The sequence below is a fragment of the Misgurnus anguillicaudatus genome, chromosome 1 (genome assembly GCF_027580225.2).
Source record: "Misgurnus anguillicaudatus chromosome 1, ASM2758022v2, whole genome shotgun sequence".
Lineage (NCBI taxonomy): Eukaryota > Metazoa > Chordata > Actinopteri > Cypriniformes > Cobitidae > Misgurnus > Misgurnus anguillicaudatus.
In genome coordinates this window covers 30,892,289-30,954,979 of record NC_073337.2, presented here as the reverse complement: position 1 = coordinate 30,954,979, position 62,691 = coordinate 30,892,289, and the positions used below count along the sequence as shown (strand labels likewise).

The window sequence follows — 62,691 nt, the reverse complement described above, 5'->3', positions numbered from 1 at the left end:
ATTTTTATATTCCCATTGGTTTAATGTGTTGAAAGGTTAAAGTTTTAATAAAAAGTAACAATTTACAATACAAATTTTGTATCTTTTTCAATTTAATTAATTTCTGGAATCGGGCGGACTCGACTTGGACTCGGCCTTTAAGAACTCGGACTTAAGTCCAACTCGGACCCTTTTGGACTCGGACTTGGACTCGGACTTGATGTTTAAGGGCTTGGTCTTGACTCGTACTCGACAAAGGCGGACTGGGACCCAACTCTGATATGATTACCACCAGACCTGGTACCCATATATACATTAGCAGTGTTCATTTAAAGGTCACGTTCTTTCTGATCCCGTTTTTTAAACCCTAGTTAGTGTGTAATGTTGCTAAATAATACCTGTAAAATGGTAAAACTCAAAGTTCACTTCCAGGCGATATATTCTTTAACAGAATCCGCCTTTCAAAGCCTACAGCGAACGGCCGGTTTGGACTACAGTCTTCTACTTCCTGCTTTAATGACGTCACTAGAACTGTTTTTTACACATGAAACATCAACATGTTATATTGTGCACTGTAAACACAATCAAAGCTTCAAAAACATGGAAAGAACGAAACCTTTAACACTGATTATGTCTTAAAGGCATCTGCTAAATCACCAAATGATATTTATTCTGAAAGATAATTATTTATATAGTTTATTATACTACACTTTACTATATAATTGCAGTCAAACAGATTATTTGTTATGCTCCGGTTGCAATGAAAGGATCTTCATTTAAATATGAATGGAAATCAGTCTCTGTGTTATTGAACTAATTTTGCATTCACAGCGATGCATCAAAATTTGTGTATGTAAATAGACGTGTTTAACGAATGGAAAGAGCACAAAGTAAAATATTTGAGTAAACAGAGACACTGTACTCCAGGTATTCAGTCGTGTCTATTGATTCGGGTGGGATGTTTTCTTACTGTACTTATTAAGAAAACAACTTAAAGCATATAAAGATGGTTTCTTTAAATGTGTTTGCCATCATTTGTTTTATTTTAGTAATGCTGTTTTATTTCTTCAGTTTCAGTAGCATACTGTAAATCCATCAACAATGAAAAGGCTGATTCATTTGCTGATTTTCTCAGGTGAGTGTTTATGTTTACAAGGGTTTTATTGGGAAATGATGATGTCCAGAAATAGCTGTTGAATCATCTACAGAGACACACTAAACTCTTAAACTGATCGTGATATGTTGTGTTTATGGCCCCTATGCTTTTTTAAGTTTTTAAAAAGTTTATTGTCATTGGACGAAAGACCAAAACAGAGAGTTTTTTTAAAGAAAATGCATTGATGTGAACAAAGCTTTAGAAACTCTGTTGTAGAACAGTGATTACAAGATGTGTTTTTTTTTTCATTTATATATTTTTATTTAATTTATCTTGGCCCTAATATGTACCATTTTAAGAGTACCAATATACATTTACAATAGTCTTATCTTCTTTTCGTTACATCCATTATTATTCCTTCTATGACTTGTATGTTTTTGTGACGTCTTATTGTTTTACCTGTTTTCTTGTCCGTCTGGTGTCTTGTTTATTTGTTGTTTTTGGAGAAGCGGCCAGGTAAGCAGGTTGCACGATGTACATACACGTATGAGTAATATTTTTTTAGATACAGATAAGGTATGGAGCGTTTCCCACCCGCTGTATGTTATTGAGGTTTGGAGCAGATTAGATCACTGAAGCTGAAGAAATTTGTTTTCTTTTGTCTATAGATTAGTTTGGAGGGCTTTGGGGTTTTTTGACGTTGGCTGATTACCCCTTTCAGTTTCAGCAGCTAGAAGAGTTTTTTCCTCTAAAAGAACTTCACTGAGATTTTGCATCTTTTTAAAGACAACCAACATGTACATGAGTGTGTTCGGGTCTTTTGAAATATTGCTTTCCATCCATGTTTCTGGATGATGTAGACTTATGGAGTCTACAGATCACGAATGCTGCATGGGATGACATGCTTGGGGTTGGGACACGTTGATGTGTCATGTTCTGTGTCATCTAAAATCACTAAAAGTTTCACTCGATTATAATGTGCATTTAAAAAAGCAACACTCGTCAAACACAATCATTTAAAATATTCTTTATTATCATGAAAATACCTGAAACAATCTAAAGAACTGCGATATAAATATGCCTCTAGATATTTCCTGGAATAGTGTTAGTAATGCTACTTCTTCTGTGGCACAAATGGTGTTTCTAAGTGAGAGCGCCCCCTGGCTTTTGGATGTGGCTGCATTTCACCGTAATTCATTCATTGAGAAAATGCGCATTTGCCCGATTAATGGTCACAACCCTAGTGTCCGGCCACCGTTCTAAATGGCGGGATGGCATATATGTATGTATGTACTATATGTATGTTGCAGTGAGACTGACATGTTATGGTTCTGCTGTGATCTTTCAAGTATTTTTGCTGTTAAAACAACAAAAGCAGTCAATATTTTGTCTAAAATGTAAGTCCCTCAATATTAATTAGCCTACTTGTGATGAACTGTCATGAAATTGGTGTCACATTTTTAATCATGATTAATCGTGATGTTGCTTAACTATATCATGTTTTTAAAAACTCCACATTTTTACTGAAGTAGGTTAACTGAGTTTATCTCAGTTTGTTAATACACTGTTAACTCACTTTGTGTTTGCTGCACTCATTTGTTTAGTGTAATTACATTATGCACTTTCAGTCACCATTGAGACTAAAGGATCCAGAATCATTATCGTGTTTCGGTGTTTGTTATTGGCGTTTTAATCAGCGTTTTAATCAATACAGTGCAATGCACGACACAAGTGTCTTTTGCTAGTTTCAACCAGACGCATTTATTTTCACGTTTAGCACCACACTGTTTAAACAGCAAGTGGATTTGTGCCCATATTTGCACCCATGGTCATTCTCGTCTGAAAACAAGGAGTGTTGGCGCATTGTTGGCACGTTGCTATTTTGAGGCAAATATTGTTTTTGTTATTTAAAGAGCACGTTAGTAATATGCGCCTTTAAACGAGACGACAAAACACGTTTGCTTATCACACACATGGAGGTGCAGCAGCACACAAATGTTTTTAAATATGAGAAATTAAAAGATTTAAATGTGAAATATTATATGTACAAGAACATTGTCCCTAGGACATATTGTAAAGTTGTGTAGCTGTGTTTAACTTGTGTACCTGCTTGTATGGCCTCCTGTTCATTATTGTCTCCGCCCCCTTGTTTGCATTGATTCTCATGGTTCTCATGCTCTCGCCTTGTTTGTTTTTTAGTTACTGATTGTTTCTGCTCTGTCATTAGTTATTTTCATGCATATATACCTTGCCTGTTCATTCCTTGTTTGTCATTCGTTGTTTGATGTTGCGTGTTTCAAGTGTTCCCAGTGTATGTTTTGTTTTGTTTGCCTGCACATTTCTGAAATAAACTGCATTTGGATCCGCATCTCGCCTCATCGTGTTGCAAATCGTGACACAGATGATGAGACAATTCATTATGTAAGTCTTTGTTTCCTCAGGTGTCAATCACAGATTATTCAGAGGCTTCCACACAGCAAAAGTGTCTTGGAAACTTTTAAATCAATATATTGTTTTATGTGAATGAGTAGAGAGAATGATTTTCACATCATGAAAAAAAATTCTTGACAACTAGATCCTCATTTGTCTTTTGAAAACATGTTAAGTGTGAGTTTTGTGGACCACGCATAAACATTTTTCTCTGAAAAATACAAACATTTACATACATGTTGCTCAGATAATATTGTAGCTCAGTTTGTGCTGAACACAGTGTTATGAGACTTTTTAACAAGTTTTTAAACAACTGAAAAAAGCACAAATGGCAGTGCAGGTCAAAACTGCTAAAGGATGCAAAATCAGCCAAGACCCCAAAGGGTTAAGAATTAATACTTGTAAATATTGTGTATAGATTTTAATTATCTCAATTATCAATTTTCACAGCACTTATCTGTCATCTGTAAATAAAAAGCACCTTATATTGGATAACTTTTGTTGTGTCCTTGTCCTTTTTGTTACTGACGCTACTCCTTACTATAAAATATTAAACTACATCAAAGTAACTAGGAACCAACCGGAATCGGACTCTGTTATCGGGACATCTCTATTTCTGAGTTTCTTTTGCCATCAATAATTCATGTCACTGCAGCAGTAAACTAAATATATTGCACTGCTAAACAAATTTCTTCGGTGGGGTGTAAAAAAACACATTTACGGATAAACAAAAATCCTTTGTGGGCTTAATTAGATAAAGGAGTAATTGTGCACTTTCCTCTCAACAGGACTCTGTTTGTTCACTCAGAGCATCTCATGTCAGTATATTCTCATCCAGCAGCAGATGAGCTGGGACGAGGCACAATCTTACTGCAGACAGAATTATTTTGACTTGGCTACTGTTCAAAACAATGAAGACTGGACATTGCTACAAGAAACAGTTCAATCTGCAGCGGTCTCAGCAGCTTGGACTGGACTGTACAATGACATTTATAGCTGGCGGTGGTCTTATCAAGATGAAAATGTGACATTCAATTCCTGGTATACTCCAGAGCCAAACAATGTATTAGGAATGGAAGAATGTGGTAATACAGATTCAACAGGATGGAGTGATTGGCCATGCACGTCTAAACATCCCTTTCTATGCTTCAATGGTAAGAAACCAAAGCTTTTTTGGGGGGCCATTTTTGCCTTTATTAGATATACAGTAATAAAGGAGACGACAGGAAAGTATAGGGTGAACAGAGGGGTATGGGATTGGCAAAGGACCTCGAGCCGGGATTCGAACTCGGGTCGTCAGAGGTGCGTCTGCATCATGTGTCGGAGCACCGTCCACTACACCATCTGCTCCGACAAAAGCATTTTAATATTGTGGAAATATTCAAAAAAAAGTTAAGAGAAGTTCAATTACACACTTCACTCCAAAACTATGTTTCCATTGAAAAGATCAGCACAGATCACCCAGACTTCTCCACACAGTCCGCTAACCGTACTAAACCTTTGTGGTGACTTACAACTGATCACTTTTTAATCACCAAGAACCCCACAGTGCAATGAGAGATACGTGATCTGATGTGATTTAAATGCTTAAATATACAGATTATGGCAAGTATTTGCAATTTGGTTGTTAGTGTAACACAACAGATGAGAAAAATGAACATTTACATTTAGACGCTTTTATCTGAAGCAATTTACAGTGCATCAAGCTTATTTTATTAATAAATCTCTATGCGGTTCAAATCTGTGAGCTTGGGTAAGTCATGCAATGCTTTACCAACTGAGCCTCAGGATGAAATGATCCATAGACATAAAATAATAATAAATAAATATTTAATAATCAATTAATCAACAAAGAATAAATCTAGAAGCTGTAATTCGAATAACTTTCCTAATACAAGAAACCTAAACAAACAAATGGACCGAGGAAAGAGTCTGGTCTAGTCATTATGATTAATTGTAATGTTTGGGTTCATACTGCACTGAATAAACATGTACAACAACTAAATTATTTTATGACTATGTTCACTCAGTGATGGGGACTGAATATTTATACAGGTTGTGACTCTAAAACGATTCAGTTTATATGGCAGGAAGCTATAGTCAGTGTTATCTGTACAGATTTATGTGATATGTTTGTAATGTTGAAGTTTAAAGAGTAACTAAACCCTAAACCAATCTTTTTTAGTTAATGATCTGTAAGAATGATGCTTTATTAGTGCTGTTCATTGATTTAAGTACGTTTTTTGACATTTGGATATAAAGTGTTTCAATACTATAATATATGGTGTAAAAACGTCTGAGTGTTGCCCTCTTCAGGTTGAACGGTGGCTACTGCAGTTGAATTTTCCTATTGGATGTTGGGTCCAAAAAGTAACTCATGACGTAAGCAGGTTCAAGCTCACCACGCCCTTGTTACGATCTCACCGTACGAGCTTAGTTCGTCCCCTCTATCTCCGTTGGGATCTGCCCACTTTTCTTGCATTTTTCAAATATTGCCAGTGGGTGGACTTAGGCTCTGACCAGGGGTTTAGTTACACTTTAAGGAGGTGATGTTAAGTTCATGTTAGGAAAAAATTACAAATGATCTGTAAAGAAATAACTAGACTCTTTTATTTCTAAATAAAAGTCCAACATTTCTTATTACAGAGACGGCAACTGTATCAGACAGGTTTGTTTTAATCACTGATGAGATGACGTGGCCTGAAGCTCAGATCTACTGCAGACAGAATTACACAGACCTGGCCACCATTCAGAATCAAGCCGATAAAGACCTGCTGACAACAAAGATTGGGACAAATACTCTAGCATGGATTGGTCTCTTTAGGGACTCGTGGAAGTGGTCAGATGGATCAAAAGTCTCCTCCATTAGGTGGAAGTCTAGTACCCGTAACACAGATGGGAAGGATCAGAGACCTTGTGGCACGGCAGGTCCTGATGGTCTAATAGTTGATCAGTTCTGCTCAAATCCTCTTCCATTCATCTGCTTGAAGTGTAAGTTTTATGTGTGATTTCTAAATCTATTTTACAAACATTATTAATACATTTTTTAATTACAATACACTGCAAAAAAACTTAGTTTTTTTGTCTTGTTTTCGGACAAAAATATCTAAAAATTCTTAAATTAAGATGTTTTTTCTTGATGAGCAAAACGACCCAAGAAAATAAGTCTAGTTTTTAGACCAAAAAATTCAAATTTAAGTGATTTTGTGCATAAAACCAGCAAAAAAAGCTGCCAATGGGGTAAACAATGAAGTCTTGAAAAATTTTTCTTAAACGCTAAATTCAAGAAATTTTTGCTTACCCCATTCACAGATTTTTTTGCTTGTTTTATACACAAAATCACTTAAGCAACACTATGTAGTTTCGATGCAAAAATGACTTACAGCTCCCCAATGGGGTTGAAAAGCGCAACAGTGCCTGGTATAAGACATTCTTCTGCAGGCAGGGGGAGGGGAGGGGCTGTGTGCTCTACCCTCCACCACCACTTTCAGAGTGTGCTTGTAGCAGCTAGGAGGCTGCTCAGGTTGCAGCAACAGTACAATTTGTCCAGTTAAAAGTTGTTCTATCACTGAAATAATTTTAGAGACATTATTTAAAGGTAAAAAAACTACATAGTGTTGCTTTAAATTTAATATTTTGGTCTAAAAACTAGACTTATTTTCTTGGGTCGTTTTGCTCATAAAGAAAAAGCATCTTAATTTAAGAATTTTTAGATATTTTTACTGAAAACAAGACAAAAATACTACGATTTTATTTTCTTGAGAATATTTTTTTGCAGTGTACTTTCATATTACCTATAATTCTTAAACACTTAAACTTGATTTGTTTATAACTGTTTAACTTTCACAAATTTCAAGTATTCACAACATGGGATGAGATTTTATCAAACTTTAATTGCTCGTTTTATGAAAGCTGTAAGAAGAGACATAGCATAAACCTTTAGTGGATGTAGCTTAAAATCTGTAGGAGGAGTTACAGTCATCAGTTTTTAGTAGAAATACAATCAGCATAACAACATAATGATTTTATTTCTACTGAAAACTGGCTTTGGTCAACCCAACATAATAATTCACTTGGAAGCTGATGTTTTATTGTTAAGTTTTTTTGTGCATTGTGTCTATCCAATGTTTTGACAGATTCAAAAAAGCAGATTGTGAGAACGGAGATCAAATCTGGTCTGAATCTAAATGACCCTGCGGTGATGGAGAAGATCTTACAATTGGTAAAGTTTTCAACTATTTGTGTTGAACACTAAAACACACATTTCTCTGTGTTCACACAACATCAAAATAGATTTTCAATAAATACAATATTTTAAAATATAGTAGGTTTGGTGTCACATTGTTGTTGTTGTTTTATAAGCATTAAAGGGGTCATAGCATGAAAATCTGACTTTTTCCATCTTTAACCCTGCCAGCATTTTTTTGTGGTTTTCACAAAAGTTTTACAAAATGCCTACCAGAAAAGGTTCTTCTATAAACATACAAACAGACAGACAATATATCAACTGAAAGAACCATCTGCTTTCAAACAAATAAACAGGAATAACGTTTCATCTTATCTGCATTCATTTTCTTTTTATAACCTCTCAAATATGGGAAAGTTTCTTAAAAATACCAAATTTTAAGCAAAAATTACTTTTGTTAGATATCAGATTCAGAATGATGATCAAAACATGCTTTTATGTATTTAAATAGCTGATGCTTCAGTTTTTCAAAGTTTATAAGAGTGAGAGAGAGAGAGAGAGAGAGAGAGAGAGATTTTTATTTTTTAATATAACTTCTATAACTCAAAAAAAAACACAAACCATTTAAAGAAACATTTCTACATTTATTGTTTTTCATAAAAAATGCATAAAAAGTCAACACTAATTAATTGTCCTCATAAATAGTACATTGTGTAAACCTACATGTGTGTTTCATGTATTTTTTATCTCAAAATTGTACACTGTAAAAAAAACACTTTGCTGCCTTAATATTTTTTGTTAAATCAACTCAGATTTACAAGTCATGTCAACAGAGATGAGTTGTCACAACTTATAAAATATAATTGAGAAAAGTCAACTTAATTTTATAAGTTATAACAACTTATCTGTAGTTATAACAACTCATCTCTAGTTAAGATAAATAATAGTTAGTTGAAATGATTTGTAAATCTGAGTTGATTCAACAAAAAATTTAAGGCAGCAAAGTAATTTTTACAGTGTACATACCTGACATATGGCTACTGCTGCTAATTTACTTCTGAGTGTTTTTTTGCCGTTTGAAAAGCTCCAAATGTTTGTTGAATCTGTTAGCACAGTCGATCACAGAACTACTTTTCCCATTTTAGACGCGTTTTTCACGCTATTTTAATGCTGTCGCTCAGACTTTTTGCCACTCAGTGGGCGTATAAACTGCTACATGTTAAAACAATGCTCTGCCTTCACACATTCTCGGCTCTTTGTGATGCCTCTTTTTTTAGCAATAATTGCAGCAACTTCAAGCACAAAGTAATTTAAGTATTTAAATATTTGCGCAAATAAGCCTTTGGGCTTCACACCTGGTGGTTTGGTTTGATAATCTTTTATTCCACACTCGTCGTGAAATTCAGGTAGAAACATGATGGGCTATAAAGACACCACACAGAGGTTTAAACCATGCAAAAAATACATAAATCATATTCTTTCTCATCAATGTTATACAAATTAAATCTTAGTGTAGGCCTATGTCTAGTCTATATGCGTGTTGTATCTCACAGTAAGTTTGTTTCTGCAATATGAAAACGAGAACTGTGATTCCCATTATAAATACAGGCAATAACCAACTTGTGTTTGTTAGTTCAGTTTTTCATATAAGTCTGAATCATAATCTAATGATTCTCCTTTTCTTTTTTAGTTCTTTAGTATCAAACACTGAAGTTACAGTATTGTATTAATTGCATCGGGTTCTAATACAAACAATAAGGAATTTGCAAGAAAATGATATATCTGAGAGGGCTTGAAATTTTTTTCTGTACAAAATAGAAGGTAAAACCAAGACCTTTATTTTTTATAGAGGATGATTCTGTATCATTTTAAAAAGGAAAATGGGAACTATTTGTATTTTTTAAACCAACAATTTGGCTAAAGATACCAACCTTCAGCTCATACAGTAAAAGACCCTTCATAGAAAGCATTACACTGTGGAAAGACTGTCTAAAAAGGGATTTACATCAGAAATTGTCTCGCACTGCTCACAAAATTGTCATGTCACTGAATCCTTATCCTGCCTCCTGGGCTTCTGCATCCCATTAAGCCCCTTACTCTTTCTACTGGGTGATCTATGAAGTCACTTATACTACGGGTCTGTTGAATGCTTTCTTCTGATTGGCTGAGAAATGTTCTACAGGTGTTGAGTATTTTTCTGTACACTGCTGTAAAATAGGCACCGGAGCAATGCTTGTGGTATAAGAGATATAATTGACTTCGGTCATTTAAATTATTTGAAAATAATGCACACCCAAGGCCCGTCGTCAATTATTTCTTACTTATTTTACATCTTAAAAATGTTCATTATATGACCCCTTTAAAGCAAGACTGCTCAATTTTGTTCATTTTCTGTTAAATAAATTGACATATTAAACAATTCAATGCAAAAAAATGATAACACAACTTTAGTATTTAATTTGCTATTTATTAAAATATATTTTTTTAATAATTTCTGGCCCTGTTTTGTTGCATTTCAGTTTAAAATGTAACTATATTGTTTTTTAAAATTGACGTACAATTGTGTTTTTAGATCAAGCAGAAACTAAAGGATCATGGGATAGAAAAGGAAACAACATTGACCTGGAGACTGCAGCCAGATGGAAATGTTTTCTCACCAAAACATGATGAAGATATAAGAGCACCAGTCCAGTGTCACAGATCTTTCTACGAATGAATCAGTCATAGATATAGATAAAGATATTAGATATAGGTATAGATTTTTTACAATCTAAAAATCACAGGCATGTTATAACGTCTGTCTTCTCATCAATTATAATGAATGTTGCTCATATCAGTGATTCTCAAACTGGGGTGTGAGATGGAGCCAGGAGGTCTCCAGTTTTATTTAAATTTATCAGAAAATTCCCAAAACAACAGCACTATATTGTACATTTTTATTGTTGTTTATTCTACATACGAGATTGTTTTATGCTATGAATTGTCTTGGGTGGGGGGGCAAAGGGATGCACCCTACACAAGGGGTGAAAAGTTTGAGAATCACTGCTCTATACACACAACACATGTAGACAGTAAATGTGGTTTAATGATGTTTATAAAATGGTTAGTTCCAATCCTTGATTCTGATTGGTCAATAGGTGTGCTTTATTCGCAATAAAACACTGCTATGACCGCTTCACCCAACGGTTCTATTTAATATCACTGCGCCCTTAGCAACACCCTTAGCAACACATACACATATAATGAGACAAATCTGAAAACAGTTTGTTGTTTTTATTTGAATTTTTATGTTGTTTTTCGCAGTCAGGGACTATTTTTTCTAGCGGAAGGAATGCTTTTATTAATTTAACTTCATGAAAGTTGCACTAATATTTTTTTTACTTTAATATTGTGTGGTAACCGTTTTATAAAAGCAATAAGGTACTCGAGGCAAGTGCTGTATCGTGAATAAGTAACTCCGCAGGGGTTGCAGGCACTCCGCTTCGCGTCGTGCCTAACAACGCCCTTCAGCCGTTACTTATTCTCGATACAGCACAGCCTCTCGTACCTTATTGCTTACATAGTGCATTTAGTAACAGCAACAGCTGCTGAATTCATGCTTTTCATATTGGTGATAATTTAGACCTTATTATAAAATGTATTGATCTTAATTCACTGGTATATATATATATATATATATATATATATATATATATGCTTAATATTGAATTATTATTTTTATGCACTAGGCCTATTTGATTTAATGCATGTTTAACATATTTATAAAAGCTTCAGTGGTGTTTTAATTAGGGGTGTGACGAGACACTAAAGGGTGTGTTGCAGGGTTAATTTATCAAGAAATTTGTGCAATTTTCTTGTTGGTAATAAACTATTAATAAACTAGGAAAAACATTTTGGAAGTATTGCGATAAATGACTAAGAAAATATAATGATAAAATATAATGATAAATGATGGTAAGCACACAGTTGATGGTACCCATTAATTTCCATTATATTTTTTTATTCCTACTATAAAAGTCAATGGTCACTTACTGCTGTGTGTCCACCATCATTTATTAAAATATCTTCATTTGTGTTAATCAGAAAAAATAAATTCATCCAGGTTTAGAAGAACATGCGGACAAGTAAATGATGACAGGATTTTCGTTATAAAGTGAACTATCCCTTTAAAGCGAGTGATGGAAAATGTGTGTAAATTTACTTATTGTTTGCTGGATTTCCCACATTTATAATCTATGATGTGTGAAGAATTGTCCAAATGTGCAAACTCAAGAAAGGTTTCAAGTGTTATGTGTTGTTTTATATCTGTAATCACATTATTCATTGGCTTTAATAAATGGATGACACTTGAAATCCAGCCTGTGTGTGCGTAGATGTTTGCTAGTTATTAATTTGGGTTCATTTTTTGGAATTAAAAATGGAGCACAATTTACAAAATTACTTTTCTTTCCATGATTTTATTTTTTTAAAACTCTAATTTTTAAATGCATTTTGAAACCAGCTGAAATTTTTGCAAAATCAGACTGACAGAGTTGTGTGTGTTGTTATTTTTATTTTGTACACTATTGAGATGGGGAGATGTGTAAAGAAGAAATGCTGCACAGGTTTGGATAATGAGCACACAGTTTTGACCGTGAGATTGGCATCAAACATTGGAAAGCCATAAGATCTGTATCTGCATTTGTACTTTGTGAACTCCTTTAAATATTTAAACCATACGATTAAACGAAATATAAAACGTTAGCGTCAAGATATGGACATTATTATTGGTTACAAGAGTCAAACAGCATTTTCCCACAATCCCCGTGAGTGACTGATTAGCAGTCACCGCAACATAATTCAAAACTGAGCTTTTGGTGGATTACTTGAACGCTCTGTAAGGATTATTTGATTTTGAATATTCATTATGGATTATTTGCATGTTCCTGGTGGATCGGTGCGCGTTTCTGGGACGCTTTGCTGAACTTCAGTTTGTCATGAATTTGCTGCACGTTTTAAGGTAAAAATGCATCAAAGACCTGTACAACGCTGAAATCCTTATGGAGTGGAAATGAATACAGCAATAAGGTATGCATTGAAATTAAATCTTGATGTACGTTTAAATGCACAAATCTAAACATATTGGATGCCACATTTTAAAATCTGAATTAAACTGAATATGAAAGTGTAATATCGAAAACTCTTTCTGGAAAGTGTGGGTGGCTCTTAAAAGAGCCTTTGGGTTCAGATTGGGTACTTTCGGCTTTACTTGGAGCTCGTGTATTTGGTGACGGCCTTTGTTCCCTCAGACACGGCGTGTTTGGCGAGTTCACCGGGCAGCAGGAGACGCACCCCAGCAAACATTGGTCCGACCGCAACGTCGTGTCCCTGGCCAAAAATAGTCGCGGTATGACGGCACAAATCGGCGAAAATATGTAACACAGAACATTTCATAAAAATGCATTCAGATACATTTGTGCATGTCTGTAGTTCTATGGGGTTGCATGTGGGGTTGTTGCTTTGACTTTTGCTACGCGTGCTTCGGTGTTTGTGCCCTGTTGTGGATCGGTTGTGGGAGGACGTCACTAGGTGACGTCTTTTGCACGTGCATTTGTGGTCCATCGTGACCCTCTATAGAGAATCATGGACCTTCTATGAGTCATTGTGAAATATGCAAATGCTGTGCTTACACCTTGGTTAATACTGCAATAATTAATTTAAGTGCAAAAAGTAGGTTTTTAAGAGGTTGTGAATAGACGTCCACTGACGTCTTTTACACGTCTAGACTAGACTAGTAGGAAAAAAACAGGATAATCTTTATGAAATACACGATTTGTATACAAAGTAAATATATTAACTTTATCTTGTTTAAATAAATTATAATCACAAAGTGCCCAGTGTGATTGCAAAGCCACACTGCATTTTAGTCATTATTCCAACCTGTTTCATTATTGAATGTATGCATATAAATGTAAAACAGATACATATCCGGTCACCATTTAGGTCTGAGTTGGATGTAATTTCAAAAACTGCTATTAATTTAAGAAATATAGTGATAAATCTGGGGATATTACAAAATCCCGCGATAGGACAGATTATCTCGCGAGATAGTGGTGACGTCACGCGTTCTTCCGGAAGTTCACATTCAAACACGAGGAGCGATTACGAGGGAGTTTTGTCTATATATCATTCAAAATCTACTGTTGGGTAAGTACATTGTGTATTATTTGATTAACGTGCTTAAGTTTTACTTGTTTGACACGAAGGCTCCGAAATAAACGTTGCCAGAATTGTCCACACTAAGTACTATTGCAATAATTAGCTAGAAGGCTAAAAGCTAACGTACTTTGAACTTATACATGGTATAAAGTATGTTTAAGGATACAGTCAAAGTAACTTATTAATGTAGCCTCTTGAAAGTCTCTTTCAGAAAGTAAATTATCTGAAAAATAAAAGTTATTTGGCATTAATGGAATTACAATGATTTGATTGCCTAAACATTGCACATGCAAAATATTAAATACTGTTTTGCATTAAAAGTTTAGCAGAAGTGTTTGTTTGATTAACTTCCTTTGCTTTTGTTTTGTACAAAGGAAAAGCAGAACCTCATCCAAATAAAAATAAACAAGCTGTTAAAGGCACTGTGTCCTACACAGACCCTCCAAAATATAACCACCCAAAACCCAAGTCAGGTAAATGTCTCAGTTTGAAAATACATTAACAAATTGGAGTTGTTATTGTGGAGTTAATATCATTAATTACAATTTCGTTTTATTTACAGTTGAAGGTCAACACAAACCAAATAAAGATGTGCATTCTACAAACATTAAAAAAAGGTATGGAAAACTGTAGATATGAATTTTTGTAGATATGACTTAAACAGTCTACACATTTGTTAATGTTCTAATGTTTCATATGTCCTTGTTTGTGCTAAAGATCAAGTTTTGTGTCAAACACACTTAGATGAGGCGTGCCCGATCCCTGACTTTGTCTACCCTACATTAAGTTGTAAGTTTTTGACTGCTTTTGCTTAATACTACGAAAAAACATGATTCTTTCAAAAATGACTTTTATATATTTTGATATGAAACTCAAAAATGTATATAAATTGTTTTGGTGTATTTTGTTTACACAGGCACACTTCATGACAGTAAACATCGGTATCACAATGGTGTGATTGATCTATACCCTATACACTATGAGACGTACGTGCTACTGATGCTTTTTTTTGGTGCATTCCCACACTATACAAACACATTGCTTGGCTCCTAAGTGCATACACTTTTGCCTTTATAATGTCATTCTCATTTTTAGGTAAAAATGTATTCCATGAATCAGGGTTTTGCCTGAATGTCAACATAATATCCAAAAACTTTGATATAAAAAGTGATTTATTTTAATATTTTACACTACTATGTTTTTTTTGTAAAATACATTGTGCATGTGTATGTTTATTTTACTTAATGAAATTACATGCAAGGTGTCATGCAAGATTTTACATTAGTGACAACAAAGCTAAGAGTATAAACATATTTACATTTCTCTGAATCTGAGTTAATAGTTACAAATACAGAGCTTATAATATCTGTCATTGCTCAACCACAAAGACCTAAAAGTACAGCCAGCTGATTTCATAACTAATGCAGTATTACACTGTGAAGTGATTTACTGTTAATATTTTACACTACCATATAATTAACTCTATTTGTACAGGTGAGGTAACACAACGAAAAAATTACCGGATGGAGACTACCTGATTCTTCACCTATGGCCTCAGCTTCAAATGCAACATGTAAGAAATGCTATATGACTGTGTATTGTGCATTATGAATACATCAAATATGTTGATAACAAGGTGATCTGCGTAAGTTGTGACATAAAGAATATGTATATATATTTCCATCTATCTTTCTATAACATTATTTCAATTGTTTTCACATTTAGGTCCAGCAACTGTCTGAGTTGGTGGATATTATGTCAGAGACTGCGTGAACAACGTTATGAACAGGTATGTATTTCTCTTGATTTGTGTAATCCTGCATAATATTTAAGGAATATATATTGATTACCACCATAATTAACCCAGCTATTTATATTACTTCAATTCAGGATTTAATCCGTCACACATCACTTGTTGAGAAGTTTAAATGTTCGTAATGACTTAAACAGTCAGCCATACTGAAAACTAGAAATTAAAACATAATTTCAGTGTAAGCCATTACTTGTCACCCAAAGTTAGGGATGAGGATATAGTTCATAGAACTTGTTACATGGTAGATGAAACAAGTGAAGTTGTGAAGTGTTAACACATAGTGTATGTTTAAACATTGTATGCAATTGCTCATTACTGTTAATTGTGATTTATTGACCTTTTAGGTTATTTGTCTAAGGTGAAGTAATCTTACATTTCTTTCACAGAATGATGTCTAATTGTCTTATGGCCAAGTTCAATATGAGGGGTGGTGGACATCTGGAAAAGAAGGCTTTTAAAGGCACACCTTTGTATTATGTTATTCAAGGTAATTTGGGGAATGTTGATCTAAAAAAACTTGTTCTTGTATATTGATTCTAATTTTATTGTTATGCTTGATCTATTCAGGGGACATCACAGCTCACCTGTCTTTATCAGAAATATCCTGTTCATTTTTTGACACACCTAGTTAAGGGTCTTTCTCAAGGGCACCACAGTGGTTTTGTAGAGGGAGGGGACAAATGCTGTATCCCCCACAACTGATCTAACACTTATTTAAAGCAGAGCATATTTTGTACAATAATATATATATAATATTAATATATCATTTTAGCTGTAGACCATAAAGATTTTGAAAGTAAGTGCATGTCATTTACCCAAAATTTTAATTGTATTTATTTTAAAAAGAAACATATTCTTCTCTTCCTTCAGATGCTGTGAAGAGGTGGAGCCCAAATGCCACAGACTCGGAAATAGATGCAGCTATGGCAGACCACCTCAAGCACGCTCCAAGAAGAGCTGGGGGTGGTGGATACAAAAAAGCCAAACAGCTGTGACGTGTTAAAGAGAGAGTTCACCAAAAAAGGAAATTTGTTATAATTTTCTTATCCACATGTTTCAAACGTGTATATTTATATTTTCTGCTGAACACAAAGATTGAAGAATGTTTGTAACTTCACAACCAATTAACTGTCAATATTTTTTTTTACAATTGTAGTAATGGGTTGTGGGATCTGCTTAGTTAAAAACATTCTTTCACATATCTTTGTGTTCAGCAGAACATAGAAGGGTATACAGGTTTGAAACATGAGAGGGAATAAATTACTAAATATTAATTTTTGGGTGAACTATCCCTTTATAGAAAGTGTTTTGAAGTTGTTATTATAGTTAAATGGTTAAAAAAAATAAAAAGTGCTAAATCAGAACATGCTTCTTTTTTTGTTATGGCCACAAATAATGTATTCTTTAATGTGTTTGTGAAGTACACGTGGTTAAAACGGTTTATGGACGTTCAGGTCTGACTGGACCAATTTTGAACTGATTTTGAACCTTTGGGAATTTGTGTTAAACCTCAATACAATTGATTGCCTTTCACGATGTTACACAATGGGTGTATATTCATTTTATATGCATACATTTAAACTATGCAGCAACACATTTAAACATCCAGAAGACGGCACATTTAGACGTCCAGGGACGGGCAGAAAAGACGTGTAATTCACGGCCAAATGACGTCAAAGACGTCCGCTCAACTTTAATTTAGGGTATTTTTCAACCGCGATGCGGGACGTGACGAAGGGTCGTCTTTTCAACGGTCATAAAACGTCCACATGTTTGCTATATGAGGGCTTAAAACATATATTTAAACTATGCAGGAACACATTTAAACAACCAAAATACGGCGCATTTAGACGTCCAGGGACGTGCAGAAAAGACGTGTAATTCACGGCCAGATGACGTCAAAGACGTCGGCTCAACTTTCATTTTGGATATATTTTTCAACGCGGACGGGACGTGACGAACGGACGTCTTTTCAACGGTCATCACACGTCCAAATGTTTGTTGGGTTATTAAAAACAACAAAAAATATTACCCTAATTTCTGTTTCATATTTTTTATATAGTTACTTGACACTTATGAAAGTATTTGTCTAGTATGGGGGTCCACACTTGAAATGTGACCTCAGTAGTGAACGGACTGCACACACATCCCCGGACCAACTAATGTGCCTTGCTCAAGTCGACCATAGTTTTATTTTTACGTAACATTTAGTTGATATATTTTTATTAGCAAATCTTTAACATAGTCCTTTTCTGAAGTTGCATTGTGAAGCGATTTACTGAACGCTTTGAAGAAGGGCGGAGCCGCAAATTGTGAGGAAGATTAATTTCGTGACGAAATGGCGACCCCGCCCTCGTGTCTGTGGGTTTCTACAAGGTCCTGTAGGCAAAAGTAAAAGTCCTTCCCTGCTAGAGCGACCACATTCCTTGGACAACTCGTCAGTTCGTCATGTCTGGAAGAGGCAAAGGTGGTAAAGGACTCGGAAAAGGAGGCGCTAAGCGTCATCGTAAGGTTCTCCGTGATAACATTCAGGGTATCACCAAGCCCGCCATCCGTCGTCTCGCTCGCCGTGGTGGTGTCAAGCGTATCTCCGGTCTTATCTACGAGGAGACCCGCGGTGTGTTAAAGGTGTTTCTGGAGAATGTTATCCGTGACGCCGTCACCTACACCGAGCACGCCAAGAGAAAGACCGTCACCGCTATGGATGTCGTGTACGCGCTGAAGAGACAGGGACGCACACTGTACGGTTTCGGAGGTTAAACGATTAAAGGAAAAACAAAACCCAACGGCTCTTTTAAGAGCCACCCACATTATCATACAAAGAGCTCAATATTCTTAACATGATTAAGTAATGATGTTAAGGTTTAGAAAAAACTTGTCGACCATAAAATCCAAAAATTTAAGCATGATATCTTTCTGAGACTTTGATTTAAACATGGATAAATTATTTTCTAAGCATTGTGGTGTAAATACTAAATCTTTGCACTCTATTAAACTCTTTCGGTAAAAAACTGTAATTGATTATAATGTAAGTATAAGACATTTTGTGTAGAAAAGCATAAAAATAAACCCACAAAAAGAGCGGGAAATGAAACAAAGAACTGAATCGCGTGGGGGAGGGTCTGTTTCAAACGCGAGCCTGTGGTTGGACCTCTTTCATTGGCTCTCTTTCACCCTGGACAGACTCTGAGCTGACCAATAGAAACATTTTTGGGGTCGGGCCAACAAACACACCCAATCAGAGCACGAGTCTCGTTGAGCTCAAATTTACATAGAGCTGGGGATAAATAACCCTGCACGCGGTCACTTCATTACTCAGTTTCTTGTTCTGAGATTTGAAGCATCATCATCATGCCTGAACCAGCAAAGCCCGCGCCCAAGAAGGGCTCAAAGAAAGCCGTCACTAAGAGCGCCGCCAAGAGTGGAAAGAAGCGCAAGAGGTCCAGGAAGGAGAGCTACGCCATCTACGTGTACAAAGTCCTGAAGCAGGTTCATCCCGACACCGGCATTTCTTCAAAGGCGATGGGCATCATGAACTCTTTCGTCAACGACATCTTTGAGCGCATCGCCGGTGAGTCTTCTCGTCTCGCTCACTACAACAAGCGCTCCACCATCACCTCGAGAGAGATCCAGACCGCCGTGCGTCTCCTGCTGCCCGGTGAACTCGCCAAACACGCCGTGTCTGAGGGAACAAAGGCCGTCACTAAATACACGAGCTCCAAGTAAAGCCGAAAGTACCCGATCTGAACCCAAAGGCTCTTTTAAGAGCCACCCACACTTTTCAGAAAAGGGTCTCCTTTTTAACGATCTTTTTTAAACGTTTGGGTGAAGTCTGAACGACTGCAACATTTTAACATTTAGTTCAAATGTATTAAAATTATCTTCAAAAAGTCTGAATACCCAGTTTTTTATTAAGTCCTATTTAGTTTACGAACTCATCCTAGATGTACATTCTTTAAGGAATTTAGATATTCAAATCTCTTCTCACGCTTTTCACTAGCTCAAATTATTGTGTGCATATTAAAAACGACATTTTGGTGAAATAAGGAATTATTAGGCAGTTATGGCTAGGACCTATACTCTCAGAGGCGGTTTCCTGGACAGGGATTAGCATAATCCAGGACTAGGCCCAAGTTTAATTAGGAAATATAACTAGTTTTAACAAACATGTCTTACTAGAAACATTACTTGCGTGCATTTTGAGGTAAAACAAAGGGCACTGATGTATTTTAAGATATATAAGTGCAAGTTGTTTTCAGTTTGGAGAGCTCTTAAAAATGTTTTAGTCTAGGACTAGTCTAATCCCTGTCTGGGAAACCGCCCCTCAAAGTGGCGTTATAATCAAGGACTTTGCTGCTGCAGCAGGCGTAATATTACACACTTTCAGAAAATAGTCCCCTGCCATTGACATTAACAAAGGGGACTATTTTCAGGCAGTGTGTAATATCATTACACCTGCGGCAGCCATGTTACAGCAGCAAATGTATGGTTATGTACCTTGATAACAATAGCCTATATATCCATATACATAATCACACAATACATGATCAGACAAACCATATTTTTATGAAAAATCATTTTGCAATTCCATTTTGTTGTTTATGAAAACTCCTCTCTCCCCACATTCCAAAACATTATCATCTGACTATCATGCAGAAAACAGATATTTGAGCAAACAAAGCCCAGATAAGAAAACAGAACCACAGAAAGTTTATTTTATAAATATTTTATAAACAATAAGTACAGATAGTTTAAAATATTGCCACATACTTTCAAATTCTCACATAAATAATTTATTTCCTAAAAACGTATTTAATACTTTTAAAACTTCAATTAAAACTCAAAATAGACATTTAACATCAATATTATATTTTGTTGCTACAAAAAATGATTAACAAAGTACATTTTAACAGATTAGAAGGACAGTTAATTAATGTAATGTGCAAGGTGCACAGGTAAATTTTGCTACCCTTCAGACCCAACGTTGTAAAATTACAACATTGACATAACAACCTTAACATTTTATATAATCAAAACATTCAGCTGTATCTTAAAATCTGCATGATCTAGACACATAACTAATCACATAAAAAAATATATTTTAGGCATTTTACTTATGTGATTGTTGATTTATTTAGTCCAGTAAAAAGGGTTATGTTCTTCAAGAAAGATTTGCAGGTTTTGTAAGTTTACGGCAAGCAAAGCAAACCTATTTACAAAGTCTACCATACAAAATCATTGTAGGGTTAAACATTAGGACTTTTTAGTTGTGTAAATGTGGTTTTAAAGAGAAAAAAAAACATGTACATGTATACTTTATTAGATTTTAAACTGATGTTGTAATATTACAAACGAGGGTTTTACAGGGTTCATTTTCTGACAATCTTAGTACACAATGTAACTACAAAAGAGTCAAGCTTTAAATGGGAAAAATATTGAAACTTTTTGGTTATTTTTAGCGAGATGCTAATGGTCTAATCAGATTCAATGGATTGTGCTAAGCTATGCTAAAGGTGTTAGCGCCAGACCCGAGATCAGCTGAATGGATTCCAAAATGTTAAGAATCAAATGTTTAATTCTAGGGGAGCTGGAAAATTAGGATATTTAAAAAAAAGTCGAATGTCCCTTTAAATCTGTTAGTACAGTCTATAGACCCCTTCACGGTTCACGTCACAAGCTATTCCCACTGCGCATGTCGGGGTCAGAAAAGTCATTACAGCAGATTGAGTTGCGTATTATTCGGTATCGTCAAAAATGCCTACTTACGTCGTGGGCTGTGAAAATCGCACCAGGTCTTCCGTAAAGTTTTCGCGATTCATGCAGAATCTCAAAAAAACAAAACAACAACATCTGCGTCTGCAAGCAATTAACGTGCAGACTGGGACAATGCAAATATCAAAGAGGCTTGTGTTTGTAGTGCTCACTTCATTTGAGGTAAGTCATCGTTTTTGAGCCCTGTTAGATTAAATTATAAAGCCTAAATGGTATTAACAGTTCGACCCCGTGATGCGCGCGCACCCGATAGTCATTCAATGTTTACAAACCTTGAAGGGGTCTATTGCACAACACCTTTTCTCAATTAGACGCGTTTTCGCTGATTTCACACTGAACACCAATTTTGCTGAACATCTTTTAACCCTAACCGCATGTCTTTTGCCACTCAGTGGCCGTAACGGCAGTCACTTTCCCCGAATGTGACGTCACATGCATACCCTCTCTAAACTGAATATTACATTTACGATGATGGGCGCTGGCATGTTACGCAAAAACCTCCGTTTGGAGTCAGGGCATGGGAAGAAAGAATCATCCGTGGAGCCGGGGCAGGTGGAGCTGCGGTATTAAACTTCCGCCCAAAGTGCCTGCGCGCCCAATTCAACCACGCCCCTTAAACATATCTCATTTGACTGGCTTGCTAAAATAAGGTTAGTTAAATACAACCCATTTTGTCGTTGTGAAATAACACAGAAATTGAAAATGAATAGTTAGTTATAGCTTCAATTTTTCTTTGAAACTCTAACAGTCCACTTAGAGAAGCTGTCAATCTCAAATGTCAATCATGGTGACAAGCCACGTTTCTATAGCATCAAAGAAACTGATCACAAAAATTAACAATTGAACATATATCAGTGTGATATACCGTGCATCATGTTCCTAATAAGTGTTTGATCTCTCATAAACCAAAGGTTTGCTGTATTCAATGTTTATTAGTGATTCCAAAGTTTGTGGTTTACCATTAAATGTGATTTTACAGACTCTCGCAGCTCCAGGATGTCACCTCCTTCACATATGTTTCAAACCGTTTTTGTTGCCACGGTGTCAGGATTTCCTGTTGGTTCTCAACAATTTCTTGCAGCTTTTTCAAGACTTAGTTTGTGAAGCAGTATTGAACATTTATCCTTCAATATACATCAATTTAATATCAAAATCATGACTTACTCTTTATTGCAACTTCAGACAAACACTGGGGCTCTTATGAACGGAGCTGGGAGGCAAATGTTGCACAAAAACAAAGTGTAGTTGTAAAAGTTGTAAAAGATACACTAGTAAGAATGGCTGATAAATACAATAATATACTGTAATTTAATGACATTTGTAAAAAAATCTGAAAGTGGGTTGTCCGACATGGGTTTGATGCAGTGATTCCAATATTCAGACATTAAAATATACAGTTTACAGAAAGATCACTTGAAATTTCAGTCTCTGTTAGAATACAAAAATGTGAGAGATCATATGCCTAAGTCACAGAATTTTTTTATTACTTTTTGTCGATTATTTATTTAAAAACATATTTTTTATATTGTACAAACCCATGTCTACAGGATGGGCAATATTTTATCTGAAAATATACAATAAAACTCATTTTGATTGGTTAAAAGTTTTATGTTTTATTTCAATTTACATTTAGGGGGAACATCTTAAGTCAATATAGCATCATCTGACAATAAAAACGCATGTTAAAATAAAACCTAGAGTTCACAAATACAATTTATATTGATTATTGTGTTATTGCGTGTAAGTTAAGTCCTAGGAGGGGAAAAAACCCTTGGGAGATTACAAGATGAAATTATGTGAATGCTTTGTTAAAGAAAAAAAAGTCTTAAGTTTAGATTTAAAGTGATTGACTGTGTCTGATTCACGGACATCAGTTGGCAAATTATTCCAGAGCTTAGGGGCTAAGTAGGAAAAGGATTTATAGACACATTTGATATTCTAGGGGTAGTTAAGAGACCATAATTTTGCGACTGCATTGTACGTGATGGATTGTATTCTGATATTAATTCTTTAAGATACGAGGGTACTAGGCCATTTAAGGTGTTATAGGTGATTAATAGTATTTTAAATTGTATGTGGTATTTAACTGGTAGCCAGTGTAAAAATGCCAAAATTGGGCTTAGGCGGTCATACTTCTTAGAAAGAGTAAGCACTCTTGCAGCGGCGTTTTGAACTAGCTGAAGCCTGTTTACCTGATTTGCATGGCATCCCCTGAGTAACGAATTACAATAGTCTATTCTAGAGGTCTTTCGCTAGGATGAGAGGAGATGTAAAACTGGGTATCATCCGCATGTTTTCTGATAATGTCTCCTAGAGGTAACATATATAACTAGAACAGGATAGGACCTAAAACGGATCCCTGTGGTACGCCATATTTAATCGGGGAGTGATATGACTTTTCCTCATTTATATAAACAAAATGATAGGGATTGGTTAGATACAATCTAAACCAGGCTAACACCTGACCACTGATGCCAACATAATTTTCTAGTCTATTGAGTAAGATTGTGTGATCTATTGTGTCAAAGGCTGCACTAAGGTCTAATAATATAAGAATTGAGATTTCACTGCGATCGGATGTTAATAGGAGGTCATTTGTAACTCTAAGCAGTGCTGTCTCTGTGCTATGGTGGGGCCTGAATCCTGATTGGAACTTTTCATACATACTATTATTCACTAAAAATGTGCATAGCTGACTTGCAACTACCTTTTCTAATATTATAGAAAGAAAAGCGAGATTTGAGATTAGTTTAAAGTTGTTAAGATCTCCCTGGTCAAGTTTAAATAAAGCATTTATTCAAAGGTGCCATAAAATGTCACAACTTGCATTTTTTCCACAGAAACATGTCAGGATAAATGCATTTGGCTGAATGTAAACATATGTGTTTCAGAAAAATCTGCATATGGAATTAAATAAACCAGATAATGTGAATTTAATACTAGTAAATTTGAAAAATGTTTGTTTGCTGGTGTAAAATACAATGCTCATGTTGTTTTTTTTTTTTTCTTTACCGGTCATTATGAGAATTTGGTTTTTTTTACTCTTTACTCTGTGATTTTCAGTAAATTACCCACAGAAATGTCCACTCCCACCAGCGCTTTATTGAAATTGTGCTCTCATGCTAATTTGCCCTGTTAAGTAAATCTGGATCTAATTTTACACACAAAACAAAGAATTATTAAAGGGATAGTTCGGCCAAAAACGATATTAAACCCATGATTTACTCACCCACAAGCTGTCCGAGTTGCATATGTCCATCGTTTTTCAGACAAACACATTTTCGGATATTTTAGAAAATATTTTAGATTTTTCTGTTGATTAAATGTAATGCCACGGGGTCCAGCAATAGTCCACGACCCTCAAGTCCAAAAAAAGTGCATCCATCACCCACAAACCAAATCCAAACGGCTCCAGGACGACAAACAAAGGTCTTCTGTGGGTAATCCGTGCGGTGTTGTTGTAGAAATATCCATATTTAAAATGTTATTAATGTAATTTACTACCTTCCGGTAGCGCCGCCATCTTAGACTCAGGAGAGAGTATTAGCGTAGTGTACGCACTTTTCTTAGTGACGTATGACAAATTTGGAGGGCGGGGGCACAGAGCAGCAGCAGAGAAACCGCTGTATGCTGCGTAAGTGCTCATCCTGAATGCGGATGACTCCATGATGACGGCGCTACCGGAAGGAAGTTAGTTACATTAATAACATTTTAAATATGGATATTTCTACAACAACACCGCACGGATTACCCACAGAAGGCATTTGTTTATCATCCTGGAGCCGTTTGGATTTAATTTGTGAAGGATGGACGCACTTTTTTTGGACTTGAAGGTCGTGGATTATTGCTGGACCCCGTAACATTACATTTAATCAACAGAAAGATCTAAAATATTTTCTAAAATATCCGAAAATGTGTTTGTCTGAAAAACGATGGACATATGCAACTCGGACAGCTTGGGGGTGAGTAAATCGTTAAATATTGTTTTTGCCCGAACTATCCCTTTAAGTCTTTTAAAATCACATAAAACATTATATGTTAAAACCATAAAACTCTTGTTAAGCAAGATGAACATAATGCAAAACAGTCAACCTTTAGATGTTATACAGGTACGTATGTACAGTACACCATGTCACTTATTCAAATATAAATACTCTTACTATGAAGATATGCAAAGTGTGTCTTCAGTCTGAACAGAAGCGTGTGTACAAGTGCATGTACAATGAGCAATGAGCAGCGTACATTGTGTGCAAGTTCATCTGTGACTTCTCCTCCATTGTGTGCTGGTTATCCTTAAACTAACTAAAGTCACAAGAACACACCAGCTGTTATTCCCTTGCCTAACATCGCTTTTAAGAGGGGAACCAAATACTGTAAGTGGTAATGGCTTCCTAAAGAGCATTTTAGGTTATAAAATCAAAACGACAACATAAATCAGAGATAGACGAAACTGAAACAGTAAGAAACAATCTGGAATGTCAAAGCTAAGGATCTGCAAACTAAAATGAGTAAAGATGAAAAGTGAAGTTTAAAGGCATAGTTCACCCAAAAATTTAATGTTTTTGCACACCTGTTTAAAAAAAACTTTGTTCTGCTAAACACAAAGGGAGATATTCATAATCAAACAGGAAACAAGAGCACAATTGACTTCCAAAACATCTATCCCTTTAAGATGTTATTCCTCTTTTAATCTTTTCTTTGTTTAACAGTTTCATGTTATTCAGACAAACACTATTTATTCACAACTAAGGCTCAACTTTGCATACAGAACCATTTTTCTTAAGTAGCCTAATTGGATATAATTCAATTGAAATGATTTAATTTTGGCAGTTTGTCTTTATTTTATATTGCATTACTAAAATTGTCTTGTAAACTCTATCTGCAACTTGTAATGCACAGATATTGTACTTGTATTACATCACTCCTTACATTTTGCACATAAGGCATTCTGGGAAAGAGATTGTCATGCTCTGTGATACAATTTGAATGTAAAACCTCAAACAAAATCTGAGTGCAAAGCGTTCCCTGTGTTTCAAAACAAAACTTTTTGCATAAGAAATAAAAGCCAGAATGTGGAGACTTTAAAAGAACAGAGACACCAGTCAGAAGCACACGGCATTCAGTTGTTGCAGGTAAACTAAGAGATAAGATATATTTTCTCATTTAATTCAAAACTGCTTGTATTGTTTTATCTTGTATTTTATCTATTATTATATTTGCAAGCTTGTTCATTTTGACATGTCTGGCATGAATAAATTGATCAACTTTGTCAAATGATTTAATCTGTATTTTTTTAATTTTCTTTAGAATTCTTAAATATCTGTCTCCGATGGAAAAGCTGATGATTTTGCTGCTTCTCTCAGGTTAGTGTGAATTGATTTTAAACAGTTTTCTTTTTTTGTACAGTTTGCCTTTTTTAATTCATGTTTTTGTTAATGGATTTTCTTACACTGTAAAAAAAAATCTGTAGAAATTACAGTACTTGCAACTAGCTGCCAGTAATTTACTGTAGATTTGACATTTATGTTATTTACTGGAAACAGTTTGTTCAAAGTTAAATGAACATGAAACATTTTCAGTCTTTGTCTTCTACAGTAAGTTACTGGCAACCAGCTGCATAATTACAGCTAATTTTTTACAGTGTATGTTAACAAAGTAAGTACTTATGTTACAACCTTATTGTAAAGTGTTACCACATCATTAAATATGATTTATAAGCTCTTATTCTCGTGGGTTGAAAAAAGTCCACAAACACAGTCAAACATTTTAGGTTAGAATGTCTACTAGTTGCTCTCCTTATTTGTTGTAAAATATTTACTTAAAAACAAGTACTTAAAACTTATTCAGTTTTGCCAGTAATAATCAATATATTCAGGTGAATATATAAGTACATACACTGCCATGCTCTGTGATACTTTTTGAATGAACTGATATGTTTTTTTTTTTTTGTGGTAAATTAATTAAAACACAGACATAGCATGATATCTTATTATTATTTTATTTAAATGTATTTTAAAGCTTTTATATTAACATCACATTGGAACATTAGAAAAACGGGTTTAAAAGGGTTCAAATAAATCAAAATTGCAAAAATATACTTAGAGTATAATGTAATATTTTATACATACTTATACATTTTATATTTATACTTTATACAATTTGTAAAAACATTTGGCAAGGAACATGATGTTATTTGCTGTATGGGTTGTAAACTTAGAAATGTATTTGTTGTCGCTGAAATGTGAAATTTTGAAATATACAAAGGTTAAAACTAAATATATTTTCAGATTCATTTTTTTTTACATTGTGTTAAAAAAGGTCCTTGCACTGTCACGATAGTCTGTTTCTGAGTTTGTTGTTCACATGTTTTGTAGTGTTGAGAATGTGGCTACACTGCAAAAAAAATGACTTACTTACTTTCTTCTTGTTTTCAGTAAAAATATCTAAAAATTCTTATATTAGTTTTTAGACCAAAAATATCAAATTTAATTGACTTTGTGCATGAAACAAGCAAAAAAATCTGCCAATGGGGTCTGCAAAAAAAATCTTAAAATTTTTCTTTAACACCAAATTCAAGAAAAATTCAAGAAAAAAAGAAAATTGCTTACCCCATTGGCAGATTTGTTTGCTTGTTAAATCCACAAATTCACTTAAATTTGATTTTTTTTTTTTGTCTTAAATCTAGACTTATTTTCTTGGGTCGTTTTGCTCATCAAGAAAAGGCATCTTAATTTAAGAATTTTTTGATATTTTTTTACTGAAAACAAGACAAAAAATAATACGATTTTGTTTTTTTGAATTTTTTTTTTTTTTTTTGCAGTGTAATTGAAGATTTTTTTTCTTATTTTATTGGCAGATTGTTTGCTTGTTTTAAGCACTAATTTACTTAAAGTTTACTTTTTTTGTCTAAAAACTAGACTTATTTTCCCAGGTTATTTTGCTCATCAAGAAAATACATCTTAATTTAATAATTTTTAGAAAGTATTTTTTTGCAGGGAAGTGTTTTGAACGTCTGCTGTGTGTTAACTGTTATCATGAGTGTTGGTTGTTAAATTGGTTTTTGTATGTGCTTGGGGGTTAGTTTACTTAAAAATGACAAATTGCTGTAAATTTTTGCAGTACAGCTGAAACCGTGGTCATCAGGGGCCAGTTCTTAAACTAATCCCAGATCCAAAGATGTCTAATGAAGTTTTAAGAAACTGGAAATCTCCATTGAACAAAGCATGAAAATGTTTAAAACAGAAAGCGCATACAAGACCATTATCAAGAGTAGATTTTCTGGACTGCATCATTTTCATTCTAGTGCCACTGTATAAGCAGTAACTCACTTTTATGATATATGTGCCCTTTGTCTATGATAGAAGCTATATGCCAACCAAGGTGAGTTTGAAATGGGCAAAATGTGTTTGTGGGGTCTATACGGTCCTTTAGTGTCTTATGTTTCTACAATAACACAATGTTGTTAACACATAAAGAGCAACGTTTCCAGAGTAGAATGGAATAAAGTTAAGAGTTAATATGAGTATTTCTGAACACTCAACACTTTCCTTTCAACAGGACTCGGTCTATTCATCCAGAGCATCTCATGTCAGTATATTCTGATCAAGGAGAAGAAAACCTGGGATGATGCACAAGCTTACTGCAGACACAATCACATTGATCTGGCCACTGTTCAAGGAAATGAAGACCGGACAGAACTACAAGCTGCCGAGCCTGCATTGACTTCAGTGGCCTGGATTGGACTGTACAATGACATTAATGGCTGGCGGTGGTCTTATCAAGACGAGAATCCAACATTTACGGCTTGGAAGACTAGAAAGCCAAACAATGGCAATGGAAAACAGGAATGTGTTGCATTTGAGTTCAATGAATGGGTTGATGGAGTGTGCAGTGAACCGCTTACATTCTTGTGCTACGATGGTAAGAAATAATATCAACGCATGTCAACATTTCAATACTCATTCAATACTATTCAGGGACATCTTAGAAATTTCTACAAGTTCTTAATTTTAGAAAGACCATAGCGGTCTAATGATTCATGACATTAAAATGTAACTGCTGTATGAACATTTATATAGAAATTCAAAACCACCACCAAACCAAGCAAAATTTTGTTTACAAGACGTCTAATACAGCACAAACTTCTAGGTTAAACATTTGGGCTGTCAGTGAAAATGTAATAAATGTCTAAACATAACACAGAAATAAATGAACATAAATAAATAAAACCAAACAGCTTGTATTCACTGTTGACATCCGAATTTAAGTTTATTTTAACCTAGATGGTGAAATAACCTTCTTACGTAGTATTTTTATTTTGTTTTAAGTACAAATCTAAAATTCTTCTAAAAATTATGTAGGAAAATAAATTTATTTTTTAGACAAAAAATATACAATTTAAGTGAATGTGTGCTTAAAACAAGAAAAAAAATGGGGTAAGAAAATGGTTTCTTGAATTAAGTTTTTAAGAATAAAGTAAACTTATTTCAAGATTTTTTTGTTTCTTTTAAGCACAAATCCACTTATATTGTATATGTTTGTCTAAAAATAGAGTTTTATTTTTAGGTTATTTTGTTCATCAAGAAAATACATCTTTATGTGAAAATTTTTAGATATTTGTACTGTAAACAAGATAAAAATACTAAGTAAGAAAGTCATATTTTGCAGTGTATTGCTTGCTAGGATGCTCAATACACCTGCATATATTATAGTCAAGCCTTAATATGTCGATTTCACCACTAGAGGCCGCCATTAAAGAATAACACAATAACAAAAACAAAACTTAATGAAAGAGAGTTGAACAATGTGAGATGTTGTTTTCACTGTCCAGAGACGTATGCAATTCACTAATCATGTTCACAAAGTTTCAATACCTGCACGTTTAATCAAATTTTTTTATGTCATCATAATTAATTAGCAACTGCTTGTTAGTTGCTGTTTACATGTGTAACCGGTCCTAATCTGACCGCTGCTACAGTAGTAAACTCTGCGTTGTGTATGTATCAACAAAGGATTGGACAACAGGCAGCTCGGCTGAACCAGAGGTTTATTCACTGTGGATATTGAAACCGAAATATCATCAGCATCAGGCATGAAATTTATCTTGTGCATCTCCTCTCTCCAGCACACACAGAGCGAACTCAATCATGTCCAAAACATGTCAATATATATAGCATTTGAATTAACATAACATTTAACAAATTACATTAATGTGAATTGATAGCCAAATTACACATTCAATCACCCACATGAATGCTAACACCAGCATAAACATTTCTCAATGCATCACATTTGCTTTACTAAATTTAAGATTACAATAAATTAAACACAAATGTAAACAGATAAACAAAATACATTCACAAGACATACCTGTGGATATTGAAACCGAAATATCATCAGCATCAGGCATGAAATTTATCTTGTGCATCTCCTACACAAAATAAAACACATTAAAGGGCCTGCATTACCTAAAACACAGCCAACCCATCTAACATGCCTAATATATTTCTTGATGTATGCCATCCACACTTAAAATCAAGATTAAAACATTGTATGTCCCCTTATAACACATATTACTTGAACATTTCAACATATTTTTATATATTGTGCAAATTACTATTAACTTTAGAGACGAGCACAAAACCCTTACCTCTCTCCAGCACACACAGAGCGAACTGAAAAGCAGCGCCAAAACAGCGTCAACTATACACAGGGTAAGTGTCAAAATAAAAGTCCCCAACAAAATATTTCTCAAACTCTCAAATATTGCACAAATAACCAAAACATTAAACAAATAAATTAACAGAAGGATTTTAGCGTAAAATTAAAATGTTTACATTTCAAATAATTAAACCTGTTACACATGCATTGCAAAAAATGATTTTCAAGAAAAAAAAATCTTAGTATTTTTGTCTTGTTTTCAGTAAAAAATATCTAAAAATTCTTAAATTAGTTTTAAGACCAAAATATAAAATGTAAGTGATTTTATGCATAAAACAAGCAAAAAAAAAAAAATCTTGAACATTTTTCTTAAACACTAAATTCAAGAAAAAATTGCTTTCCCCATTGGCAGATTTTTTTGTCTTGTTTTAGGCACTACATCACTTAAATTTGATATGTTTGGTCTAAAAACTAGACTTATTTTCTTGGGTCGTTTTGCTCATCAAGAAAAAGTGTCTTAATTTAAGAATTTTTAGATTTTTTTTTTTTTTTTTTGCAGTGTGGCTTTAATTTTATAGTATTATTGTCTTGTTTTCAGTAAAAATATCTATATATAAAAAATATTTTCTTGATGAGCAAAAAGAGCCAGGAAAATAAGTCTAGTTTTTAGACAAAAAATAAACTTTAAGCAATAATAAAATAAGCACAAAAAAATCTGCCAATGGAATAAGAAAAATCTTCTTGAAATAAGCAGATTTTTTGCTTGTTTTAAGCACTTATTTACTTAAAGTTTATTTATTTTTTTTGACTAAAAACTAGAATATTTAGATATTTTTTCTGAAAACAAGACAAAAATACTAAGCAAGAAAGTCATTTTTTTGCAGTGCATGATTTTAAATGAACTTTTTACAGGTTTACGGTGCATTTTTAACATGTTTAGCTCTTAACATCTCCCTACGCATCCGCCACACTGCAGTGTTCATGTTATCAACCTTTCCAGAACTGATAAAACTTTCTGAAAAATTTACACAATGTGATTTTTTAATTCCAGAGAATCAAATGAATGCAAACAAGTTTGTTTTCATAAACACGTTGAAGAGTTGGCCTGAAGCTCAGAAATACTGCAGACAGCATCACACAGATCTGGCCACTGTTCACAATCAAGCAGAACATGACCAGCTGGTACGAATGAAGAATCCATACAAATACGCATGGCACGGCCTGTTTAGGCACTCGTGGAAGTGGTCAGATGGAAAACAAGTCAACACTTCTTTAATTAACTGGATGACCGGACAACCTAACGTGATTGGGCAGAACCGACCTTGTGTAAATATAAATCATAATGGTAGAATAAGTGATCAGTTCTGCTCAGATACCTTACCCTTCATTTGCTTGACCTGTAAGTCACTCTTAACTACTCATCTTACATAAAACATCACTATTACACGTTCCTCTAAGTGCTTTTGATGAGAAAGTGTTTTTAGTTTGTTTTTGACATTTGACCTTTGGGCCCATGATGGACACTACTGCACACTCAAGAATTGAGGAGCTGAACTATTTTAGGTTTTATAGGTTGTGGCTCTTAGGTGACTCAAATAGCATAATATTAAATAGCCCTCTCATCCATCACGTTTCAAATACTAATCTAAATTCATATTCCTAATAATATTTCCCAAAAGTGGAGATAACATGACATAGCTCCGCCTCTGCTTTGTGATGCAGATGCATGCTGGGAAATGGATATGCTGCAGTGGTGGGCGGTGACTTCTCTTCCGAGTAGGCAGGGTTGCAAAATATGTGTTCAGATTGTCATGTGTGGCTCGTCATGTCAAAACATGTTTGGTTAAGTTTTCACGATCTTGCCTAAATCCCTGGAAGAAGGGTCACCGCACGCTACCCATATGTTTGTATTCTTCCAAGATAAAAGCAGCTTTGCATATGATTGGCCTGAACTATTTTTCTTTTAAGGATCAGTTCTCAGAAGTTAAAACTTCATTGTGATTGTCGGTTGCTTGGTTGGAGAGATCCTGAAATATTCACATTCTGTATTATCTGTGTAACTTTTACATTTTTAATGTTGTTAACATAAATAATTACATCGTTTTAATTCTAACAGATGCAAAGCAACAAATTGTGAAAATTGAGATCAGATCTGATCAGAATCTAAATGACCCTGCGGTGTTGGATATTCTCTTACAGCGGGTAAGAAATGAACTGTTTGTGTGAAACTTGAATATGACTAAATATATAAAGAAGTATCCTAAAATGGAGCACTACTCTGATTGAACAATTTGTGTTGGCGCCATCATGATTAATTATTTCTGTTCTTTAGATAAAGACGAAACTGAAGGATCATGGGATAGAAGACACAAGATTGACATGGAGAGTGAAATTAGATGGAAATGTTTTCTCACCAAAACTTTATTGGAAAGATAGTGCTAAGACAAAGTATGTTAAGTGTAAATGATGCATTTCCATCACATAAAGGGGTAGTTAACCCCCCCCCCCAAAAAAAAAAAAAATGCTGTTATTTACTGACCCTCAGGCCATGCGACATGTTTTCTTTAGTAAAACAATAAAGCAGATATTTTGCAGAAACCCTCTGTGAGTCACATGTCCACCACTTTGAGAGCTCAAAAGCAGATATGAAGAGTTTGGTTCCAAAACGCAAGAAATCCATTTTGACAAATTTCGGTAAAAACGTGTTTTCTATACCAAGAAAGTGACAAGATGAAAACCACTATTTTCTGTTACAAACTTTCACATAGCATCTTTAGGTTATAATAACATAAAAAATTCAAATCCATACTTGATTTTCAAAGATTTATTGTAAAAACTGATTATTTTTTCCACAAAATGCAGTAAATCCATAAGTTTTTTTTCAAAATTCTATAAATCTATTGGATCAGTATAAATGTGCATTAATCTTTGCCTTTTAATTTTCATTTAGTTGACTAGTTGTACACACTGATAAAAAATAAACTTTAATGGCATTAATCAAAACACTTACTTTGTCGTATTAAGATCACTGTCATTGCTGCGGTTATACTTGAGGTTGTCGCTTAACATTTTTCACAGCGATCAGCTGTAAAATGTTTTGGTCCTGCTCGAATCTCGTTGACTTTGAGTAAAATAATGGAAAGTTTTTCATAAGATCCCTTGGGGTCATTGTGTTAGCACGAGAGAAACTTGATGCTGTCGAGAGAACAACAACTGTCTCCGAGTGCCTCTCACGTAAATTATTAGATGTTGATGGTTTACGTTTCTTTCCCGTCACAGAAAAGCACAGGTGGTTTTTGTTTGTTTGTTGATCACGAAGTACAAAGTAGATGAGAAAAACTAGGACTCTGTGTACTCAACGCGCCGCCATTGTTTGTTTACATTGCGTGGAATGGTGCGCTGTAATTTGTGGAGCGGATTTATTGCATTCTGTAAAAAAGGAGGAGTGGCATTTATTGCGTTTTGGGAAAAAAGGGATAAAAGATGACAGAATAACATGGCGGATATTGGATTTTGCATAAAATTAAAAATTTACTTTTAAATACTGACCTGATATAATACTGATTTTGGCAGTAACTCATTTTTTTTTTCAAAAATGGCATTTATTGCGTTTTGGAACCAAACTCTTCATATATACAATACAAAGTAATCCTTGTGACTCCTGGTGACATACTGAATTCTTGTGAAGTAAAGTAAAAATAAAGTTTTATTTACAACATTATTATCATTAATTATTTTGCTTTTCCCTTCGCCATACTTTCTTCATCCATATTTGAAGGCTTTACAAAAACATAAACAGGAAGTGGTATTGTGGCTTGTGGAGCCACAGGTGAGTTCATGAAAAACCTAGATGAAAAAATCTGATGACTCGAATCATGCAGCATGCTATTATCACATCTTTAGCAAGCAATAACACAAAGCAGAACGGTGGCTGCCAGATGGCACCAGGGGGCAGTTTTAGGACATTTTATGAAATGTATAAAAAAATCTGTAAAATTCTATAATGAACCTTTTGAGAAATTAAACTACAACCAGCAGCATTGTTTAATTGAATACATTTTAATTAAAACGTTAAATGTAAGATTATTTTTTGATATACAAAATAAGATTATTTTTGGGCCACAAAGGAATGCAGCCCACACAGCCCAATGAGGGCCTCTAGCTGAAAATAAAAGTTTAGGACCCCTGCAATTTTTACAGGTCTAGGAGTTGTTTGACATTTAATTTATTTATTTTAAATTAAAAACAGTGTACGCTTTTAAATATCCACATAATGGGCCTTATTGATAAAATGCTGCATAGAAAACATCCTAAATATGATCTAACGACCATTTCTTTAAAACATGCACCAGGGATGAAAATTAGGGTAAACTCGCTTCACTTACTGGCCACTGTGGCGTGTATATAAAAATAGTATAACATGACTGTTTCACCAGGACACTTTTAGAGGAGCCATGCCTTCAAAAAATTTGCCGTTACATTGTAGGTGTTAAGTGGTCTTCAGAGAAAACCTCTTAGGAGGAGCCAGTGGACAAAGAGGCGAAGGTCAAAAATGTTTTTTTAAAGAACAATGGAGAAAAGAAGACAGGGAGTCCAACGATTAGTTAGTTTATGATGGTCCTGTTAACACTGCATATTAATTTGGTTGTCACTTCAACTTTAAATGCTTAATCCGGTTTTGTACACACACAGTTCAGTAATTTACGGGTCTGACAAACACATTCTACAACCAAATTAACTCCCGCAAAAAGCAGGTAGTCACAATCACATTTACAGAAATTCTGCATAGTGTGTACATAACTGAACTGAACAACAGGTCATTAATAAAGGGTTAAACGTGCATCATGGACACAACAGGTCTCTCTACTAAGGCAGAGCCGATCCTCCCTATACGTAGGCTACGCGAGCTGCGTAGGGCCCCGCACCACTAGGGGGCCCCCTTGTTCTTAACTTCCTGCAGCGCTGCACAGACCAGCTGGCGAGTGACATCATTGGGCCGCGAGAGCCGTTTGAAATTATGCAGCTCCGCATGCGGTTGACGCGCCTACATGCAACTTCATTCGAATATGGTTTAAAGCTATCTGTCCGGAGCAGGAAAGGCAAGCCCAATGAATGTGAAGTAAAAAGATTAAGAACACATTAATGCTTTAAATTCCTATTTAGCCTTGATTAACACTGCAATTCAAATCCCTACATTCAGTTTTTGTTACACAATAATAATCAAAATATTTCATACTTGTTAAAAATAAACACATTTATTCCTGCAAGATGTTGTGTGACTCCTGTTAGCATTTTAAAACCATGCACATTAAAGGCGGACAATGTTTGAAAAACGCGTTGGAAAAGGAGACGGGCCGACTACCAAAACACACTTATAGCCAATCAAATCAAATCAAATACCGGGTTGCGTATGTGTGGGGCGGGTCTATCAACAGAAGGTCCAGATTCTATTGGGGTAGGGGCGTGTTTGTTTAGGTGATTTCAAATATCAACATTGGCTTTCAAACATCATGGACTCTACCTTTAAGTCTAATGTTTGCATATTTATAGAATTATTTATGTATTTTGGTATGTTTATCTGTGGAGTCTGATCATGACTTAGTTTTTAAACAAAATCTGTTGAGTAGTTTGTTATAGTTTATTTGACTTTATTTATTCTCTAATGTTCTACATCTCGTACATAAAATATTTGGCAGTAGACCTTCTTTTCTAAGTACTAATGTAACAGATTAAGGGTTTTTCAGACAACGTGTCAAAGGAAGTATTCTGATGAGTGTCACAGTAATGTAGGCTACATGTGGTAAAAATGTATAGCTATAAGATAATACGTGTTTTAGTTAACATTTTGTTCAGTGAATGTATTTTTATGAATGCGATGACAGGGCCCGAGTGTTTGCTGACTAGTGTTGCTAGATCTTGCACGGAAAAAACAGCAAACAAGAAAAATCGAATAATTAACCGAAATAAATCCAAATGCTTTATCTCAAAGATCAAAATAGCCATACTGGCATGTTCACTCTTTAATCACGAAAAACTTGATTGCTTCATGAGCCAAAAGCCATAAACGAGTAAGCACCAAAACGGTATATAAGTACAAAAAAACCTGGCAAGAGAACCTGGCAACACTGTGCTGTGAAGCAGCCTCACAAATGCGTGCAATACAAAACGACAAAATTGAGGTTTATTGCAAAACATAACGCTGTTAAATTGTTTAGGTCAAAGCTGTGAGTGATGAACACGCGAGAGATGACAGAACGTTGCTGTTGTTATCTCTTGTCAATCATCAGATTTTCGGGAGTGAGTCTTGTTCCGTACAGACATTAAAAGAAGATTTTGGGGATTCACTCCCGCATTTAAATGTGGTTGTCACCAGTGGTGTAGTGGTTCCTGGAGAAGTGGGTATGCTCTTAATTTGCCCTCGATTTTTTTAAAAACATCCCAGCAATAGATAAACGCCCTTTATTACAAACAGCATGTAAATAGTCTTGCAAATAGATCACCACAAAATGGACTAGTAGTATTTTCACATTGTCGCTTAATTTCTGATGTTCGACTTCTTAGATTAAGGATCACTATAAAATAAAAGCCACAAAAAGGTGCAGTTAAAAAAAAAAATAGGCCAACAGGCTCACAGACTATAGGAATAGACAACTAATTATGAATTGTGAGTACACTTTTTTTAGTCTGTTCATACATTAAAATTACGCAACTATTCTCTCACCTTGCACATAATGGTTTCTCTTGTAAACTATCTTTTGGAACGGCTGATATGCAACAGATAGTGTAGGCCAGATTATGCCAACATTTTTTAGAGGGACATTTTGCAAATATTGCAGGTAGCCCTAATACATTAATATATATATATATATATATATATATATATATATATATATATATATATATATATATATATATATATATATATATATATATATTAAAGGAATAGTCTACTCATTTTCAATATTAAAATATGTTATTACCTTAACTAAGAATTGTTGATACATCCCTCTATCATCTGTGTGTGTGCACGTAAGCGCTGGAGCCAGGGTCCGAAATTAACTTTTTGGCTCACCTGCCACGGGGACTGGTAGATGAAAAAATCCACCAGCCAAACACATTTTTTACCGGCCAGAATAATAAACAGCCTTTTTTGTCAAATGTACATTAATTTAATTTGCTGCATTCATGGCAGGGCTCGCAAAATTTCAAAATCCCTGGTAGCCCTTGGGCAGGCACTCTTCAGTTTTTGGTAGCCCAAAATGAATGCAAGTAGCCCGAATAAAAAATACAGTACTTTTAATGTAGAATATTAAGACAAAACATCTATCAAAACACAAATTTGTTGTTGTTTTGATGCTGTTGTTTTTTAAACAAACAAAAAGACTGGATTTCCAACCCAGTCTCCTGCTTCTGCGTATCTATACAACGAGTTTGCATTTTCGTTTGGCGTAGTATTTACACGCCAAAGTCACATTTTGCGTGCATATTGTACGCAAAACCCCTCCCGTTAACTTCCATTGATGTAGAATGCGTATGAATTGCACGCAGAACTGTAAATGGTTCACAACGTCATCATCATCATTGTCCCGCCCATTCAATCTTTTTTGAAAGATTGAACGATTATGCCGAAACAGAATATGCTACGTTTAGATCGCTTTTATTACAACTAGCTGTTGTACATTACATACTGTGACGAATCTTGAAACATCTAACATTATACACTGAGCTGTATCGGACGATTGTTTTTACAGTTTAATTCTAAACAATCCGTTTCAGACGCGGAAACAAAAGCTTTCCAGACGCTTTATTAATTCAAAGTTTAAACAGCTGTGCTGCTAGTAGTTAAATATGAAAGCTGTCTGGTTTGTTTAATTTGTTTACTGCTTTTTGGCTTGTGTTCTATATAATATATTAATAAAAATATTTATATATCTCCGTGCTGCTTCACTAATGTGATTGCTTTTGGAAGATTTAAAGTATAAACTTTATTAAATAATAATAATAAAACATCATTTTAGTACTTCGCTGCTTCAGGAACCGCCCACTCCCGCTTGGAAACCAATCAAATGTTAAAACATCTTTCGCGTCGTAATCATTGTCCCGCCCCCGGTAGTTCGCTCAACAACATCGAGACGTGCGTGCGTTGTCGAAGATGCCAAACATCAACATACAAAAGTAACGTTAAGTATTTAGCAAAAATGAGTTATTGTTTATCCATATTATTGTAAATGCGATACTAATAACTTTCGACCTCTAATGTGTGTCAATGCTGTCTGCATCAAGCGTTATTGGCTGAAGAGAGCATGCGCAAGTATGCCTACAGTTGTCAGGCGAATAATGTCTTTTAAAAAACATTTTTCATATAATGTATTAGGGTAACATTTATTTTAACGGTCAGCAGTGCGTAAGGATTGGATGCAACATATGTTTGATTACGTTTTAATAATATCACTATACTTTATGTCCGTGCCAGACATCACGTGTAGATCACAGATGTTTGTATTAATCAAATCAGTGTAACCAACTTGTTTTTATGTTGTCATTTTCCCCATTGTACTTTGTTCAAGCAGAATGTCCAGGGGCTCTTTAGAAGCAGCACTTCTTCTTGGAGATGTGTTTCTTGATCAGATACAGGTAACATGAGTAATATGGGGAGCCAATTCTGCCACACTCATAAACAAATAAATACACAAATAAACACACAAGGAAATGCAAAAAAACAAAAATACAGAAACAAACAAAGAAATATATATACATGGAAATGCAAAAAAACAAAAATAAATGAGCATTTATACCTGTATTTCTTTATTTATGTATAATTGTATTTTTTCACACTATTATTTATTTATTTGTTCATTTATTTATACATTTATTTATTTTTACTTTTATTTATTTTCACATTTATTTATGTATAAATGTATTTATGTCTACACGTATTTATTTATACATTTATATATTTATATATATATTTATTTCCACATTTATTTGTTTGTACATTTGTTTGTTTCTTCTTTTCTTCGTCTGTGTGCTGATGGGGGGGGCGTGTTTTGCCTCGGACTTGGCGGTCGATCTCTGGGTGCCGGTGCTGGGGCTTTGGGGCCGCGGTGGCACCTGGTGGTGTGAAAAGCGAACAAAGTTGCACATGGAGTGAATGACTTGGAGATGTGCAATATCCAAAACCTTATTTCAAGTTTTAAATCATTTTGTGTCACCATAACTGTGTATATATAGGGTCACTATACATAGCATACATACTGTACTCAGGGCATGGCCGTGGATCGCCATCCGGTCGTGATTTCTAAAAATGTCTTGGCACACATAAATATCAAAATGCACGTTTTCAACATATCTGATGACAGACCCTTGTAAGTGGACACTTTAATATGGAAACGCGTGAAATTATGCACTATTAATAACATTTAATGTAAATGCCCTGGAGCATACTGTCCACTTACAAGGGTCTGTCATCAGATATGTTGATAACGTGCATTTTGATATTTATGTGTGCCAAGACATTTTTAGAAATCACGACCGGATGGCGATTTACGGCCATGTACTGAGTACAGTATGTATGCTATGTATAGTGACCCTATATATACACAGTTATGGTGACACAAAATGATTTAAAACTTGAAATAAGGTTTTGGATATTACACATCTCCAAGTCATTCACTCCATGTGCAACTTTGTTCGCTTTTCACACCACCAGGTGTCACTGTGGCCTCAAAGCTTCAGCACTGGCACTCAGAGATTGATTGCTAAGTCTGAGGTAAAACACGCCCCCCTCATTAGCATACAGACGAAGAAAAGAAGAAATAAATAAATGTATAAATAAATAAATGTGGAAATAAATATATATAGAAATATATAAATGTATAAATAAATACCTATAGACATAAATACATTTATACATAAATAAATGTGAAAATAAATAAAAGTAAAAATAAATAAATGTATAAATAAATGAATAAATAAATAAATAATAGTGTGAAAAAATACAATTATACATAAATAAAGAAATACAGGTATAAATACTCATTTATTTTTGTTTTTTTACATTTCCATGTATATATATTTCTTTATTTATTTCTGTATTTTTATTTTTTAACATTTCCTTGTATATTTATTATGTATTTATTTATTTATGAATATGGCAGAATTGGCTCCCCATAGAGTAATTGTGTCTTGAGTGATCATGTTTATTTTTGACTTCTTTTTCTGTCAGTAATGTAAGCAATACTACGGTCTTATAGGCCAATATATTATTTATGAAAGTCAAGTATATTCTACTTAAATGCTAAGTAAAAAAACAATTATAAACCCTTAAATGTACTATTTGAAATTTAGAAAGTGGAAAAAAGTCAAGTTAAGAGGTCTAAGGCCCATCCCACGACTGTAAAGTGGAGGCAAAGGGACAGAGATGGGAATAGGGTAAGGCCGCTTCGAGGAAAAACAACAATAAAGCCAAAACTGAAAAGAAAGGCTCCTAACCAAGGTGAGACATTTGTGAATTTACAATTGTCATTTAAATTTGCTTTTATTTTCATTTGTGCTATATGTTTCCTCCTAGTTTGATAAATGTTTAGATATGTGTAGTCTGTTTAATTTTTTATGTACACTCATTTAGTGGGCATGCACACCAAGGCGTTTATGCCGGCATATGAAGAGTTTCGTTGCAAAATGAGATAAATCCATTTTTTTACATTTTTGTCAAAACATGTTTATTATTATGTTATCATGTTATTATTTTGTTTTATGGTGCTACTTGGCTGAATTTTTTAAGTTATGAAGGTTTAAATCAAAACAAACCAACTGCAGTTGCATTGAAATGAATTGGAATGCACAACCAAAAAACAAGATTTCTGAACAATTAAAAAAACGGTGGTTATCTCGTTTTGCAACGAAACACTTAATATGTTTTCAATTGTTTTCAATGGAAGCGCGGGGCTTTTCAAAAAGACAGCAGCTGGTGGGTTTTGTCCATGCTCTGCAGTTTTTCCAAGAGTTGAAAAATATTCAACTTTTGGTGATAAGTTCAGCTTGTCAGTTCTCACTTGGCCATCCAATCACAGTAGAGGTCAACTAATTGGTGCATCATACAACGACTAATAAACAAACCAGAAGTATCGCAGCAACCAAGCGCTCAGCTGATAAAAAGCTGGCAGTTGGCGTCCGCCTGCCGTTTTTTAGCCGTTTTTAAAAGCTTTGGTGTGCACACCCTCATAGATGGTTTCATGTTTTGTCTTGAAAATAACTTCCGGTCTGTGTTTGTTTATTGGTCTGGCTCTAAACTGACTTCTGGAACAAATACCTTGTTTAAAATAAAAATGTTTCAGTTTCTAAAAGATGAGGGCAGACAGCGTGAAGGGGGTTAGGCAGCCAATCTGTAGTTAACATATACATTAATTTTATTCAGTAACATTAGCTCAGTGTAATGGTTGATAAACTTCAGCTATGATTTGAACTAAGCTAATTTACTTGTTGTTTATTTTGCTTGTTATCAGAAAAAAATCTACATCTATAGGGAATCTGTTGTTATTAAAGGAACATGCCGACATTTTGGGATTTTAGCTTATTCACCATATCCCCCAGAGTTAGATAAGTGCATACGTACCCCTTTTATCTCCGTGCGTCCCTTAACTCTGCCTGACGCACCCTCCGCTGGCTTAGCTTAGCACAAAGACTGGAAGTAAATGGCTCCAGCTAGCAGACTGCTCCCAATAAGTGACAAAATAACACAAACATTTTCCTATTTATATGTTGTGATTTGTAGTCACATGTAAAAATAACAAGGTCATATGAGACACAGCCATCTTTTAACCATATACATACAGGGAACTATATTCTCAGAAGGCGAAGCACTGCTACTTGGTTGGAGTGATTTGCTCGCAGCACCCGTGAAGCCCCCTGGTGAGGAACAGAGAGTTCGGTCAGAGTTGTGCAAATCACTCTGACCAAGTAGCAGTGCTTCATCTTCTGAGAATATAGTTCCCAGTATGTATATTGTTAAAAGATGGCTGTGTCTCATATCACCTTGTTATTTATACACGCTGTGACTTTACAAAATCACAACATATAAAAAGGAAAATGTTTGCGTTATTTTGTCACTTATTGGGAGAAGTATGCTAGCTGGAGCCATTCACTTCCAGTCTTTCTGCTAAACTAAGCTAGCGGGGGCTGCGTCAGACAGAGTTACACCACGCACGGAGATGAAAAAGGTATGTATGGACTTATCTAACTCTGGGGGATACGGTGAATAAGCTAAAATCCCAAAATGTCAACGTGTTCCTTTAATTTTATTAATTATGCAGAAGTCTACCAAAGGTTAAGTTTGGGCCACAATAGCGGTTTGTTTGTTATTGCTGCTGAAACTGTCCATAGAAACGGATATAAAGAACCCACAAATGCTTATTTTTCATATTTTATTTTGTTTAAAGCTCCTACCAGTTTGCCCATCCAAGAGGAATTTATCTATCAAGCAGAAACTGGTAACTTTTCACTATACAGTAGTTATGCGGAATGGCAGTGGATTAATAGAGTTTTAAGTACCATTCTGCCAGCTGCAACATACTTAATTGCATAATTTTATACATTTTTTATAAATCTCCATAAAACTGATTATATTGTTTACTCACTTGTGTACTGACTGGTTTCTTTTTCAATGAAGCCTCACTTATTGAAGAATTGGAGCAAATCCTTAATGATGAATGTGATCAGCCTGAAGAGGTGTCTTTGGCAATAACCTGGCAAAAGCGGCAATCCCTAAGCCATGAGAGATGGCAGATTGCAAGGGAGTCCATGGTTAGGAATCTTTTGGCAGCTGAATACGTTCAGGAATGTGTCTGCCAGCACTGTCTGTCTACTGAGGCTATTGTACGGTGCAGGGACTGTCTACCTAGGCAGTATCTATGCACCATTTGTGATGGAGATGTCCATCAGCATCTACCTCTCCATAACAGGGAGTCTATGGTCCATGGGTTTTTTAAGCCACTGTGTCCAACCACTGGAGTGAAGAGACATTCTGAGACATACGAGTTCTCTGAACAGGGTATGCTTTTCACTATCTTTTCAATTTCAGTTTGTACAATTTAAATGGCTGTTCATTGGTGTAACCATTATTAATACATTTAATAAATATATTAAAGGTATAGCGGAGGATTTTTTCGAATTTTAAAAAAGAACCGCCTTCTCCACGTTTTTAAAAAATACAATTGCGAAACAATCCTGATTGACAACTAGGAGGACCAATAGTCTTAATGATCCACCCGGAAAAAGAAAATCCTCCGCAATACCTTTTAAAGGGGTCATATCGTGAAAATGTTAGCATTGCCACTTTGTAGGTGTGAGCAAAAATAGGTCATTGAAATTTGGCTTTCTTTATGATGTCATAAGGATATCTTATTAGAATAATACCGCCCCCTTAATGTACACTATCCAACCACAGCACTGCTATTTAGTGCAGAGAGAAAGAAAGAAAGAAAAGATAATTCACAGCACAATTGAGTTTGAATTGCATCAAACCACCATCATTGTGATTAGTGTTTGCACTTCATCAGCTCATTTGCATTTTAAAAGACACACCCAAAACGACACATTTTTGCTCAGACCTACAAGGTGGCAATGCTAACATTTTCACGATATGACCCCTTTAAGTTATATATTTAATTTACTTGTTTATGAATCCTTCACTGAGGAGTTTGCTATTAACATTGTTTTGCTTTTTAGTCCGATATCTTCCGCTGCTTTTGCCACAGAAAATCTGTGCCTGTTCAGAAAGTTCTTGCAGAGTAATCAGTGGCAAGCCTATTATCCTTATTAATTTAAATGGTAAGATGTAGTTTCTTTCTGTTTATGAAAACAACACATTAGGTTTATTACAGGAAAACTTGCATGTAATATCTGTGATTAGAAATTTATAAAGCTGTTGTGATCACATTTTAATAGGACGGTACAATCTCACCCTTCCATCACTGGAGTGTTTAAGCTGCGGGAAAACCTGGGCAGTGGGACTCAGTAATCTCCTCAAGTCTGGTTACTGGCCAGCCTCTATACATTTTGAGACTGTGTATGAGGCTGGCCTTTTTAGGTCTTTTCTGGACTTAAAACTTTTTGCTCCAGGTCTTTCACGTCAAGCATTCCTTGGAATGCTTGACCGAAGAACGGAGTACAATGGCAGGGTAAACACTGTTAAATCTATATTGTTAACATGTTAGCATGCATTAAAGTGATTGATTGGTTTGGTTATTTCAACAGAGTGGTAAAATATGTGGAGACACATTCCAGAAAAGCTTTCTGGAGTGGACCTTTGCCCAGCATGAGGTTGAGATGCTTTGTGGTGTCCAGCCTTTTAAATGTCCCGCCTGCAGTCCATCCATGCATGCAGTGTCAGTGGATGGTAACAGGAAACTGTACAGGTTCCATAATGCGAAAGGGTATGGGTTTTTTTTTCATTTTTGGTACATTTTATTGTACTTTAATGTTTGTCATGTTTTCCTTTTTTATAAAATTAAGGACAGAGAAGGGCTACTTCGATGGCGAATTTATAATGAAAGATGGTGATGTTTCCTCCTTTGTGGAATATGTTCATGAAAAGACCAAGCATGTAATAACTCTTTACTCATTGTCATTTGTATATTCTAATCCAACTGCCATTATTGACATAATAATCATTTGAATGCAATGTCTTGTAGGCCACAGGTAAAGGGGTTTGTGGCTCCTCTCAGTGGACAGCAGCCAAGGAGTCTGCAAAAAAGTCAACATCAAAGATTGATGAGGAAGGCCTTGAGATTGCTGTGTGCCGACATGGAGGACTTTTAAAAGCCCTAAACATGTTCAGAGGGGAAATTTTTGCCTATCCCCTGTTTCTTCAAAATGCCCTCTCAAAAGAAAATGTGACATTCTTCTGCTCAGATGTTGCCTGCAAGTACTGGCCATACCTAAAGAGAGTGGTTGGACACTGTCCGGAGCTAAGGCCTTTATTAAGTATGCACCCACTATTATCAGTTATGCATGCCAAAGCACATGAGTGGAGTTGTGAGGTAAGATTCTTTTGTTACATATTTTTATGCTATGGACATGCACAACAGCCATTGTTTTTTTGTTTTGTTTTGTTGTTGTTGTTGTTGTTGTTTTTGTAGATAAAATGGTCCGGGAAAAACCAAGAGGGAGCTGGTCTTACAATTGGAGAAGAGGTGGAGCAAGTCAACTCCTTCCTGTCAAGAGCTGCAATCTGCACTAAATACATGTCCAAAGCTGGTGAATATCTTTAAGTACTACTTTTAACCTATAGTTATTTCTAAATATTAATGAATTCTGACTAACATTGTTTATTTACTTTGACCAACTATCTACAACTCTATAATAAAAGCACGTTCAGACATGCTTACAGTTCTTGCTTCTGCATGGAACAAACGGAAATCTGAAAATCTGGCAAAATATTTGTCCCAGAGATACATTAAGGTATTTTACTGATGCAAATGTCAACCTATTATACAACCTATGTATTAAACAAAAAGAACAATTTTACGTACATTTGAGCAATTATGTCTATGGCATACATTGTTAAACTATAAACCTTTATTATCAAATTAATTTATAGTATTTGATATGTATTTAGACAGCCGAAAGGCTGAAAGTGGAAAGAGAGAGTTGTGCAAGTCTGCAGGCTGAGCTAAATATCAGTGATGATGAAATTCAGCAGTGGGTCAGTGACGTCCAACAGTGGGCTGCAGGTAATAAATACATTTTGAAGGACCTGTTTTATAGTTCTTATGCAATAACATTTTTTGATTTATAAAAGTTGTACACTGTCCAAGTCAAGTTGGCAGAATTTATCTAATTTGCAAGGCTAATTTGTGATGTAGGATCAAGTGCAAAAGATGACGCTGGACTTGAGGGCAGAATTCGAGGCCTTTATCTCAGCATAAAGCAGAGAAAAAATAATCTGTACCATAAGACAGGTCAGATAAAATGATTATGTAATGTACTGTATAAAATGTACTTCAGTAATTCCCGCTAAGGAATGGACTTGAATGCTGTTGTATTTATGTATGTTGTTGATTTATTAGATAGCAACAAAAGAAGGCACAAAATGAGGAGAAGAATGAATGAAGACAAGTCAACCTTGGCAGCTGCCATTAAGGACTTCAATGAACAGTCAACCCACCAGCTTCCTTCTGTGGATGAACTGCTTGCAGCTGATAATTTCCAATGGCCATGGGAATGCCCTGACACTAGTAATTAACCTACTATTCTCAGTGTATTTGATAAATATAGCTTGATGTTAATGCAGTGTTTAAAATGGCATTTTAAGACCTTCAACAATTACAGGTAACGGCAACCTCTCAACCAAGAAGGTGGTCTTTGACCGGTTCATGTTGCTTTCCCGACTGAAGGAGGAAGAGCAGATCATAGTGATGGAGGTCAAGCAACACTGGCAATCTTTAAAGGAGGCTGAAAGTTCACTGAGGGATCTTTCTCTAGAAATACAAAATAACAGTAAGTTGCCATAATAAAATTCAATAACCAATGCATTGCTTTATATTGAATAATAAGGACTAAATAGGGATTGATCATCTTTAATGTTTTCATTTCTTTTTTGTGTAGACTGTGACAGTGATCAAGAGAGCTCCAGTGGACTACTGTGCCTTCTCAAGAGAAAACTGGAAGACCTTCATTTTCTGCAAAATAATGCTAGGATGTTATACCGACAGTGTGTTCTGGGACAGGCTTCAGACAGCATTTTATTTGATAACATTTCTGATGAAGAAACTGAGGCAATAAACTACAGCTCAGATGACAGTGATGAGGGCTAAACCTGCACATGTAGAGTGATCAGACAAATATTACAGGGATAGTTCACCCAAAAACAAAAATTCTGTCATCATTTACTCACTCTCATGTTGTTAGAAACCTGTATAAATTTCTTTGTTCTGATGAACACGACTGAAGATATTTTAAGCAATGTTCGTAATCAAACCGTTCGTGAGCCCCATTCACTTCCATAGTTGGAAAAAAGAATTCTATGGAAGTGAATGGGGCTCACGAACTGTTTGATTACAAACATTCCTCAAAATATCTTCAGTCGTGTTCAGCAGAACAAAGAAATTTATACAGGTTTCTGGCAACATGGGAGTGAGTAGATGATGGCGGAGTTTAGAGTTTTTGGGTGAACTATCCCTTTAAATAACTATTTTATAAGCTGCTATTTTTCACTTTGAGAAACATATTAACATATGTGTTAAATATTTCCACATCCTAATGGGAAATAATAATAAATACATATATGTACATATATGTTATGAATAGTATTTTTAAATCTCTTTAGTGTGTTTGAGACTCTTTACCTGTGTTTCACTGCAAGCATTTCATCCCAAGCATAGTACAACAAATGCACTGAATGCATGTTCTTCCCAACTGTAAGCTAAATAAAATACATGTATAGTCCCAGTCTTGTCTTTAACTCAGTTCAGGCAGGTTGTGCATGTAGTGTGCATGTGTCACAGATCAGCCAGGTTCCTCACCAGATCACTCACCTGAATTTTTATTCCGTAGCTGATCAGATTCACCCTTTAAAAGCCATCCACAGGCACACGTTCACTGTCCGGTCCCATCGCTTCATGCTGTTTGTATATTGTGTGGATTAACCTGACTCTCTCTCTCTCCCCTTTAGAGGATTCTATTTCATCGTCATCTGTGTTTAGGAGTACTTTGGATTCTCGGATTACATCGGCTGGCGCTGGAGTGTTCTTGTGTGCCTCTGGATACCTGGAGTGCCTCAACTCATCATTACACATTTACCATATCTCTCAATAAACTTTTAATTCTGTTTTACATCTGTCTCCGTTGTCTTCTGTCACTGACAGCAGAGAAATCTGCAGTATATTCTATTTTGACTAATACATACAATTCAGCTGAATAAATACTATAAAATAGTATTAAATAACATACATTAAAATTATGTAAAAATTGAATGTTAGGTAATAGAGCAAGTCCCTGTATATAGGTCCCTGTATATAGTTGTCTTGTCCCACCGCCTTCTATGATTAATACTTTGGGTTAGGATTAGAGTTGTCCTAATGTATAAAAAAGAAAATGTAAAACTTCACTCAGAAAGTGGCCGATTTTATTTATGTTTATAAATATAACAATAATTTAAAATAAGTATATTGGTTAAGAGATTTTTTTTATGGTGTATGCTATAATCAATTAATGTTTAATTAATATTGTTAAGACCAGTTCATTTGAATTATTACTGATTTATATTAGAGTTAATAAATTGTTAAATACAATGACACTCTTTCTTTGATCCTTTTGACTGGAAGAATGTGAAGGCGTGAGATATGTATCACAAGCAGGACCCCACGCTGGATAAGGATAGTGGAGCTTCTCTTTTATCAAACCCATTCTCTGGCATCTTGAATCACTTAGAAATTATTGATAAATCTTACCTTTGGCAGGTTGGACAGCTACACACATACATACATAGTCTTTTATAGAGTTTACTACAAGCTTTAGAATTGTTTTCATTATTTTGTGGAGGATTCAGAGTGAGTTTAAAACTGATAGGGACAGTTTCCCAGACAGGGTTTATCCTTGTCCCACACTAAAAAGCATGTTTAAGGTGCCTTAATTTAAAAACATCCAACATATATCAGTAGGCGATCATTGTTTTGTCTCAAGATGCACACTAGTATTGTTTTTTGTAAGGTATGTTTTTAAACATGATATATGCTATGCTTATATAATACATAATCCCCTGTGGCCGGTTGCATAAAACTTTAATACTAGTCTTAAAAGTTAGTCATGAATTTTTTTCTTCAAGACTGATCATAACTCTTTTAAGTATGTTGCATAGAAAGGTAGATTGGTCTAATTTAAATCCAAATAATAAGACTAATTAGCCCTAACTAATTGCTAGTTAGTCAGAATCATTCCTAAGACACAGTCTTAACGTCATGACTATGTTTATGAAACCGGCCACTGGTTTCACAGACAAGGTTTAAGGATAGTCCTAGACTAAAACACACGTTTGGCAGTGTCAACTGAAAACAACTTGCACTGACAGATCTTAAAATATCCCAGTGGCATTGATTTGTTCTTAAGATAAACGCCATCTTTTTTCTAAGACAATTGTTTATAAAAGATGCATCTTAATTTAACTAAGGCCTAGTCTTGGCTTTAGCTAAGCCTTGTCTTAGGCCAATATATCCTAATATAACTAGCCCTAGTCTTGGATTAATCTAAACCTTGGCTGGGAAACGTGGCCCAGGGTGTTTATTGGACTCCAACCACTATTCCTGGAGGGCACATGTCCTGCAGATTTCAGCTACAACCCCAGTCAAACACACATGAACCTGCTAATCAAGTTGTTCAGGGCTACCTAAAAATTAGAGGCAGGCATGTTGGAGTAGGGTTGGAGCTAAAATATTTAGGACAGGTGACCTCCACTGCCTCAGTTTTTTTTATCTGAGACTGAAAACATATTACAGCATGGCAAATAAATAAAACTGCCTCCAAGACACTCTTTGGGGAAGTTTTCCAGACAGGGTTTACAGTCCCTTACAAAAAACCCACATGGATTTCACGTTTTTTTAATGTGAACAACATCAATTTCACATGTGAAATGTGTGTTTTTGGTCATTTTTGTGTGAATCCCATGTGACGTGCATGTGCATAATGTGGTGACAATTTTTTACATGTAATCACATGTGGACAACATGTCCCCTCATGTGATCCACTAATTTCACATGTGATCACATTGGTCTCACATGTGTTTCACGTGGGATTCACACTAAATATCCAAAAAATACACGTTTCACATGTGAAATTCATGTTACTTTTCTGTAAGGGTTAATCCAGGACTAGGCCTACAAACATACCTTACTATAACAGTAGTGGTTTGCATTTTGAGACAAAACAATGGCACTGATCTATGCTAAGATTTAATGATTTAAATTAAGGCAGCTCACACATACAGTTAAGTCTGGGCTATATAAGCCCTGTCTGGAAAACCGCCCTATTATGTTGCCCACTACTTTTGGTGCTGACATTACATAGGCCTACCCTACATCTTTACTCTATCTGCATTGCAAGGTCTTGTGTAGTGCAATTATCTGTGACATAGAAAGCTTTTCATTTTTCATCTGCATTTATTACCATACAATTCTCTTGAATCTTAACACACACACAAAAAAGTTTGCTCAAAAGGGATGTGTAGGCATCATTATTTGTTAAAAACATCTGTTTTGTATTATTAAAAGCATTGTTTGACTATACAAGGGTTATATTTGACAATTCTACTATGGTTTTACTAAATATCCATGAATGCAGAAGTGTTACTCAACTCACTCACTAGGTACATTTAGAAGGATGGTTTTCTATGTTATAGTGTGTAAATAGACTAATTCACTGTATGTATGTATGTATGTATATATATATGTATATATATATATATGTATGTATATATATATGTGTATATATATATATATATGTGTGTGTATATATATATATATATATGTGTGTATATATATATATATGTGTGTATATATATATATGTATGTATATATATATATATATGTATGTATATATATATATATATATATGTATATATATATATATATATATATATGTATGTATATATATATATATATGTATGTATATATATATATATATATATATATATATATATATGTATGTATATATATATATGTATGTATATATATATATATGTATATATATATGTATGTATGTATGTATATGTATATATGTATATGTATATATATATATGTATATGTATATATATATATATATATATATGTATATATATATATGTATATATATATATGTGTATATGTATATATATGTATATATATATATATATATATATGTATATATATATATATATATATATGTATATATATATATATATATATATATATATGTATATATATATATATATATATGTATATATATATATATATATATATATATATATATATGTATATATATATATATATATATATATATATATATATATATATATATATGTATATATATATATATATATATATATATGTATATATATATATGTATATATATATATATATATATATATATGTATATATATATATATATATATATATAATACTGTATACACACACAAAAGGCTTGTATTAAACAGTTACTATGCAAGTCTACAAATGACTTCACACTTCCTTGAGACATTCGTAGTAGGTGGTTTTCCCATTGTTGCTGTTGGTTTCCTCTGGGCGCAGAAGTCTTCTCACTCCAAAAACATGCAAGTATGGTTATTCAGAAACTATTGGCTATTATTCTGTGTCATCATTGTGACAGACTGGTCACCTCTTCTGACCTTAGGTAGCTGAAATAAGCTCCAGCATCTAGATATTTAAAGGTATTGCGGAGGATTTTCTTTTTCCGTGTAGATCAAGAAGACTATTGGTCCTCCTAGTTGTCAATCAGGAGTGTTGCGCAATTGCATTTTTTTAAAAAGTGGAGAAGGCGGTTCTTTTCTAAAATTCGAGAAAATCCTCCGCTACACCTTTAAAATATAAAAACTTGGTGTTTTTTATAGTTAAAAGATGTAAATGAAAGACAAAGTTGCACATAGTAAAATTTTAAACCTTTATTTGTTTACTAGAAATAAAAACGGTGGAAAAAACCCATCATGTACCAGTAATGTACTGTAGTTAACACTGAGTGAGGGTAATTTGAACATGATCTTCAGGCTCCCAGGTGGGCGGCCATGTCTTCTTACTGGGAAAAAAATTGTAAAAAAATTACAACAATTAATAACTAATAAGAGTACAGTGGTGAATTAAATTGGCATGTAGGTTTATTTACCAGGATGGACATGGCTGCCAATGCACCAAAACCTCCTTACGTCCCTGTGAATTAGGTAAGAAAACAGAGCCAATTACAAAAATAACTTTACAATTTCCATCTCTACACATCATTACATCATCACTACATTTTCAAAGCATTTAACATAACTCAAAAATTTTGTCTCAAGATGCACACCAGTATTGTTTCTTTTAAGGTATGTTTGTTAAAACTACTTAATATACGCCTTAATATAACTATAATATAACTATAACCTATTTCTGGATTAATCTAAACTCTTTCCAGGACAGCAGCCCTACATGTTATATAGTTAGCTTATGATATATTCACAGTACACCGTAAAAGCCATTATTATATCAATTTACAATTCTTCACTGGTGTGTGCTCTTCAAACTCATGCTCTTTTGCACATACTGTAATGAGTCCAATGCCATGCACTTAGGACTAAGCAATTAAGAAGTCCATTCTAGATGTAAATTTAGCAATAAAGTACCCTTCACACTAGCATGCATTATATGTGGAGTTTTTAACATTACAACAGAGCCAGATATTTTATCCTAAGTTTATTATTACAGAAATTATGCTAAGAATGATCCAAAAACATAAATACTTTACTTTTTTATTAGGAATTATATAAATTAATTTACTGTACATAAAAAGGTCACCAGTATTATGGAACAAAACATTAACAGACTGTATATACTGATTAATTCAAACCTTTCTGACACGCCTTTTTGAAAAAGATTCCACAGGAAATACGTCCAGAGCCTCATGAAATTGACATTCTGAAATTGACAAAAGTAACATTTGGTTAGAAATTAATTGCTCAATTAGTAAATAAAGTGAATGGAGAATGTCTAAAAGTTCAAATGTAAAATAATCTTTAAACATTAAAAAACATTTAAATCTAAATAACAAATATAAACATCAATAGTATAAGAACTTTCCAAATGGATTACATGCAACAGTTAAAGGGATAGTTCACCCATTTCATCATTTACTCACCCTCAAAATATCTTCCTTTGTGTTCAGCAGAACAACGAATTGTATACAGGTTTGTAACAACATGAGGGTGAGTAAATGATGACAGAATTTTTGGGTGAACTATCCCTTAAGCAGTGCTAAGGAGCTAAACCACTGGTCTCAAACTCAGTACCTGGAGGGCCACAGCTCTACAGTTTTGCTCCAACTCTCATCAAACATACCTGATGCAATTAATCAAAGTCTTTTTCTTAATTGTTACTAATAACTATATTGTATAACATTAAATACCTGTGTCCATCTTTTTTCTCCGCTTTCTTTTTGCAACCATGTTGACAGCTGATTTGCTGTAAAGAAAGTAAAAAGTTTTTAGCATTAGTTCAAGTGTATGTCAAAGAACAGTTTTCACTGAGCCCAAGTTCAAATTTTTATTCTAATGGTTTTACCCAAAGTAAAATAAAAACGGTGGAAAAAACCCATCATGTACCAGTAATGTACTGTAGTTAACACTGAGTGAGGGTAATTTGAACATGATCTTCAGGCTCCCAGGTGGGCGGCCATGTCTTCTTACTGGGAAAAAAATTGTAAAAAAATTACAACAATTAATAACTAATAAGAGTACAGTGGTGAATTAAATTGGCATGTAGGTTTATTTACCAGGATGGACATGGCTGCCAATGCACCAAAACCTCCTTACGTCCCTGTGAATTAGGTAAGAAAACAGAGCCAATTACAAAAATAACTTTACAATTTCCATCTCTACACATCATTACATCATCACTACATTTTCAAAGCATTTAACATAACTCAAAAATTTTGTCTCAAGATGCACACCAGTATTGTTTCTTTTAAGGTATGTTTGTTAAAACTACTTAATATACGCCTTAATATAACTATAATATAACTATAACCTATTTCTGGATTAATCTAAACTCTTTCCAGGACAGCAGCCCTACATGTTATATAGTTAGCTTATGATATATTCACAGTACACCGTAAAAGCCATTATTATATCAATTTACAATTCTTCACTGGCGTGTGCTCTTCAAACTCATGCTCTTTTGCACATACTGTAATGAGTCCAATGCCATGCACTTAGGACTAAGCAATTAAGAAGTCCATTCTAGATGTAAATTTAGCAATAAAGTACCCTTCACACTAGCATGCATTATATGTGGAGTTTTTAACATTACAACAGAGCCAGATATTTTATCCTAAGTTTATTATTACAGAAATTATGCTAAGAATGATCCAAAAACATAAATACTTTACTTTTTTATTAGGAATTATATAAATTAATTTACTGTACATAAAAAGGTCACCAGTATTATGGAACAAAACATTAACAGACTGTATATACTGATTAATTCAAACCTTTCTGACACGCCTTTTTGAAAAAGATTCCACAGGAAATACGTCCAGAGCCTCATGAAATTGACATTCTGAAATTGACAAAAGTAACATTTGGTTAGAAATTAATTGCTCAATTAGTAAATAAAGTGAATGGAGAATGTCTAAAAGTTCAAATGTAAAATAATCTTTAAACATTAAAAAACATTTAAATCTAAATAACAAATATAAACATCAATAGTATAAGAACTTTCCAAATGGATTACATGCAACAGTTAAAGGGATAGTTCACCCATTTCATCATTTACTCACCCTCAAAATATCTTCCTTTGTGTTCAGCAGAACAACGAATTGTATACAGGTTTGTAACAACATGAGGGTGAGTAAATGATGACAGAATTTTTGGGTGAACTATCCCTTAAGCAGTGCTAAGGAGCTAAACCACTGGTCTCAAACTCAGTACCTGGAGGGCCACAGCTCTACAGTTTTGCTCCAACTCTCATCAAACATACCTGATGCAATTAATCAAAGTCTTTTTCTTAATTGTTACCACTAACTATATTGTATAACATTAAATACCTGTGTCCATCTTTTTTCTCCGCTTTCTTTTTGCAACCATGTTGACAGCTGATTTGCTGTAAAGAAAGTAAAAAGTTTTTAGCATTAGTTCAAGTGTATGTCAAAGAACAGTTTTCACTGAGCCCAAGTTCAAATTTTTATTCTAATGGTTTTACCCAAAGTCCCTTTATGACAAGTCATGTCACTTTGATCATCAGTTCGGTCATTTCTAAAATGCCTCTCGGGCATGCAAGTGCAGCTCCTATCTCTTTAAATGAAAAAACTTTCAAATGTCATATTTGAAATCACTTATAAATCCGACAACAACTTTATAGTTTTATAACCTTTGTTTCTCGTGTTTAAAGGGAGTTAAAAATGCTTACTTTTCATTCTAGACAGTATACTACGCAAGGGGTTTTCAAACCTGTCCTAGAGGACCACTAATACTGCACATTTTGTATGTCTCCCGTTTGTGACACACCTCATTCAGATACATTACACACCCAGTTCAGGTGTTGCAGTCTCTACTAACAAGCTGAAGATTTGAATCAGGTGTGTCTGATGAGGAAGACACGCAAAATGTGCAGGACTACAGTAGGGCTGCGTCCGAAACCGCATACTGTATAGTAGGTACTGAATTAGATGAAGTACCTACTTACTTAGCGTTAAAACAGTAGGTACTGTATAGTATGAATCCTGGTAGTATGAATGAGATTCGGACGTACTACATCCGCCATGTTGCTACATCACGTGATATACGTCGTCATCACGTCATGTCATTTCAGCGCGAAAACAACCGCATGGCTCGTCTTCTTCGTTGGATAACTCCTCTCCCGGGGCATCATGGGATAGTGAAGCGTCCATCGTATGCACACTGCAAAATCTAGCCGGAAGTAGTAGGTCATCCGGGTACTTTTCGCATACTGTTTTTCGAATACTGTGTATTCGGACATACTACTCGCCTCGCCTACTGCTTTTCGCGTACTATATAGTAAGTAGTAGGCTGTTTCGGACGCAGCATTTGTGTCATCTAGAACAGGTTTAAAAACCCCTGCATTATACTGTCTGTTTCTATAGACGCACGTATGGTGAGACAATTACGCTTCTGGTTTCAGTTTTTTAATGGTCTGACTAGTTGCTAAAGTGAACTCTTGAACAAATACCTCTTTGATAATAACAAATGTTTTGGTTTCCTACGTAATCTACGTGTTGTTTATTTTGCTTGTTATATAAATAAACTACTTTAAAAGGACTTTGTTGTTATTTTTTCTTAGCGGAGTTTACCGGAAGTTACGTGTTGACCACGAAAGCTGCTTGTTTATGTTGTTACTGCTGAAACAGTCTATAGCAACAACAGCTTCTAACAACATCTGAAATTACATGATTACTTTTCTAATCAACAACTAGCATATTCAGAAAGCAGAATTAATTTGCCATATTGTGCATTACACTTTCATCTATTCTTAAGTAAATGGAGTGCAATGTTTTCCTATATCTATGTCTTTGCTTCACCTCTTCTTATACTCACCAATCTGCTTCCAATATGACTTCCTCATTTATATGTGCACCTGTTTCTATGTTATTCTCTCTTCTCTCCATTTCTCTCCTTTCCTCCATCTCAAGTGCTCTAATCTTTCTTTTCACCCTTTTTTCCTGTTCAGCGTTTTTTCTCTCAATCCCTGGTTCTCTCTCCCCACTCTGTTGTTCTTCAATCTGCTCTTCCTCCTCCAATATTTCCACATCTACTTTGTTCTCAAACAGAATGTCCTCTTCATCCTCTACAGTCCCTTTCAAGTCCTGACTTTCTGCCTCATCGCCCGTGACCTCTTGGTTTTTTGGTTCTCCCTCTTGAGTATCTGATTCTCCCTTCCCACTTTCTATCTGTTGTTCTTCCATCTGCTCTTCATCCTCCAATATTTCCACTTCTATATTGTTCTTCAATATAATGTCCTCTTCATCCTCTATGGTCTTGTTCAAGTCCTGACCTTCTGCCTTATCACCTTCTGTGACCTCAAGCTCTTTTTCTGGACTAAAACCTTAAAAAAACATTTTTGAAAAAAGCAGCATTAAATTCATATTACAGGGTTAGTTCACCCCAAAATTATAGTTTTATCATAAATCCTTTACCCTGTCGTTCTAAACCACCAAGTCCTTCGATTGTCTTCAAAACACATTTTTAGATATTTTTGATGAAAACTGGGAGGCTTGTGTCTGTATCATAGGCTGCAGTTTGATTTTCACAATCAAGCCAAGAAAAGAATCAAAGGCATTGATAGAAAGGTCCATCAGTAGTTCAATAATACTATTATGAAGCAATTAGAAAACACTTTTATGTGCAAAGAAAAGCATGCTGCTGATGTGACCTGTGTACGTTGGCAACTAAGTTAGCAGGTGACATCGTGAACGCGCACTGAACAACCAAGCAGGAGAACAAATTGTCGAATTTGTTTTGTTTTCTTGCACAAACAAGAAAACTTCATAATATTATTATTGAACGACTGATGGAACAAGGACCTTTTTGGCAATGTCTTTCATTCTTTTCTGGGCTTGATTGTGAAAATGAATCTGCAGTCTATGGGACAGTCACAAGTTTTCATCAAAATATCTAAAAATGTGTTTGGAAGACAATCGAAGGACTTGGTTGTTTAGAACGACACATGGGTAAGTGATTTATGATAAAATTGTAAGTTTGGGGTAAACTAACCCTTTAAAATACATAAAAAAACAACAAAAAAGTGCAGTTTAACAGAAATAGATACAGAGCTTACTGTATACATTAAAATATTAGAAAAACTTTTAAGTGCCAGTGCTTGCCAATAGGTTTTACCCTGTAAAATATGCTCAAATAGTATGAGCATTTTTTCAATCACTCCATGGCCCTCAGGTGGGAACTCAAATGGGCATTGGACCTCTGCTGTCCATTTTTGGGCCTTGGATGATTTTCCCAGTAAAAGAACTGGAAGGTAACCAAGGGCTTTAAGCTTTTCCATCTAAAATATAAGAATGTCAAACAGTAAACATGTTATTAAATGGTTCATATTAATTGTGAAAGTAACCGCTAAAAAATCTGCTAAGCCCCATGTCACTTTACGCCAACATGCTTTTTCTTGGTTAAACACAAAAACAGAGACATTTACAAATGTCCAGACTTTTATTTTCCATACAACCTTCAACAATATTTACAAATAAAACCTGAATTCTTGTCAACCATACATCCATAAATACAAGCAGACTTATTTCAAAATAGATAAATCATGGCTTCTGCCGAAGATAAATTTAGGCAGCTTGGTTATGCAAGTTTAACTGATATTTACTTGCCAAACTTAAACTTAAATAACATATTCCAAAACTGCAATAAAATCTGACATGATCTGGGTCATATGATTTGTGTCATAAGTGCAAACTAAGTTCAAAACTGTATATTTTGTTTTGACTTAAAGCGCATGTGCAGTAGTTTCTACTTTCTATAGCAACTACAGCTCTCAATTGCAGCTGCAGTGATATATGATTTTACCAACTGCTAGTGATCTCTGCCCATTTAAATCTGGCACATCAATGGCAATAATATGAATTGGTTTTATCTGTACATGTATGGAAAACATCTTTATAGGAACACGCCCATATTTTGGGATTTTAGCTTTTTCACCGTATCCCCCAGAGTTAGATAAGTGCATACATACCTTTTTCATCCCCGTGCGTCCTGTAACTCTGTCTGACGCATCCACCGCTAGTTTAGCTTAGCACAAAGACTGGAAGTAAATGGCTCCAGCTAGCATACTGCTCCCAATAAGTGACAAAATAACACGAACATTTTCCTATAAATATGTTGTGATTTGTATAGTCACACTGTGTCCAAATAACAAGGTCATATGAGACACGGCCATCTTTTAAAGGTGCAGTGTGTAATTTTGAGAGAAATGCAAAATAATATACAAAACTATATTATCAGTGGTTTATAAAGACCTTTAATAATAAACTGTATTGTTTTTGTTACCTTAGAATAAGACGTTTTTACCTACATACACTGAGGGTCCCCTTACATGGAAGTCGCCATTTTGTGCCACCATGTGTCTACAGAAGCTCTTAATGGGCAAACTTTTTTACTAAGTTGTTTTAAATGATGACATGTTTGTCCTTTGGCAGCTACCGTACAGTAGCTTCTCTATGCATTTCAAAGCAAGGGGTGAGCTGTGAATTGAGCTCTTGGTTGCAATTTGCAACCTTACCGCTAGATGCCGCTAAAATTTACACACTGCACCTTTAACAGTATACATACAGGGAACTATATTCTCAGAAGGCGAAGGACTGCTACGAGGGCGGCAGCACCCGAGAAGCCCTCTGGTGAGGAGCAGAGAGTTCGGTCAAAGTTGTCACTCCGCCCAAGTAGCAGTGCTTCATCTTCTGAGAATATAGTTCCCAGTATGTATACTGTTAAAAGATGGCTGTGTCTCATATCACCTTGTTATTTGTACACAGTGTGACTATACAAATCACAACATATTTATAGGAAAATGTTTGCATTATTTTGTCACTTATTGGGCCAGTATGCTAGCTGGAGCCATTTACTTCCAGTCTTTTTGCTAAGCTAAGCTAGCGGTGGCTGCGTCAGACAGAGTTACAGGACGCACGGAGAGGAAAAAGGTATGTATGGACTTATCTAACTCTGGGGAATACGGTGAATAAGCTAAAATCCAAAATATGGCGTGTGCCTTTAAATAATATAGCCACTTGTATAAATGATTTTGGTTAACAACAAAGTGTGAGGTACTAAAATTAGGGTGTTGAAATTTACTTACCATGACAGCTAAATTGTCAAGGACTTTGGACTGATTCCGAGACTTAATAGTTGTTTTTGCCCACTGACTGGCTTGAGCTCGAAACTTTGCCAACCGCATGGATTGTCTGTTTTTAAAATCAAGCAGTTTTCCACACTACAGAAAGAGAAACAGAAATACATTGTGTATCAAAAGAAGCAATACAATGTAAAGAAAATGTGTGAATTACACACAATCACCTTGACACAGCGCCGGTTTCTGCAATTCATTTTGTTCTGGCAGTGGGGACATTGCCGAATAGTTGAACCTGGCATTTTGACTACAAGAAAAAGAACACAAAATGACTAAACTTGATATCATAACAGAAAAACTTACAAGCCACTTAAAACTACTTTGTTATCATCAAGACGATTTAAAGGTTGGCCAGTATAAACACAGTTTTAGTACGTGATGATGATTGTGTCAATAAAAATCCAAACATCTGTGATCTACACGTAATGCCTTGCACGGACATAAGTGGGATTAATTAAAACGTAATCAAACATATGATGTATCAATAAAAAGTAATCCTTACGCACAGCTGACCTTTAAACAAATTTTTACCCAAACAGATTTTTTTTAAAAATATATTTTTTTAAGACTAAATCGCCTGACAACTGTAAGCATACTTGCGCATGCTCACTTCAGCCAATAACGTGTGATGCAAACAACATTAACGCACAAGGGTGGACGTTATTAGTATTGCATTTACAATAATTTGTATGAACAAGAACTAATTTTGCGAAATACTTAACATTACTTTTGTATCCTATCCTGATAATATGATTAGATTGGCAGCTTCTTCATCCACGCACGTGCTCTCCAGGTTGTACTGAACTACCGTGTACCGTCCAATAAGGGGGCGGGACAATGATAAGGACGCGAAAGATGTTTTAACATTTGATTGGTTTCCAAGCGGGAGTGGGCGGTTCCTGAAGCAGCGAAGTACTAAAATGATGTATTTATTATTATTATTTAATAAAGTTTATACTTTAAATATTCCAAAAGCAATCACAACAGTGAAGCAGCACGGAGATATTTAAATATTTTTATTAATATATTATATAGAACACAAGCCAAAAAGCAGTAAACAAATTAAACAAACCAGACAGCTTTCATATTTAACTACAAGCAGCACAGCTGTTTAAACTTTGAATTAATAAACCGCCTGGAAGCTTTTGTTTCCGCGTCTGAAACGGATTGTTTAGAATTAAACTGTAAAAACAATCGTCCGATACAGCTCAGTGTATAATGTTAGATGTTTCAAGATTCGTCACAGTATGTAATGTACAACAGCTAGTTGTAATAAAAGGGATCTAAACGTAGCATATTCTGTTTCGGCATAATCGTGAATCTTTGTAAGATTGAATGGGCGGGACAATGATGATGATGACGTTGTGAACAATTTACAGTTCTGCGTGCAATTTATACGCATTCTACATCAATGGAAGTTAACGGGAGGGGTTTTGCGTACAATATGCACGCAAAATGTGACTTTGGCGTGTAAATACTACGCCAAACGAAAATGCAAACTCGTTGTATAGATACGCAGAAGCAGGAGACTGGGTTGGGATTTCCATGTAAACCAACTTTTCCTGCTCATCCCCACACACCAGATTTAATCACCATTTAAAAGTGGTTTAGTGGGTCACAAAACTCACAGTTTGGATCATCCAGTTACAGATTGGATCATTTTTTCGATCAGAAAAACAGGGGCTACTGTCGCTTTAAGAGAGATTCTGCACAGAGTCACTCTCTTCACTGCCCGTACAATCTATATCACTTTAAAGTTTGCTGCGAGAGATTTAATTTTCTTACGTGAGGATAGTAATGACTGACAGGACGAAGTTGGAGGATTTGCCAAACAAATGCATGACAAATCATGACGGATTGCTTCCTGTACTGCGTCTTTTCGCGCGATCGCGAAAGTGAAAGTAAAACTCGAGCGCGCGCTCAAACGTAAATTTAAATTCCAAATGCCTGAATTTCA

At 34.8% G+C, this 62,691-nt stretch overlaps 6 protein-coding genes and 1 long non-coding RNA gene across 10 annotated transcripts; 5 read left to right on the top strand and 2 right to left on the bottom strand.

Annotated features, from left to right (window-relative positions):
* Window positions 1-945: 945 nt before the first annotated feature.
* On the top strand, window positions 946-7,773 carry LOC129431909 (putative C-type lectin domain family 20 member A). Its single transcript, XM_055190032.2, has 4 exons — window positions 946-1,114; window positions 4,294-4,659; window positions 6,152-6,496; window positions 7,642-7,773. The coding sequence occupies exons 1-4, from the start codon at window positions 1,081-1,083 to the stop codon at window positions 7,758-7,760; spliced, it is 864 nt and encodes a 287-aa protein (XP_055046007.2). The 5' UTR covers window positions 946-1,080; the 3' UTR covers window positions 7,761-7,773.
* A 10,201-nt stretch (window positions 7,774-17,974) lies between these two features.
* Window positions 17,975-18,508, top strand: LOC141364314 (histone H4). Its single transcript, XM_073868643.1, has one exon. It carries the CDS (start codon window positions 18,151-18,153, stop codon window positions 18,460-18,462), a length of 312 nt encoding a protein of 103 aa, XP_073724744.1. The 5' UTR covers window positions 17,975-18,150; the 3' UTR covers window positions 18,463-18,508.
* A 531-nt stretch (window positions 18,509-19,039) lies between these two features.
* On the top strand, window positions 19,040-19,475 carry LOC129431949 (histone H2B-like). The gene has a single exon (XM_055190072.2). The coding sequence runs from the start codon at window positions 19,054-19,056 to the stop codon at window positions 19,426-19,428; it is 375 nt and encodes a 124-aa protein (XP_055046047.1). The 5' UTR covers window positions 19,040-19,053; the 3' UTR covers window positions 19,429-19,475.
* Window positions 19,476-26,785: 7,310 nt separating this feature from the next.
* Window positions 26,786-33,937, top strand: LOC129431903 (putative C-type lectin domain family 20 member A). Its single transcript, XM_055190026.2, has 5 exons — window positions 26,786-26,837; window positions 29,032-29,394; window positions 32,186-32,533; window positions 33,251-33,336; window positions 33,467-33,937. The coding sequence occupies exons 1-5, from the start codon at window positions 26,804-26,806 to the stop codon at window positions 33,599-33,601; spliced, it is 966 nt and encodes a 321-aa protein (XP_055046001.2). The 5' UTR covers window positions 26,786-26,803; the 3' UTR covers window positions 33,602-33,937.
* A 5,222-nt stretch (window positions 33,938-39,159) lies between these two features.
* Window positions 39,160-48,069, top strand: LOC129439741 (uncharacterized). 3 transcript variants are annotated; one of them, XR_012370594.1, is made up of 17 exons: window positions 39,160-39,309; window positions 39,705-39,768; window positions 41,482-41,629; window positions 43,572-43,622; window positions 43,802-44,182; window positions 44,860-44,961; window positions 45,079-45,311; window positions 45,388-45,566; window positions 45,646-45,736; window positions 45,825-46,172; window positions 46,272-46,389; window positions 46,502-46,593; window positions 46,751-46,865; window positions 46,998-47,093; window positions 47,202-47,369; window positions 47,447-47,631; window positions 47,740-47,878. XR_012370594.1 is itself a non-coding variant. In XM_073869707.1 (17 exons), the coding sequence occupies exons 1-17, from the start codon at window positions 39,287-39,289 to the stop codon at window positions 47,946-47,948; spliced, it is 2,586 nt and encodes an 861-aa protein (XP_073725808.1). In that variant the 5' UTR covers window positions 39,201-39,286; the 3' UTR covers window positions 47,949-48,069. The 3 variants fall into 3 exon arrangements, 2 of the variants coding, with proteins under 2 accessions (XP_073725808.1, XP_073725812.1); XM_073869707.1 differs by having other exon boundaries at window positions 39,201-39,309; window positions 47,464-47,631; window positions 47,740-48,069; XM_073869711.1 differs by lacking the exon at window positions 39,160-39,309 and adding an exon at window positions 39,423-39,445 and having other exon boundaries at window positions 47,464-47,631; window positions 47,740-48,069.
* Window positions 48,070-52,765: 4,696 nt separating this feature from the next.
* Window positions 52,766-54,409, bottom strand: LOC141364286 (uncharacterized). Its single transcript, XR_012370004.1, has 4 exons — window positions 54,271-54,409; window positions 53,716-53,783; window positions 52,999-53,042; window positions 52,766-52,911 (listed from the first exon to the last, which is right to left on the bottom strand). It is a non-coding gene; the product is annotated as an uncharacterized lncRNA (long non-coding RNA).
* A 24-nt stretch (window positions 54,410-54,433) lies between these two features.
* On the bottom strand, window positions 54,434-62,268 carry LOC141365365 (uncharacterized). 2 transcript variants are annotated; one of them, XM_073869693.1, is made up of 9 exons: window positions 61,462-62,268; window positions 60,902-60,981; window positions 60,684-60,818; window positions 58,715-58,877; window positions 57,416-57,923; window positions 55,909-55,964; window positions 55,354-55,421; window positions 54,637-54,680; window positions 54,434-54,549 (listed from the first exon to the last, which is right to left on the bottom strand). In XM_073869693.1, the coding sequence occupies exons 2-9, from the start codon at window positions 60,974-60,976 to the stop codon at window positions 54,483-54,485; spliced, it is 1,116 nt and encodes a 371-aa protein (XP_073725794.1). In that variant the 5' UTR covers window positions 60,977-60,981; window positions 61,462-62,268; the 3' UTR covers window positions 54,434-54,482. The 2 variants fall into 2 exon arrangements, with proteins under 2 accessions (XP_073725794.1, XP_073725801.1); XM_073869700.1 differs by lacking the exon at window positions 61,462-62,268 and having other exon boundaries at window positions 60,902-61,332.
* Window positions 62,269-62,691: the final 423 nt, after the last annotated feature.

Coding starts and splice junctions, on each gene's coding strand:
- LOC129431909 (XM_055190032.2), top strand. CDS start 1,081: ATGAAAAGGCTGATTCATTTGCTGATTTTCTCAG. Junction 4,660..6,151: donor TCCCTTTCTATGCTTCAATG/GTAAGAAACCAA, acceptor TTCTTATTACAG/AGACGGCAACTGTATCAGAC. Junction 6,497..7,641: donor TCCATTCATCTGCTTGAAGT/GTAAGTTTTATG, acceptor ATGTTTTGACAG/ATTCAAAAAAGCAGATTGTG.
- LOC141364314 (XM_073868643.1), top strand. CDS start 18,151: ATGTCTGGAAGAGGCAAAGGTGGTAAAGGACTCGGAAAAGGAGGCGCT.
- LOC129431949 (XM_055190072.2), top strand. CDS start 19,054: ATGCCTGAACCAGCAAAGCCCGCGCCCAAGAAGGGCTCAAAGAAAGCC.
- LOC129431903 (XM_055190026.2), top strand. CDS start 26,804: ATGGAAAAGCTGATGATTTTGCTGCTTCTCTCAG. Junction 29,395..32,185: donor TACATTCTTGTGCTACGATG/GTAAGAAATAAT, acceptor TTTTAATTCCAG/AGAATCAAATGAATGCAAAC. Junction 32,534..33,250: donor ACCCTTCATTTGCTTGACCT/GTAAGTCACTCT, acceptor TAATTCTAACAG/ATGCAAAGCAACAAATTGTG.
- LOC129439741 (XM_073869707.1), top strand. CDS start 39,287: ATGCCAAACATCAACATACAAAA. Junction 39,769..41,481: donor TGTTTCTTGATCAGATACAG/GTAACATGAGTA, acceptor TTTGAAATTTAG/AAAGTGGAAAAAAGTCAAGT. Junction 45,567..45,645: donor AGGTTCCATAATGCGAAAGG/GTATGGGTTTTT, acceptor TATAAAATTAAG/GACAGAGAAGGGCTACTTCG.
- LOC141365365 (XM_073869693.1), bottom strand. CDS start 60,976: ATGCCAGGTTCAACTATTCGGCAATGTCCCCACTGCCAGAACAAAATG. Junction 60,819..60,901: donor GAAACCGGCGCTGTGTCAAG/GTGATTGTGTGT, acceptor CTCTTTCTGTAG/TGTGGAAAACTGCTTGATTT. Junction 54,681..55,353: donor CAAAAAGGCGTGTCAGAAAG/GTTTGAATTAAT, acceptor CCTAATTCACAG/GGACGTAAGGAGGTTTTGGT.